General features: G+C 63.0%; 3 protein-coding genes across 7 annotated transcripts; 1 reads left to right on the forward strand and 2 right to left on the reverse strand.

The window, feature by feature from the left end:
* Positions 1 to 504: 504 nt before the first annotated feature.
* Positions 505 to 13,493, forward strand: PLCXD1 (phosphatidylinositol specific phospholipase C X domain containing 1). 2 transcript variants are annotated; one of them, XM_079766063.1, is made up of 7 exons: positions 505 to 590; positions 2,220 to 2,377; positions 5,332 to 5,468; positions 9,133 to 9,261; positions 10,249 to 10,404; positions 12,198 to 12,381; positions 12,634 to 13,493. In XM_079766063.1, the coding sequence occupies exons 2-7, from the start codon at positions 2,239 to 2,241 to the stop codon at positions 12,870 to 12,872; spliced, it is 984 nt and encodes a 327-aa protein (XP_079622189.1). In that variant the 5' UTR covers positions 505 to 590; positions 2,220 to 2,238; the 3' UTR covers positions 12,873 to 13,493. The 2 variants fall into 2 exon arrangements, with proteins under 2 accessions (XP_079622189.1, XP_079622188.1); XM_079766062.1 differs by lacking the exon at positions 505 to 590 and adding an exon at positions 741 to 972.
* A 123-nt stretch (positions 13,494 to 13,616) lies between these two features.
* On the reverse strand, positions 13,617 to 22,556 carry GTPBP6 (GTP binding protein 6 (putative)). 3 transcript variants are annotated; one of them, XM_079766064.1, is made up of 10 exons: positions 22,145 to 22,523; positions 21,406 to 21,543; positions 20,900 to 20,970; positions 20,401 to 20,531; positions 20,041 to 20,111; positions 18,870 to 19,011; positions 18,148 to 18,356; positions 17,208 to 17,356; positions 16,637 to 16,789; positions 13,617 to 16,130 (listed from the first exon to the last, which is right to left on the reverse strand). In XM_079766064.1, the coding sequence occupies exons 1-10, from the start codon at positions 22,515 to 22,517 to the stop codon at positions 15,867 to 15,869; spliced, it is 1,701 nt and encodes a 566-aa protein (XP_079622190.1). In that variant the 5' UTR covers positions 22,518 to 22,523; the 3' UTR covers positions 13,617 to 15,866. The 3 variants fall into 3 exon arrangements, with proteins under 3 accessions (XP_079622190.1, XP_079622191.1, XP_079622192.1); XM_079766066.1 differs by having other exon boundaries at positions 15,858 to 16,130; positions 18,870 to 19,028; positions 22,145 to 22,556; XM_079766065.1 differs by lacking the exon at positions 20,401 to 20,531 and having other exon boundaries at positions 18,870 to 19,028.
* Positions 22,557 to 26,487: 3,931 nt separating this feature from the next.
* On the reverse strand, positions 26,488 to 55,137 carry PPP2R3B (protein phosphatase 2 regulatory subunit B''beta). Of its 2 annotated transcripts, XM_079766082.1 has the most exons (13): positions 54,160 to 55,133; positions 41,222 to 41,407; positions 34,065 to 34,168; positions 33,779 to 33,881; positions 32,861 to 32,935; positions 31,859 to 31,945; positions 31,195 to 31,351; positions 30,945 to 30,993; positions 30,211 to 30,300; positions 29,798 to 29,973; positions 28,837 to 28,955; positions 28,575 to 28,681; positions 26,488 to 27,722 (listed from the first exon to the last, which is right to left on the reverse strand). In XM_079766082.1, exons 1-13 carry the CDS (start codon positions 54,451 to 54,453, stop codon positions 27,575 to 27,577), a joined length of 1,695 nt encoding a protein of 564 aa, XP_079622208.1. In that variant the 5' UTR covers positions 54,454 to 55,133; the 3' UTR covers positions 26,488 to 27,574. The 2 variants fall into 2 exon arrangements, with proteins under 2 accessions (XP_079622208.1, XP_079622209.1); XM_079766083.1 differs by lacking the exon at positions 41,222 to 41,407 and having other exon boundaries at positions 54,160 to 55,137.
* Positions 55,138 to 67,969: the final 12,832 nt, after the last annotated feature.

A 67,969-nucleotide genomic window follows, 5' to 3' on the forward strand; every position in this document is an offset into this window, starting at 1 on the left:
GGAGGGTCCGGGACAAGAGCCACTCAGGCCTGAGAGCCGGACACTCCAGAGGGGACGCGGCCACTTGGCGATTCCTGCCGGAACCGGGCCGGTCCGGGGTGATGCAACCAGGGAGCTGGGCCAGGCGTCCCGCCGGCTCCAGGGCGAGGGGGGGAGGGGGGACCCAAAGCGCACAGGGTCCGCGTGGCCGGGCACCCAGCCCGCCTGACCTGTGGCCAGGACCCTGGGCCGCACTCGGACCCTGGGCCGCACTCGGACCCCGCCTGCGCCGCCCCCGGAGCGCCGTCCTCGCGGCCACGGCCAGGCCCCCCGACGGACGGCCCTTGTCTGGGCCCGGAGCTGGGCTGCGAGGGCCGGGGACCCTCCGGGGGCGGGCGGTCCCCAGGGGGCCTGTCCTGGGCGCCGGGTGGACCCGGGGCGGCTCGGGGCGGTGCCTCCTCCCGCTCCTCCTCCTCCTCCTCCCGCTCCTCCTCCCGCTCCTCCCCGCGGGCGTCCGGTCCAATCGCGGCCGGGGGAGGTTCGGAAGCGCCGGTCGGACTCGGCGGGAGCGCAGAGGCCCCGCGGGACCCGGGAGGGAGGAGCCGGAGGAGGTGAGTCCCGGGAGCGGGGCGGGCGGCAGCTCGAGGCCCCGGCGCCTGCGGGTCCCTCAGCCTCGGACCCCCGCGCGGACCGAGGGGCGGGGCAGAGGGACCCCCCGGTCCAGAGCGCGGAGCCCGCGGACCCGGGGCTGTGACCCCGCGACCTCGCCAGCGGGGGGGACGGGAGGCGGGGAGGGGTCCCCTGGGCTTCGCGGCGCGGGGCCTCCCGCCTGGGGGTCCGGCCCGGTCCGGTCCGGTCCGGGCGGTGCGGGTGCGGGTGCGGGGCCCGAGGACCAGGAGGAATGCGCGCGCCCGGCCCTGGCGCGTGGCTCGCCCGCCGCGCACTCACCTGCGAGCTATTTCCTGCGCGTCCCCGTCCCCGCCCGCTCGCCAGGTGGGGTCACCGCGCCGCCCGCTGTCTCACCGGCCAGGAGCGCCCCTGGCATCCGGGGCAGGTCCCCCGACATCCGGGGCAGGTCCCCGAGTTCACGGATCGGTGACCTCGGGGCGAGAGGGGCTGAGGGTCAGGTCGCCGGAGACCCCGTGGGGTCCTCACCTGGGAGCTGGGGGGACCGCCCCCCTCGCTCATCCGGACCCGAAAGGCGCGGCCCGGCCCGGAGGCAGCGCTCTGGGGACTGCGGGGCCCCGAACCTGGTCCAGGTCCGCCCTCCGGGCCACCTCTGGGCCGCGGGGTCCGCTGGGGGCCCGGCACGGGCAGAGCTGGGGGGGGGGGACCAGGGGCCCCGCAGCTCCGCCACCCCGGACCCCACAACTCAGACCCCATAACTCAGCCGCTGAGCTGCTTCCCATGTCATGGGGGGGGGGGGGGGCTGGTGGGACCCAAGGGTGAGGGGTCCCTGGACGGGGGGCACGTGCCCACCCGCCCAGGGGAAGTGGCCTCGGGGATCCTGGGTCGCTGTCTGTCCGTCCCTCTGGGTCCGTCTGTCCCGCTGTGCCCCCCCCCCCTCTCTCTCTCTCTCTGGTTTTCTGTCTCTTTCTTACATCTGTCCATCTGTCCGTCTGTCCCTCTCTGTCCGTCTGTTCCGCTGTGCCTCTCTCTCTCTCTCTCTCTCTCTCTCTCTCTCTCTCTCTCTCTCTCTCTCTCTCTCGTCTCTGTCTCTCTCTCCCTGTCTGCATGTCCCTCTGTGCCTCCCTCTCTGTCTCTCTGCCTCTGTTTCTGTCTCCCTGGTTTTCTATCTCTTTCTTACATCTGTCTGTCTGTCTCTCTCTGTCCGTCTGTCCCTCTGTCCTCTGTCCCTCTCTGTCCGTCTGTTCCTCTGTCTCTGTCTCTCCCTGCCTCCCTGTCTCTCTCTCTCTCTCTCTCTCTCTCTCTCTCTCTCTCTCTCTCTCTCTCTCTCCTCTCCTCTCCCTGTCTCTCTGGTTTTCTGTCTCTTTCTTACATCTGTCCATCTGTCCGTCTGTCCCTCTCTGTCCTCTGTCCCTCTCTATCCATCTGTCCCTCTCTGTCTCTTTGTCTGTCTCTCTCTCCCCACTACTCTCTCAACCTCTCAAACCGCCCCTGGAGGGAAGTCTGTTTTTTGTTTTTCCCCCAAAGCCACTGCCCGGGCACCAGAAGGCGTGGCCGTGCCCCTGGGTCTAACTGCCCACGACCTCTGTCCTTCGACCTCTGTCCTTGCTCAGGTCGCTCCGCTCTCCTGTGATGAGCGGGCAGGTGAGCGCCCCGAGCAGCTTCTGGAGCCTCCGGAGCCCGCCCTGCAGAGCGAGCCCCCACGCGGACTGGATGTCGGCGCTGAGCCCGCGGCTGTGGGACGTGCCCCTGCACCACCTGTCCATCCCTGGTGAGCCGTGCGCGGTCGGCCAGGTCATTGGCTTCTTGTCAGTCCTCACGGGGTGAGGTGTTTAGAGAGAGTGGAAGGGGGGGGATCGAGCCTGCAGCCGGGTTATTGGCTTCTTGTCAGTCCTCACGGGATGAGGCGTCTCCCACTGGTGTTTAGAGAGAGTGGAAGGGAAGGGGGGGATCGAGCCTGCAGCCAGGTGGGTGCCCTTGACCCAGAATAGAGCTCGAGACCTTTGGGTGCCCAGGCCTATGCTCTAACCACTGAGCCACTGGCCAGAGGGATCACATTATTGTTTCTATGTATTCATTTGTTTATTTTCAATATGTTTTATTGAGTTCAGAGAGGAAGGGAGAGGGAGAGAGAGAGAAACGTCAATGATGAGAGAGACTCATGGACCGGCTGCCTCCTGCACGCCCCCACTGGGGATGGAGCCTGTGACCCAGGCATGTGCCCTTGACCAGAATAGAACCCGGGACCCTTCAGTCCACAGGTCGACGTTTTATCCACGGAGCCACACCGGCCAGGGCCCATTATTGTTTTTAAGATATCCTATATAATAAATGTAATATGCTAAGTGTCGGACTGATTGGTTGACCACTCGACCAGTTGCTACGACGTGCTCCAACCAGTAGGGTAGCTTGCTGCTGGGGTCCGGCAGATCGGGACTGGGCGAGACGGCCCCCATTGACCCTGATCACCAGCCAGAGTGAGGGACCCCACCTGTGCACGAATTTGTGCGCTGAGCCTCTAGTATAAATATAAATGGGTTATCCCCATATGCAGGGTGGGGCAAAAGTAGGTTTGTGTTCCTGCTATGGAAAATAATGCAATAAATAATTCTATCTAAGAAAAAAGTAATATGCAAATTGACCATATCTCCGCTACACCCAGAAGCCACACCCACAAGCCAATCAGGAACGAATATGCAAATAAAATCAACCAAGATGGCTGCAGCCACGAAGAGCAGGAGGGAGACTTGGGTTTCCCCGACAATGGAGGAAGCCAAGCTTTCTGCCTGCCCTTGCTGGCCTTGGCCAGGGGTGGAGCTGGGTGATCGGAGCCAGCTGGGGGTCCCTGGAGGCGATCGGAGCCAGCTGGGGGTCCCCTGCCCAGGGCCAGAGGCTTTAGGCCTTGGCAGGGGCAGAGCCGGAGATCACAGGAGATAGGTGTGAACTACAGAGGAAACACCTTTTCTGACCGCTCATTGGCTAACCTCCCTGTATGCCGCTGGTAATATTCTTAGTGACTTGGGTATAAGAATCCAAAAAGGTGATCTAGGGCTTTTCCACCACACTTCTGGGGGGAAAAACGAAGGTCCGCTGCTGGAGGGCTAAGAAATGTCATATCCTGCCCTACGCGGTTTGGCTCAGTGGATAATGCCTAGGTTTGCCAACCGCAGAGTCCAGGTTAGATTCTGATCAAGGGCATGTACCTAAGTTGCAGGCTCCTGCCTGGCTGGGGTCCAGGTCAGGGCTCTGCAGGAGGCAACCAATCAAAGTGTTCCTATCACTTTGATGTTTCTCTCTGTCTTTCCCTTTCTCTTCCACATTCTCTAAAAGTCAATGGAAACATATACTCAGGTGAGGATAAGAAATAAAGGAAGAAATGTCATATCCTATGAAAATAGACACATCTTGAAAATGCCTAAAGAAAGTTGTCATTTTTTTCTTGGTAAAGGGACTGGAGTCCGTGTTGATGAAAACACGTTGGCGGCTGCGGTGACTGGCAGTGGCTGAGGCAGCGGGGTGATGGGGCTGGTGCCTTTCCCTGATCAGCCCGGTCGCCTCCCACAAAGGGAGGCCAGACTGTGGTTTAGGCCCGCTCCTAAGCCGTCAGTAGGACATCCCCTGAGGGATCCCAGTATGTGAGAGGGGGCAGGCTGGGCTGAGGAGAACTCCCCTCCCCCCCCCCCCGGTGCACGAATTTCGTGCACCGGGCCCCTAGTAAATAATAATACAGGAATAAGCTTTTGTGGATTCACAGCTGTAGACCTACTTTTGCCCCACCCTATATATATGGACCCACATATATATCAAACATAAAATATATACCATATAATGTAAAATAAATGCAAATGCAGAGAGAATTTCAATTTTTCTTACTTACCCATATATTTGCATGTGTCGGCAATTAGGATGCATTAATTTTAGGAGTGTCCTGTGGCTGCTGTAACTAAATTCTGCAAATCAGATTTTTTTAAATTTTTTTTTTGTTAATCCTCACCCGAGGATATTTTCCTCCCATTGATTTTTAGAGAGAGTGGAAGGGCGGGGAGAGACACAGACAGACACATGGATGTGAGAGAGACACCCATCGGTTGCCTCCCCCACATGTGAGCAGGGCCCAGAGTCCAGCCTGTAACCCAGGTATGTGCCCCTGACCGGACTCGAACCCTCTGGCTGACGCTCTACACACTGAGCCACACCAGCCAGGGCACAATCAGCTTTCTTAAACCACAGACATCCGTCCTCTCTCCGTCCTGGAGACCAGGCGTCTGAGAGCCAGGGTCCGAGGGCCATGCTCCCTCCGGAGGCTCCGGGGAGGGTCCCCCTGCCTCTCCCAGCGCCTGGGGCTCCAGGGGTCCCCGGCTGGTGGCCCCCTCCCTCCCTCCCTCCCGTCTCTGCCTCCATCCGTCTCCACGTGGCTGCTCCTCTGTGTCCGCGTCTCCTCTTCCGTGTCTGACAAGGACCCTGTCCTTGGAGGGAGGGCCCCCCTGACCCCGGACGACCTCGTCTCCGACCCCTCACCCCATCCCGTCTGCAAAGACCCCGTTTCCATAGGGGGTCCCGTTCCCAGGTTCTGGGAGGACGTGAGCTTGGGGCCGCCATCCGCCCGGCTGTGCGTGTCCCGTGGGCACGTCCTCTGTGGGTTTCTGTGGGTCACCTGTCAGCTCCGTGGGCAGCTCCAAGCTCGCGGGCAGGGGCTCACGGGGCCTCGTCCGGGTCCGGTTCCAGGCAGCCACGACACCATGACCTACAGCCTGAGCAAGAAGTTGCCCGTGTCCCGCTCGGCGTCGCAGCTGCTGCAGGTGCTCGCCAAGGTCCTGCCGTGCCTCCTGCAGCCCGTGGTGCTCAAGTGGTCGGTCACCCAGGTACGCCCTCGGGCTCCGCGTCCGTCCGTTCATCCGTCCAGGGGGCTGGTTCCCACGTCTCCCCACCTGGCCGACGCCCTAGTCTCCAGGGAAAAGTAGTTGAGCTCTGGCCGGTTTGGCTCAGTGGAGAGAGCCTTGGCCTGTGGACTGAGGGTCCCGGGTTCGATTCTCGTCGAGGGCATGTCCCTTGGTGCATGCAGGACGCAGCCAATGAATGTGTCTCTCTCACATCCATGTTTCCTTCTCAGTCTCTCCCCCTCCCTCCTTCCATTCTCTCTATGAAAACATCAGTGGGAAAATATCGGGGGGTGAGGGGTGAGGATCAACAAAAAAATAACAAAGAAAAATAACAGAAAACAACAGGGAAGGGGGCCGAGAATGTGGGTTATTGTAGAATCTGCTCCCCCTGAAGGAGGCAGCCACTCAGGTTAAAGCTGCAGGTATCTGACCCCCATGCACCTGAGTGGGGACTGGGGGCGCCCGGGGCCCCCAGGGAGTCTCTCAAGCTCCCCACCCGCTCCCCAGAGGTGCACATGCGTGTAAGCCTGGAGTCAGGCCTCCCTCCCGGCGTCTCCTCCCGGTAGGACACACGGGAACATGGGAGGGAGGCTTGGGTTTCTCCGGCAATGGAGGAAGCCAAGCTTTCCGCCTGCCCTTGCTGGCCTTGGTCGGGGGTGGAGCCGGGCAATTGGAGCCAGCTGGGGGTCCCCTGCCCAGGGCCCAAGCCTCCTCCAGAGGCATGTGGCCTTGGCTGGGGGCAGAGCCCGACAATCGGAGCGAGCTGGGGGTCCCTGCCCAGGGCCCGAGCCTTGGCCAGAGGCTTTAGGCCTTGGCAGGGGCAGAGCCGGAGATCACAGGAGATAGGTGTGAACTACAGAGGAAACACCTTTTCTGACCGCTCATTGGCTAACCTCCCTGTATGCCACTGGTAATATTCTTAGTGACTTGGGTATAAGAATCCAAGAAGGTGATCTAGGGCTTTTCCGCCACACTCCTGGGGAAAAAACGAAGGTCTGCTGCTGGAGGGCTAAGAAATGTCATATCCTGCCCTACACGGTTTGGCTCAGTGGATAATGCCTAGGTTTGCCAACCGCAGAGTCCAGGTTAGATTCTGATCAAGGGCATGTACCTAACTTGCAGGCTCCTGCCTGGCTGGGGCCCAGGTCAGGGCTCTGCAGGAGGCAACCAATCAAAGTGTTCCTATCACTTTGATCTTTCTCTCTGTCTTTCCCTTTCTCTTCCACATTCTCTAAAAATCAATGGAAACATGTACTCAGGTAAGGAGAGAGAGAGAGAGAGAGAGAAAAGAAAGAAAGAAAGAGAAAGAAAGAAAGAAAGAAAGAAAGAAAGAAAGAAAGAAAGAAAGAAAGAAAGAAAGAAAGAAAGAGAAAGAAAGAAAGAAAGAAAGAAAGAAAGAAAGAGAAAGAAAGAGAAAGAAAGAAAGAAAGAAAGAAAGAAAGAAAGAAAGAAAGAAAGAAAGAAAGAAAGAAAGAAAGAAAGAAATGTCATATCCTATGAAAATAGACACACCTTGAAAATGCCTAAAGAAAGTTGTCATTTTTTCTTGGTGAAGGGACTGGAGTCCGTGTTGATGAAAACACGTTGGCGGCTGCGGTGGCCGGCAGTGGCTGCAGCAGTGGGGTGATGGGGCTGGTGCCTTTCCCTGACCAGCCCGGTCGCCTCCCACAAAGGGTTTCGTGCGCCGGGTCCCTAGTCTATATATCAAAGCCTAAGCGACCTTCAGCCAGTAGCGATGATGCACACTGACCACCAGGGGGCAGAGCTCAACGCAGGAGCTGCCAAGTCACAGCCACTTTGCAGAGTGCCCTCTGGCACCCGGGACCCCTTGGGGGATGTCCACTGCCAATCCCCCCATCCCGCAGGCAGAGGGACCCCGCCCCCCATCCCGCAGGCAGAGGGACCCCGCCCCCCATCCCGCAGGCCAGGCGGAGGGGCCCCTCCCGTGCACACCCCGGGCCTCTAGTCAATAATACGCAAGAACGACCTCTCTCCTGCAGACTCACAGCTGTAAACCTACCTGTGCCCACCCTGGACATACGGATCCACATTGATAGACACCAAATAACGTAAACCACATGCAAGCTTACAGAGAATTTCACGTTTATTTACTTACCCGTGTTTTCCTTTGTTGGCCATTCAGAGGCCTCAGTCGCTCAGCCCCCCCCCCCCCCCCAGCTCTCGTTCTGCTCCGCAGGTGACAGGTGACCCAGGTGACAGGTGACCGGCCTCATTTGGTTTGGGGCTCCCTCCCCAGACTTTCCATGGGTTGCTAGGCAACCAGCACCCCGCCCCCTCCTGCAGGTGCTCAGCTCAACTCACCCTACAGGCGCCTGGGTGCGGGGGTGGTGGGTGGGGACCCACATTCCTGAGGCCGGTTAGAGGCCCAGACGGAGCCGGGAACGCCCCCGGGGTGCAGTGTGTGTGGGGGGGCTGCTGACGAGGCTGCAGGGAACCCGGGTTCCCCCACCTGGGGCGCCGGCGGGGGAGGGGGGGGGCGCAGTGGATCCCGATGGCGAACTGGAGGTGACGGAGGTGCCGTCTGTGACTGCGTTTCCGGTAAAACAAACACCCGCCGTCACCGCCCATGTCCACCCGGAATGTCCCCGGAGGGAGGGCGCAGCCGGATTTGTAACCAGCACCCGGGGGCGGGGAGGGCGGTCCCGCGGGTCCAAGCAACCACGTTCTTTTCCTTTTTTAATGTTTTTATTGATTTCAGAGAGGAAGGGAGAGAGAGAGAGAGAGAAACATCCATGATGAGAGAGAAGCATGGATCGGCTGCCTCCCGCACGCCCCCCACTGGGGATCGAGCCCACAACCCGGGCCTGTGCCCTTGACCGGGAATCGAACCCGGGACCCTTCAGTCCGCAGGCCGACGCTCTACCCACTGAGCACACCGGTCAGGGCTTCTTTTTCCTTTTTAAAATGTTTTTATTGATGTCAGACAGGAAGGGAGAGGGAGAGATAGAAACATCCAGGAGGAGAGAGAATCATGGACCGGCCGCCTCCTGCACGCCCCCGACTGGCGATCCAGCGCAAAACTGTGGCTGCTCTGTGTGTGTGTGTGTGTTGGGGGGACATAGCACCCCCCTCTCTTCCTGCGTCTCGGTTCGGCTCCCCCCGTCACCCCGTGGGAGGATGAGCCCCTCCTCTCCTCTCCTCTGGGGGTCCCTGCTGCCTTTCCGCAGCTCCTTGTGGGGGGCAGGGCCCCTGCCGTGGACCTTCCTGGGCACGTTCTCACCCCTGAGGGCCCAGGACACCCCTTCTGGAGGTGGGGGGCCTGCTAGTGGAGGTGGGGTGCCTGGGCCCCACCTGGGACCGCTGCTGCCCACGACAGGGGGGGGGTCCTTCCAGTGACGGCCTGGGAGAGGGGGAGGCGGGACCCCGAAGGGGTGTTGGGACCAGGGACACAGCCAAGGGCACGTTGCGGCCAGGACTTGGGGGGGTGGGCCCTGACCCCAGGGAGGACGGGGCTCCAGGGCCAGCATGCGGGTCCCCAGTGTAAGGCGGGCGGGGCTGCCGGAGCCTGGGCCCCAGAGCTGTGACCCATCAGATGGCACAGCCTCATGGGCACCGGGGAGGGAGCCCGTGGGGAGGCCCATGGGAGCTGCCTGCCACCCGGGCCCCGACGCACCTCCCCCCGCAGGAGCTGGACGTCACGGAGCAGCTGGACGCCGGCGTGCGGTACCTGGACCTGCGGATCGCACACATGCCCGAGGGCTCCCCGAAGAACCTGCACTTTGTCCACATGCTGTACACGACCCTGCTGGTGGAGGTGGGGGGGGGGGCCCTGCTGGTCGGGGTGGGGGGGGCCCTGCTGGTGGAGGTGGGGGGGTACCTGCTGGGGGAGGTGGGTGTGGGTGGCCGGCGGCAGCCAGTGAGGCAGCGGGACCCACGGCCTTTCCTGGGGGTGTGCTGCCCTCTAGTGGTGGGTGAGTGGCATTCCCGGCCACCTGTGCTGCTGAGGCTGCACCCGCCTCCTTACCCTGGCTCCTGGGGGCGGGGCGGGGCGGGCGGGGGGCTGCCTGGGGTTTTGCAAACGGGGGTCCCTGGTGTGTCCCTGCCCCCAGTGCGGCCGTGTTCAGTCCCTTCTCCTCTGAGCTGCTAGACGGCTCCTTAGGTCAGACCAGGACGGGCCACGTCGGCTCCACAGCTGCCCTCGGCCCCTTGAGCCCCTGCGGCAGCCTCGGGGGTGGAGGCACCTTCCCTGGACCTCCCTCTGCAGGTCACCTGCTGCCCTCGCATGCTCCCCGGGCTTCCAGGGTCAACGTTTGCACCCACGGTGTCTGTCTGGAGGGCACGCATGCACATACATGTGCACACACACATGCACACACATATACTTGGGCACACTGCATGCACATAGATGCATACATAGGTGCACGCATACATAGGTGCACTACACGCATACATGCACATGTACACACGTGGGCACACTGCACACATACTAGTACATCCACGCATACATGGGTGCACAGCATGCACACATACAAGATTGCACCCACACGTGCATATACACACACACGGGCGCACTGCACACACAAGCACTGCGTGCCCACACACACACTTCTCCCCAGAGCAATGGCTCGTTGGCCCAGCTCTCACCGGGGCCGCTGGGTTCCATGGGGGCCTCGGGACACGTTCCGCAGGGGCTTGCTCAGGACTTGGCCCCTTTGCCCAGTGGGTGGGGCTGGGGCGCCCCTTCGACGACGACGACAGGAGCCCCATCTCCTGGGCCGGGTCCAACTGAGCCTCCCCCCAGGACACGCTCACGGAGATCTCCGAGTGGCTGGAGCGGCACCCCCGCGAGGTGGTCGTGCTGGCCTGCAGGAACTTCGAGGGCCTGAGCGAGGACCTGCACGAGTACCTGGTCTCCTGCATCAAGAACATCTTCGGGGACATGCTGTGTCCCCGCGGGGTGAGTGGGCAGGCCCCCCACGGCTCCTGGGCGGGGGGGGGGGGGGGGCGCAGTCCAGGCTCCTCTGCCCACGGGCTCCCCCTCCCTCTGCCCACGGGCTCCCCCTCCCTCTGCCCACGGGCTCCCCCTCCCTCTGCCCACGGGCTCCCCGGATGTGAGGCTGAGAGGATCCTGGTGCCGGCAACCCACCAACACGGGCTCCTGGGTGCCTCTCTTTTTCTAAGTTCTTTTCTTCATTGATGTCGGAGAGGAAGGGAGAGGGAGAGAGTCATGGATCGCTGCCTCCTGCACACCCCCTACTGGGGATCGAGCTCACAACCCGGCATGTGCCCCTGACCGGGAATCGAACCTGGAACCCTTCAGTCCGCAGTCCGACACTCTATCCACTGAGCCACACCAGCCAGGGTTAAAAGTTCTTTTCTTTATTGATGTCAGAGAGGAAGGGAGAGGGAGAGAGAAACATCCATGAGGAGAGAGAATCATGGATCGGCCGCCTCCTGCATGCCCCCTACTGGGGACCGTGCCCACATGTGCCCTTGACCGAGAATTGAACCCTGACCTCCCAGTTCGTAGGTCGACACTGAGCCTCGCCGCCGGGCTGGGTCCTCTTGAGTTTGGATCAAACCTGGCACCTGTTTACAAGTGGCCACGGCGTGCGATTCCGTGAAAACGTGGTTTCTCTGTGTCTTGGGGCCGCACACGCACTGGGAGCCTTCGGACCCCGACACGTGTTCCCTCTCCGTCCGGGAGCTGGACGTCCGAGACCCGGGGTGGGCGGGGCTGGTTCCCCGAGGCCTCTCCTTGGTGTGGACGCCGTCTCCTCCCCGTGTCCTCCCCGCTCGTCCCTCTGTGGGTCTGTGTCCTCGTCTCCTCTTCCGTCAGCACCCCGTCCTGTGGGATCAGGGCCCCCGGGGACCCCGTTTGACCGTCATCGCCTCTGCAGACCCTCCCCACATACAGCCCCGCCCGGGGCTGGGGTCAGGGCTCTGACACGTGACTTTTAGGGGCACAGTCCAGCCCTCACCCCACCTGCAGTTCCATTAAGTAGGTGAGCTTGCCCTGGCCGGTGTGGCTCAGTGGATAGAGCGTCGGCCTGCGGACGGAAGGGTCCCGGGTTCGATTCCGGTCAGGGGCACGGACCTCGTTCCAGGCTCCTCCCGGGCCCGGGCCCTGGTCGGGACGCGTGCAGGAGGCAGCCCGTCGATGTGTGTCTCTCTCACATCGATGTTTCTGTCTCTCCCTCTCCCTCCCACTCTCCCTAAAATCAATGGGAAAATACCCTCGGGTGAGGATTTACAAGAAAAGATTCTCCATCGGCTGGTCCTGGCCGGCCTGAGCGAGACCTCCGTCCGCAGGGAGCCCCCGAGGGGTTAAATCCACGACGTTTGGGGCGACTTGGCGTCGATTCACATCAGCCCTTGTGTGGGGCTTTGGTCTGGTCTCGTCCTGTGGGGGCCCCGAGAGCAGGTCCCGGCAGGTTTGCCTGGAGCAGCGATGAGGGTGCTGCCGCCACTCGGTCCCCGAGAGGCACCTGGGGGAGAGGCCCCCCTGTGCGGGGGGTGGGGGTTGGAGGAGGGGACGGTCCCACGGAAAAGGGACCACCGTCCGGCCCTTCACACACAACACGACGCCTGCTGACCCTCTGGTCCGACGGCCGACCGAGGGGGTCAGTCCTTGATGACAAAGCACGTGTCCCGTCCGTGTGACAATCGGGAGACGGAGGCCCCGCTCCATCGCTGCCCCCCACAGACCCATGTCTCCCCCAACTCCATCCCCCGCACCCCTTCCCGCAGGAGGTGCCGACGCTGCGGCAGCTGTGGGCGCGGGGCCAGCAGGTCCTGCTCTCCTACGAGGAGGAGGGCGCCGTGGGCCGGCACCCCGAGCTCTGGCCGGGGATCCCCTACTGGTGGGGCAACCAGGTGAAGGCCAAGAAGCTGATCCGCTACCTGGAGCGCATGAAGAGCTGCGGCCGCCCAGGTGGGTGCCGTCCCGGGGAGGCGGGTCACAAGCGTGCTTTGGGCGTGACGGGAACGGGATTTGAGAGCAGCGTGTGGTGTGTGTGCATCGGTGAGCAAACGTGCATGCACACACATGTATGTCTCTGTGTGCGTGTGGATACAGATAAGCACCCACACATCATACATATATGTACACACGTGTGTACCGGTACACGCGTGCCCAGGCAGCCCGGTGCACGCTGAGTGCCCGCCCTGTGCCCCCGGCCCGCAGGCGGGCTCTTCGTGGCGGGCATCAACCTCACGGAGAACCTCGAGTACATCCTGGCGCACCCGGCCGCGTCGCTGAGGAACCTGACGCTGCCCAGCCTGCCCCGGCTCAGCGCCTGGGTCCGCGAGCAGCGCCCGGGGCCCGGCCCGCGCTGCACCAACATCATCGCCGGCGACTTCGTGGGCACCGGCACCTTCGTCAGCGATGTCATCCGCCTCAACGACAAGCTGCTGGCGTGCTGACCGGCCCCCGTCGGCCCAGGACCCTCCTCCATCCTCTCGGCCGCGTCGTCCTGGCCACATGCGGGCGAGAAGAATGGGGGGCAGCCGGCCAGGGCCCACGCCTCCGGGGAACCCCCTGGGGCACCTGCCTTCATGGGTCTCAGTGCTTCTGGGGTGAATCCAGTGACTGCGCTGAGGGTCGCGGGGGGCTGTGGGGTTCAAGGACAGGTCCCCCGGAATCGTGGGGTTCAGACCCGCTGTCGCCCGTGAGAGACGCTCAGAGGGGACCCCTCACCGGGGCTGCTGGCCGCCTCGTAGCATCGTGTGGGCTGGACGGGACGGAGCGCGATGGCATCTACGGAGCAAACCCTTTGTCACAAACCAGGAAGCCCTGGCTGGTGCGCTCAGTGGTTAGCGCGTCGGCCGGGGCATCAAAGGGTCTCGGGTTCGATTCCGGTCAAGGACCTGGGTTGCCGGCTTGATCCCCGGACCTGGCTGGGCCCGGGCGGGAGGCAGCCCGTCGACGTGTCTGTGTCGCATCCATGTTTCTCTCTCTCCCCCCCTCCCCCCACTCTCTCTGAAATAAGTCAACGGGAAAACACCCTCAGGTGAGGATTAACCCCCCAAAAATATATAAAAATAAACAGATAAATAAATAAAAACAGGGTGTTTCTAATTCCAGTGAAATCAGGACCTCTCTCCTTCTCCTCACACCCCCTCCCCCTCCCTTCTCCCCACACCCCGTCCCCCCTGTCCTGGGGCGGCTGCTGTGACTTCTTTCTGGCTGTGAAAGTGGAAGGAACTCCAGGAACTTGGGGAGCCGCTCACTGGGGTGAACAGAGTGCTTCTGAGCACACGCCCGCCCCCCGTTTCCCCGAGGCCTCCCGTGCGTCCTCTTCACGCAGGTGCGCACAGGAGTGGGCGGGGCCCCCCAGGTGGGGCTGCCGGGCTGGGGGGCCGCATCGCCACCCTGAGAGCCGCCCCTCGTCCGCCCACGGCCACCCCCTCACGGGACCCTCCGGGGTGCCAGGTCCGCTGCCCCGGGACACGAGGCCACGCGGGACCTTGGAGCCGGGTGTGGGCCACGGGGTCCCCCACTCGGGGTGCAGGTCCGGCCAGCGCGTGCACAGCGGCGCCCTGCATGCGGGGGGCCCGCCGCCCCTGGGGGTCCCCAAGGCCCTGGAGCTCAGGGACCCGGCGGAGCGAGTCCCGTCGGCGCCGAAGGGGCAGGTGCCGGCGCCGGACCGGCTCCTCCGCCCGAGGAGGGAGGTCCTGCCCCCGGAGCCACGCGGGCGGCCCCCGCGCCCCCTCCACCGCGTGGACCCGACGGCACGGCCACGACCCCGACCCCGCTCCCCACACGGTCCGGGCCCCGCTCTCGGGCGGCGGGGGAGGCCGTGTCCCGCGTGGGCGGCTCTGGGGGGGGAGGCCTTGTCCTCAGATGCGCTCCCAGCTCTGGAGTCGGAGTGGGGGTGGGGGTGGGTCCCGGGGCTGCGGGTTCGGGTTCCCTCCCGCGGGGCGGCCTCAGCTCCTCTGAGCAGCTTCTGTCTGTCCTCACGTCCGTCCGCCCTCACTCCCCTCCCGGCATTCCCCACCCGCATCCGGGCCCTGATGCCTTCGGGCCACCGGGGGATGACGCACCCTCTGGGGCCCGGACCGGTGCCCCACCTGCGAGGTCCCTTTGCCTTAAGGTGACGTCACCGATGAGGAGGGTTGGGGCGCGGGCGTCTTGGGGGACACTGTTCTACCACGTGGAGGTTGGGGTGCGGGCGTCTTGGGGACACTGTTCTACCACACCTTCCCAGTTGAGGTTCCCAGGACGGCAGAGGGCAGAGGGCTGGGGGCTGAGCTCGGCCCCCAGGATGGGCAGGAAGAGGTTTGGGGTGTCGGCTGCGTGTGCGTCCTGGAAAAAGCACGGTGCTCGCCCTGTTTCGGGGTCACCCAGGCCTCCTGCGAGGTCAGGGGGGTCACGGTGATCCTGATGGTTTCTGTGGGAAGCGCTCACATGTCCGAGCTCTGACAACGGACTCGGACAGAACATGGCGAAAACGGGCTTTTACTTCGCTCTCAGAGCGGGTGTCCGGGGAACCGAACCCGGAGCACCGCTCACTGGCGGCTCATCCCGGAGGGGCGGGGCGAGTCCCTCCCGGCCCCTCATTGGCTGGGCGCCAGGGTCACGTGTTTCCTGGAGCAGGTGCCCTGCCCCCATTGGCCACTGGAGACAATGGGCGAGCCCCTCCCGGCCCCTCATTGGTAGAGCGCCAGGGTCACGTGTTCCCTGGAGCCGGTCTCCCTGCCCCCCATTGGCCACTGGAGACAATGGGCGGGGCCTTCCCTCGGTGCCTCCCCTCCCCCTCCCGGCTGGCTGAAGGGGGTGCCTCCGGGGTCACCACCGCGAGGGGCCCATGCTCGGTCCTCGCTCTCACTCCCTCCTCCCGCCCCGCACCCTGTTCGCCCGGGACCGGCAGTGACTGCTTCCGGGACCAGCTGGCGACCATGGAGAGGGGTCCGAGGCCCCTTTCCTCCCCCCAGCGCGGGGCGCTCTGGGATGGCTTAAGGCAGTGGTCGGCAAACTGCGGCTCGCGAGCAGCGGCTTGCCGCTCTGTTGACTAATGAGTTTGCCGACTACTGACCTAGACTCGCGATTCCAATAATTAAGGCTGTTGTTGTTCCTTGTGATGAAGCCCCTATCCCAGTGGTCGGCGAACTCATGTGGCTCACGAGCCGCAGTTTGCCGACCATGGCTTAAGGAACAGGGGGGGGGGGGGGGCCGCTCGCTGGCCGCTCGGAGGAGCACGGGAGCGTCCAGGACCTGAAGGACCTGGGCTGGTTCTGCAGCCGGTCTGGGGTGCAGGCCTCGGTCTGGGGGCCCCCGGCACCTGGCGCAGCCGACGCTGCAGTTTTGCGGCGAGAACTGACTTCCCGGCGTGGACACGAGGCCCGAAGTCTGGTTTCCTCCGGACAAAGGCTGGTTGACGGACCCGAGGGCCCAGGGGAGCGGCCTGCGGCGAACCGTCAGGAGGGAGGCCGGTCCCCTCGACGCGCCCACGATACACCGCCTGGCGGGTCGGAGCCCATGTCTGCCCGCCGACCTCTACCGGGACCACCAGGCGGGACCCGCCTCCTCTCCGGCCAGAGCACCGACCCAGCCGCGGTCACCCAGGAAAGAGCTTCCGGAACCGGCCGTAGGCGGCGTTGCTGATGATGACGGTGACGTCGGCCACACCCGCCTCGGGGACCACCTGCACGTCCTGCACCGTGGCCTCCGCGTGCAGCCAGCTGGGGGGAGGGGGCGGATCAGGAACGCGGTTGGGGGAACAGGGAGCTCAGGGTGACGTTTGCCCGGGCGCCCAGCCACACTCGGACCTGCGTTTTCCCGGTGCGTCAGCCCCGCGGGGCCCGGCGGACGCACGTGGGGAATGAACTCAGCTGTGCGCACCGGCAGGTCCCTGGGACCAAGCAGCCACTGGCCCGCTCCTCCCCGTCCTATGGCCCCGCCCCTTTGCTAAGCCCCTCCTCTCCCGATGGCCCCGCCCTCAGCCGAGCCCCTCCCTGTCCGATGGCCCCGCCTCTCTACTAAGCCCCTCCTCTCCCAATGGCCTCGCCCCTAGCCAAGCCCCGCCCCGTCCGATGGCCCCGCCCCTCCGCTAAGCCCCTCCTCTCCCCTGGCCCCGCCCTCGGCCAAGCCGCCCCATCAGAGGGCCCCGTCCCTCTGCTAAGCCCCTCCTCTCCCCGGCCCCGCCCCTCCTCTCCCCGGCCCCGCCCCTCCGGATAGCCGTGCGCACCTGAGCTGCGGGCCCGCCAGCCGCACGCGGAGGGTCAGCACCCGCCTCCCCGTGGCGCTCAGCACGGCCGCCTCCAGCTCGGCCTTCAGCTCCTCCAGGCCCAGCCCACGGAGGGCGGACACGGCCAGGGCGCGCGGCCCCGCCGGGCGGTACCTGTGCGGAGGGCACAGACCCGGTCAGCGAGGACGAGGCACGAGGGCCGCCCCCCCCCCACCTGTGACCCCTCAGTCCTCCCGGGAGGAAGGGACAGGGGTAAACCCAGAGGCTGGGGTGAAAGAGGGGCGTGCGGTGCCGAGCGCGTCACCCCAATGCCGGCCGCTCTGGGGCTGTGGGAGGGGCGCTCGGATCCCGCCCCCTCGGCAGGCCACGGGCCCGCCCATTGGCGCCGAGGGCGGGGTGTCGGGGTGTGGGGTCCCAGCTCCCCTGGACAGAGGCCCAGGCCTGGGGTCCCACTCACCCGGGCACCAGGTCCCCTTCCCACGGGGAGCCCCAAGCCAAAGGGGGTCCCACTCACCCGGTCACCAGGTCCCCTTCCCACGGGGAGCCCCAAGCCAAAGGGGGTCCCACTCACCCGGGCACCAGGTCCACCTTGTTGTGCGCCTCCAGCACCGAGTCCAGCAGCGCAGCGGGCAGCCCCAGGCCGCGCAGGGCGGCGAGCACGCTGCGCTTCTGCAGCTCCGCCTCGGGGTGGCTCACGTCCCGCACGTGCAGGATCACGTCCTGCGGGCAGAGGGGCTCGTAGCCGGGTGTGCGGGACATGGTCTCCCCTCCATCTCCCCCCTCCCACTCAGGACCCGCCCAGGACCAGGACGGAGGCGGGGGGGGGGGGGGGGGCTGCCCCAGGCCCGGGTGGGACCCCAGGGTGGGGCTCCCGAGACCACAGCTGAGCTGGTCCGCGTGGACGAGGCCCCTGTTCAGGTCCTGCCCCAGCTGCTCCTGGGGCGCTGGGACTCGGGGCCCCTCCTGTACAGGGACCTGGGGGCTATTCCTGGGACTCGGGACTCCCCGCCGCTAGGCCTGTCTCCACCCCACCCACAGGTGCTGGCCGCCCACCCACCAAGGGGCTCAGTCAAGCTTTGGGCTGTTCGTCTATGGAGTCTTCAGTCCGTTCACGATTTAAAGATGGCTCCTGCCCGACCGTAAACATGTGCGGGTCGGTTTGCTGTGAACGTTTGGAAGATGCAGAAAAATAGAAAAGCTGCGTGAGACCCCACAGGGAAGGCGCCCTGGAATTCGGGGTGCTCCCTGCTGGGCTCGTTTTCAGGGGGGAGACTTCGATTATTAAAATGTTTTGTTTCAGAAGTCTTAGATTTTCAGAAAAGGTCCTGGGTGTGTCCTGTGTTTGTGTGTGTGTGTGTGTGTGTGTGTGTGTGAGGGTCCTCGTGTGTCCTGTGTGTGGGGGGGACCCAGCCCAGCTGTGTCCCATGTGGGGGACCAGCCTCCACTGTGTGGTTTCAGGGGACTCAGCCCCATGACCCTGGCCTCGACGGCCGCCCCGACGACCCGCTCACCGACTGGGCCACGTCCTGCAGGGTGGCGGAGAAGGACTCGATGAGGCTGTGGGGCAGCTCGGACAGGAAGCCGATGGTGTCCATGTAGAGCACGGTCATGCGGGACGGCAGGGAGCCCGCGTGGGCCGTGACGTCCAGCGTGGCGAACAGCTGGTCGCGGGGCTCCATGGCGCTGTCGCCCGTCAGAGCCTTGATCAGCGTGGTCTTCCCTGCACACCGGGGACACGGACACACGTCGGGGACAAGGACACACGTGCGAGTCCCCCACGTCCCCCCAGCTCCTGCGGAAGGAGGGCTCCGCGGTCTGAGTGACAGCCAGGCTCAGTACTTGCACTTCCTAGAAGGTGGAAACTCGGACGTATATACCTATTACTTTTTTACAAATCATTTTTATCGAGTTACCTATTTCTTCCTGCAGTTCAGTTACTTGGTTTATACACATATACCTATGTCAATCCTCACCCGAGAATATTTTCCCCATTGATTTCTAGAGAGTGGAGGGACAGAGGAAGGGAGGGAGGAGTGGGGGGAGAGAGAGAAACATTGATGTGAGAGACACATTGATTGGTTGCACTGAGCTCACCGGCTGGGCACTAATGACTTTTAAGCCTGGACGTACCCTTGGTGACCCCGGTGGCCCTGTCGTCTTGGTGGGCGGGCCCCTAAAACACAGCAGCCCCCCCCACCAGGGGCAGGACCCCACTCCTCCCGGTCCCGCTCACCGCAGTTGGTGTATCCGACCACGGAGACCACCGGGAACTCCCGCCGCCGGCGCTGCCGGCCCAGCAGCTGCCTCTTCTGCCGCAGCCGCTCCAGGGCCCGTCGGATCTTCGTCTCCTTCTCCTTCATCAGCCGCTGCTGCACCTGCAGGAAAGACTCCCCTGGAAAGAGCCAACGCGGGGCGTCAGGGAGCAGACGAGAACGGCCAGACCGCCGTGTGCCGGGCCCTGGGGGACGGGCAGGGTGCTCAGGGCCCAGGCAGTGCCCACCAGCACCTTCTGCTCCGAGGCCCAGCTCTGCCCGGCGCGGGGCATCTCCCCACCCGGCTGGTGTGGCTCAGTGGTTGGGCATCGACCTAGGAACCAGGAGGTCACGGTTCCATTCCCGGTCAAGGGCACAAGCCCGGGTTGTGGGCTCGATCCCCAGTGTGGGGCGTGCAGGAGGCAGCCGATCCACGATTCTCTCTCATCATGGACATGTCTCTCTCCCTCTCCCTTCCTCTCTGAAATCAATAAAAAGTATTTAAAAAGAAAAAAGAAAAAGAAAGATGGCTTCGCCTCCAACTTCCGCCGTCTGAGGCCCCCCGGGTTCCTGTCACTCAGCTGGGGAGCCCCGATATCCACAGTGGACTGAGTGGTTCCCCCAACATCCTGACCCCCAGAACCTGGGAACGGGACCTCCAAGGAAACGGGGTCTTTGCAGACGGGATGGGGTGAAGGGTCAGAGACGAGGTCGTCCTGGGTCAGGGGGGCCCTCCCTCCAAGGACGGGGTCCTTGTCAGACACAGAGGAGCAGCCACGTGGAGACGGATGGAGGCAGAGGCGGGAGGGAGGGAGGGAGGGAGGGAGGGAGGGAGGGAGGGAGGGGGCCACCAGCCGGGGGACCCCTGGAGCCCCGGGCGCTGGGAGAGGCAGGAGGGACCCTGGGACCCCTGGATCTCAGACGCCTGGTCTCCAAAATGGGGGAGGGGGGTGAATGTCTGTCGTTTCAACCCCGGTTTGGGGTCCTGTTACACCCGCCAAGGCCACCTGGGTCCCTGCTTGTTCGATGCGTCCGCGGACGAGGCCCACGTGCAGCACGGCCCCGCCAGGACGGTCCGGGACCTTGTCCCCTCCCAGAGGCGGCGGCTGTGACGTCCCCTCCAGCCCCTGGAGACGAGCCCCCGGCACTCACCTGACCCCATGATGTAGCGAGAGTTGACTCCATGTCCGTCCAGGCGGGCAAGGTCGTGCCTCATGTTGGACCTGCCGTGGACACGGGGTGGCTCAGTAGACGGGGAGGGGAGTCCACCATGAATGCCCCGCCCCTCAGCTTAGCTCCGGGCTTGAGCGTGGACCTAGGAACCAGGAGGTCAGGCTCCCATTCCTGGTCGGGCACAGGCCGGGGCTCAGGCTCCATCCCCAGTAGGGGGCGTGCGGGAGGCAGCCGATCCGTAATTATCTCATCCCTGACCTTTCTCTCTCTCCCGCTCCCTCCCTCTCTGAAATCAATAAATACATTTTTTTAAAGAGACACCCGGTCCGTGCCCAGCACCTGAGGAGGGGGAGCTCGGCCAGGGCCACCTGCAGCCGCGCCTCCTGGGTCCGGGCGTGGCAGCGGAAGATGTGCAGGACCACGGTGAACCGGTCGAACACCTGCACGCGCCAGGCGGCCTCCAGTTCTTTCTGGAAAAGGAGAGAACCCAGCCGGTGTGGCTCAGTGGTTGGGCATCAACCTAAGAACCAGGAGGTTAGGATTCCATTGATTCCTGGTCAGGGCACAGGCCCGGGTCGTGGGCTCGATCCCCAGTGGGGGGCGTGCAGGAGGCAGCCGATCCGTGATTCTCTCGCCCTTCCTCTCTCTGAAATCAATAAAAACATTAAAAAAGGAGCGTGTGAGGGGTCCTGCCCGGGGAGCCCACCCCATCCCTACACCTCAGGTGAGGGGGGCTGACACTGTCCCCAAATCGTGTATCCTCTGTCCCTCCTGGGGGGTGGGGGGCTGACCCCAGGCCCAGCCCAGGGAGTGGACGGCACCCAGCGCACCCCAATACCTTAGTGGGCACAGACAGCCTCTCCACGTTCAGAAAGACGGCCGTGACGTCCGACAGGCTTCGGATTTTCTCTGAGGGAGAGAGGGCCTGGTCAGGGGGCTCCACCCCACGGACACCGTCTCCCTCTGCTTGGCTGCGTCACCAGGACGGCTGGGGTCAAGGGGAAGCTGGGGGGGGGGGGGGGGGGACATGACCCCGCGGGGTCTGAATGCACCTAAGACTCGGGGGGACACAGACTGGCGGGGTCCTGCCAGCTCCATGCTCTGACCCGTGAGCACACAGCTGGGTGGGGTGCGGACCGTCAGGGGTCCCAGGAGAGCGGGGTTCACAGGCAGGACCCACACCCGGTGTGGAGCGTGGGCGGCTGGGAGGGAGGGCAGGGCTGGGATCGCCCCATCAGCTGCCCCGGAGGCTCCAGCGATGTCAGACCCCAGTCCTGGCGAGGCGGCCCCCTGTGCCCGCTGCTCCTCCGGGGAGAGGGGAGGGGCAGGGGCCGCGGGACCCACCCGTCAGCTGCTCCAAGGTGCCTTTGCCGAAGATGAGCTTCCGCTCGGGCGTCTTGGTCGGCACCACCATCGTCTCCACCACCGACCAGTGGTCCAGCGTGTGCACCAGCGCCTGCGCCTCCGCCACCTGCCACTCGGCTGCGGGGAGACGCGGCCTCGGTGAGCTTGCTTCCAGCCGCTTCGGGGGCAGGTGGGAAGGGGGCCACTGCGCCCCCATAGGGACCCCCCCGCCTCTCCGGGGCCCCGCCCCGCAAGTTCCAGCCTCAGAGTCCGGCCCCAAAGCATCCCATTCCAGGAGCTGGAGCCTCAAACTTCCACCCTGGAGTTTCGGGTTTAGGCGTCCGGCCCCTGAAGCCACGCCCCCTCGGCTCTCGGCCCTGAGTTCCAGCCCATGAGGCCCCGCCCCCTCGGCTCCCCGCCCTATGAGGTCCATCAGGAAAGCCCCGCCCCTTAGCCCCCTGTCCTATGAGTCCAGCCCTTGGCATCCCCGCCCCCGAGGCCACGCCCTATACTTCCGCCATGAAAACCCCGCCCCTCAGCTCCCAGTGAACTTCCACTTCCCGAAGCCCCGCCCCTAGGCTTCCCGCCATCGGAGCCCCGCCCCATGAGGTCAAATCCTTGAAACCCCGCCCACTCGGCTCGTCCTCGCCCCCGAAGCCCCGCCCCATGAGGTCCAGCCTTCAAACCCCGCCGAGTTCCAGCCACAGAAGCCCCGCCCCCGCCCCCCGCGCCGGGTCACCTCGAGTCAGCGTTGGCCTCCTCGGTCCCCCCTTGATCTCGGGGTGAACCAGGCACACGCGCTGGGTCCCCGAGGGCAGCAAGGGCTCCCTCCGCAGCAGTTCCTCCTCTTCCTCCTCCTCCGCATCTTCTGGCCCCTCCTCCTCCTCCTCCTCCCCGGCTCCGCTAGTGCCGCCATGCGCCCGCGGACCCCGGCCTCCGCCTCCGCGCCCCTGCAGGCCCCCCGCATTCCCGGTTCCGAAGGCGGCGAGCGCGCGCTCGGGCCAGTGCGGCGGCGGCGGCGGCGGCGGCGGCGCGGACCTTGGAGCCGGGCGGCGGGGAAACAAGCGGGAGAGCCAGGCCCCCCGGCGGACGGCGGCCCGCAGGGTCCACATCCCGCGTCCGGCCGAACGCCATGGGGCGGAGCCTCAGGGGCGTGCCTCTGTGCGCGCTCCCCATTGGCCGGGTGGTGTCACGTGCTCGCCGCCGAGTGATTGACGTGCGGGTGCCGGCGCTCAGATGCAAGTTTCTCCCGCGCGAGCGGCTCGCGGCGGGTCCCGCACAGGAAGCCCGCGAGGGGACCAGGCTCTGGCCCCAGACCCTCGGCGCCCCGTTTGACATGGTTTCCATGGTTACCAGCAGGACCTGTCGGAACCACTGGGGACCGGGCTCTGCAGATTGTGCCTTTCAATGAGGAGCCTTAAAGGAAGTGGGTCACGTGTTAGGATCTCGGCCCGGCTTTTTCGGGAAGCCGGGGTCGGGCATTGAAAATTTGGAAGCAGCCCTGGCTTGTGTGGCTCAGTGGATAGAGCGTCGGCCTGCGGACGGAAGGGTCCCGGGTTCGATTCCGGTCAAGGGCATGTACCTTGGTTGCGGGCACATCCCCAGTGGGGGGCGTGCAGGAGGCAGCTGATCGTTGTTTCTAACTCTGTCCCTCTCCCTTCCTCTCTGTAAAAAATCAATAATATATATATACTAGAGGCCCGGTGCACGAAATTCGTGCACGGAGGGGGGTTGTCCCTCAGCCCAGCCTGTACCCTCTCCAATCTGGGATCCCTCAAGGGATGTCTGACTGCCCGTTTAGGCCCGATGGATCGGGCCTAAACGGGCAGTCGGACATCCCTCTCACAATCCAGGACTGCTGGCTCCCAACTGCTTGCCTGCCTGCCTTCCTGATTGCCCCTAACCGCTTCTGCCTGCCAGCCTGATCACCCCCTAACCACTCTGCTGCCAGCCTGTTTGCCCCCAACTTCCCTCCTCTGCCGGCCTGGTTACCCCTAACTGCCCTCTCCTGCAGGGTTGATCACCTCCAACTGCCCTCCCTTGAAGGCCTGGTCCTTCTCAACTGCCCTCCCTTGCAGGCTGGGTGCCTCCCAACTGCCCTCTCCTGCTGGCCATCTTGTGGTGGCCATCTTGTATCCACATGGGGGCAGGATCTTTGACCACATGGGGGCAGCTATATTGTGTGTTGCAGTGATGATCAATCTGCATAGTACTCTTTTATTAGATAGGATAGAGGCCTGGTACAGGGGTGGGGGCCAGCTGGTTTGCCCTGAAGGGTGTCCCGGATCAGGTGGGGGTTCCCTTGGGGTGTGGGGCGGCCTGAGCAAGGGGCCTGTGGTGGTTTGCAGGCCAGCCAACCCCCTGGCAACGCAAGTGGAGGCCCTGGTATCTGGAATTTATTTTCCTTCTACAATTGAAACTTTGTAGCCTGGAGCAGAGCCAAGCCTGGGCTCCCTCCGAGGCAGGCAGCCATTTGTGTTGGGGTTATAATTGAAACTTTGTTGCCTTAAGCGGGTGGGCCCGGCCAGGGTGTGTGGAAAGCTTTGCTTCCCCTGTTGCCGGCGGCAACCCTGGCCTGCTCTCTCAAGCTCCATTCTGCCTCCATTTGTTTGAATTTGTTTACCTTCTATAATTGAAACTTTGTAGCTTGAGTGGAGGCTTAGGCCTGCAACGGCTGGCAGAAAGCTTGGCTTCCTCTGTTACCTAGGAAACCTTGCTCTCTGTGGCTGTAGCCATCTTGGTTTGGGTTAATTTGCATACTCGCTCTGATTGGATGGTGGGTGTGGCTTGTGGGCGTGGCTTATGGGTGTGTCGGAGGTATGGTCAATTTGCATATTTGTCTATTATTAGATAGGATTTAAAAACATGTGTTTCCTAAAAAAAAAACAAAAACATGTGTTTCCTTTCTGAGTCATGGACCCATCCAGGCATCTTATTTTTGTTTTATTTTATTTTTTAAAATATATTTCTTTATTGCTTTCAGAGAGGAAGGAAGAGGGAGAGAGAGAGAGAGAAACACCAATGATGGGAGAGGATCATGGATCGGCTGCCTCCTGCACACTCCATGCTGAGGATTGAGCCCGCAACCCGGGCATGTGCCCTTGACCGGAATCGAACCCGGGACCCTTCAGTCCGCAGGCCAACGCTCTATCCAATGAGCCATACTGGCTAGGGCATTATCTTTTTTTGTTTTAATATACTTTATTGATTTCAGAGGTGAAGGGAGAGAGAAACATCAATGATGGGAGAGAATCGTGGATCGGCTGCCCCCTGCACACTCCATGCTGAGGATTGAGCCCGCAACCTGGGCATGTGCCCTTGACCGGAATCGAACCCGGGACCCTTCAGACAGCAGGACAGAGCTCTATCCACTGAGCCACACCAGCCAGGTCTAGGGGCTAATCTGTGATGTCACACACAGCTCAGCCCGTTCCGGAGAAAAGCTCCCCGAGGGGGTCAGGGTCCGGGCACCGCCCCCCACCGCGGCATCTTACCCTTTTCCAGCTCCTTGCACCCCGGGTCCCGGGTCCCGGTTCTGCAGGAAAAGCGCTTGTCTGTGTAGTAGGCCCCATGAAGAGCGTCAGCCAATGGCGGCTCTGTCCTTACCACGTGCCCCTCCCGGTCCGGGCAGCAGGTGACTCGCCTGGCGGGGCGAACGGCTGCGGGGCTCGCCTTCCTCCTGTGGGGTCTCCCGTGGGGTCTCAGGAGCCTGCGGGCGGGGCCGCTGAGGCTGGAAGGAGGGGACCCCGCTAACTGGAGGAGAGGGGACCCCGCTAACTGGAGGAGAGGGGACCCCTGTGGAGATATTGGGGTGAGGGCTTGGAGTTCTGGGGTGTCCCTCTGAGGAGCAACTGAGTGGTTACCAGGCCTCCGAGGGGCGCAGGGGCATGAGTGGGCGCAGGGCGCACCAGGTGTGGGGTGTATGAGAGCAGGTACCAGGGTGTCGGGGGGCAGCAGGGGGTGTGGGGGAGGTGGGGGGGCCCAGGGGCGGGCGGGGGGAGGCTGCGCCTGGGGGGGCGGGGCACCTGGGAAACCAGTGGGCGTGGCGCTCCGGCGGAGGCTACGTCACAGAGGTTTCATGGGGCGTGACGCCAAGGGCCGCAGAGTGGGGGGCAGGGTGTGTGGGGGGGTTGTTTGGTGGGGGTACGCGGCGGGGGGTGGCGGGGAGCCAGGGCCACAGGGGCATGGAGATGGGGTGCAGCGGAAGACGGGGGACCTGCCCCGTGGACACCCACTGGGCGCCCCACATCTGCCGGTTTCCCGCCTCGGTCCTGGGCCACCTCCTGCGGGGCTCGCCTTCCCGCCGGCCTCCTGGGGTCCCTTCTGGGGTGTCGTGGAGACGGAAAGCGGGGGGTGGGGGGGCTAAGGGGTCATTTGGACCGATTCCCGCAGCGCGAGCAGCGAGCAGGGTGTCTGGGCCGGTAGGTGTTCCTGATGGGCGACGGCTGGGCGCGGAGCGGGGCGGGGAGACCTGTGGGTGCAGGGGGGGCCTGTGGGTGCAGGAGGGGCCTGCAATCGGGGTCCCCGTGACCCCGGGGTCAGGGTCTGTGGGGCATGTTGGTTTCCCCCCATGTTTCTGGTCGCAGGTCCAGGGAGACCCCAGGTCTGGATGTGGTTCCTTTCTGACTGCCCCCCAACCCGAATGAGGGGGTGCTGTTCTGAGCCACCAGTGGGGGGGTCCCTTTTCTTTTTTCAATCCTCCCCAGATGTGTCCCCACTGAGTTTTAGAGCGAGGGGAGGGGGGGGAGAGAGACACAGCGACTGGAATGGAGCACGGGACCCTTCTGTGCGCGGGGGAAGCCGTAACCACTGAGCCACACCGGCCAGGGCCTTCCCCTGATGGTCTGGGGGCAGGACCCCTGGGGACAAACTCCTGTGGGTCCAGGGAGCTGCTGGGCCGATGCCTCATGTCATTTCTGTTCCTCAGGGGTCCAGGCCCGGTGTGCAGGTGTGCGTGCATGTGGGGGGCGGGTTAGGGTTAGAGGGCTGAGGGCACCCATGTCATTTCTGTTCCTCAGGGTGGGGTCTAGGCCCAGTGTGCGTGCATGTGGGGGGGCGGGGTCTAGGCCCAGTGTGCGTGCATGTGGGGGGTGGTGTCCAGGCCCGGTGTGTCTGCGGGGGGCAGGGACAGGTCCCATGTGTGTGCATGTAGGGGGCGGGGACAGGTCCCATGTGCATGCATGTGGGGTGCGGGCACAGGCCAGGAGGCAGGCAGGGCGGACCCGGCGCGAGGCTGGAAGGGACGTTTGCAGGAGGGGAACCTGCTCACCGCAGAGAGGATGCTCAGAGCTGTGTTTCAGGTTTTCCCAGGAGAGGGGGTGCCCGCGTGTGGGACATGGGGCTCAAGGTGGCGGCCCCGGGCCAGCCCTGTCTCTCTGCCCGTCCCAGGACCCGGGGATCACGTAAGACACACCCCGTGCCCCAGGGGGACCCCATGTCCCAGGACCAGGAGCCGCTGGGACGGGACCTGCACCCCGGCCCCGAACCTCTCTGTGTCGGGGGGAGGGGGGGCCGTGGGCTGCTGGCTGGGTGCGCGGAGCCTCAGGCTGAAAACCCTTAAGTTATTTATTTGAAAATACAAATGTGATCTCGTAAAACGTTTTAAAATTGCTCTACACGGCAAATAACAGTTAACTTTACACGTTCTGTACATCCAGGAGGGAGCGGTCCCCTCAGCGCCCGCGTGGGGCGGCCCCGGCCCGGACTCGCGTGGAGAGGGCCGCGCGGCTCCCGCTTGGACGCACCTCCCGGCCAAGAGGTCAGGCAGGTCCCCTGGGGCAGGTCCTCTGGACAGGTCCTCCGGGGGCAGGTCCCCCCGCGACAGGTCCCCCCGGGCAGGTCCTCGGGGGCAGGTCCCCCCGGGCCGACCCTGGAGCCTGTGGTTGACCGTCCGGGCCGTCCCTCCGAACACCTCCATGGGGAGCCACCAGGGGCTGCGGGGCTGCCTGCAGGGGTCCCGCCGTGTCCCCGCGGTCCCGGGGCGTCGGCTCTGCCCGCCAGGGGGGCGGGGACACGGCTGTCAGGGACCCCCCGGAGCCGGCCTCCGTGTGAATAAATAGGTCGCCATGGCACACGCAGTCATGTCTGTAAAGCTCAGCCATCCACACCGCACACGCTCCCGCCCACACAGGGCTCCACGCAGCCGCCCGCCGCTCGGACCGCCGCTCGCTCAGGACGGCTGCAGCTCCTCGTCGCCCTCGAAGTCGAACAGGTGCACGGCGCCCAGCGCGGACGGCGCCTCGAAGAAGGGCCTCTGGGTCAGGGGCGAGTGCAGGCCGCCCAGCTTCTGGTCCACGGGGCTCAGCTCCGCCTCGTACCTGCGGGGAGGGCCGGTGAGGGCGAGGGGACGGGGGGGGGGGGGGGAGGACACGGGGGGGTAGTGGGGACATGGGGTGGGGGCCTGGACCACGTGAGGGGATGTGATGGGGACATGGGGGCCTGGACCACGTGGGAGGCCGGGGGGCGGGGGGAGGGGGCGGGGTGCGGTCCAGAGTCAGGGATTCCGGGGCAGACGCCGGCCTGGGTGGTGCCTGTGCACAACGTGGCCTCGGAGCCGCCGGCACCCACAGGCCTGGGAGCTGCCCCGTCGCTGGGCCCCCGGACACCCCGACGCCAGGCGGACCCCCCTGGGACACCCCGACGCCAGGCGGACCCCCAAGGAGACACAGCCTCTGGCTGGGGCTCGGCCGCCAGGTCTCGGCCCATAAGCAGGACCACCCAACGGGCTAGGTCCCGGCTGCCGGTCCGTCGGGGACGCAGGTGAGGACCCCGAGGGGGCAGGGGTCACACCGCGGGGAGAGGGCTGTGTCCGTGCAGGACGAGGACGAGGCCGAGGACGAGGCCCCATGACGAGCACCCGGGCGGGAGGAGGGGAGGCGGGAGCCCCCGGACCCGGGGCCCAGGGCCGGCCGAGAGGAAGACACACCCACACGTGGGGCCGGCCTGTGGCTTCGCATCATGGAACCCCCAGAACTGAAGCCGGGACCCCCCCGGGCCGCCGCCCAGTGAGTAAGGACCCGCGGTCCCCGCGCCCGGGACAGGGCGGCCGGGCCGGGACCTCGCCCGCCATCGCTGTGTGCTGGTCCCCCTTGTCCCCCCCCTCCCCCTCCTCCATCTCCCCCTCCTCCCCCCGTCTCCCCCCCCCCGCCCCCGTCCCCCCGTCCGCTCACCCGTCGTCCCAGGGCTCCCCGGCGGCCTCCTCGGCCACCAGCAGGTCGTACTCCTCGGCCGCGTACCTCTCCCAGTCCGACAGCTCGGGGCCCTCCGTCTCCGTCTCCTGGGGCACGCGTGGGACACGGGATGGACATGTCACACGGGTGGACGCGGCCATAGCGCCCGGCCCTGCGGCTCCGGCCCCCGCACTTGCCCTCAGCGGGGACCCCCACATTCACCCTCAGGAGGGACCCCCACACTCACCCCCCCCCCACTCACCCTGAGCAGGGACACCTGCTCCTTCTGCTCGTGGTCCAGGTACTTCTCGATGTTGAAGAAGGTGTCGAAGAAGACGTTGGCCAGCTTGCAGCGCTTCAGGTCGCGCAGCGTGATCTTCCCTGGGGGGGGGGGGGGGGGGCGGGGGGCGGGGTCACGGCCAGCTCTCTCTCAGGGGGTCTCACACCCGGTCGCCCCCAAAGTCCCGGCACAACTACGTTTCCTGACACCACGTGCCCCTCCCCAGGGTCAGCTGCTGCGAGATGTGACAGGAACACGGACGCAGGAGGTTGTCCAGGCGAGGGCGGAGTCGGAACCCGGAACCGGGTGGGGAGCGAGGACGGGGTGGGGAGGGGAGGATGGAGCCTGGATGGGGGTGGGGGGGGGGACAGAGGGGAGATGGAGCCTGGATGGGGGTGGGAGGGGGTGGGGGGAGGTGGGGTGAGGGGGGGGACAGAGGGGACAGCCCGCCGCCGGGTGGACATCCGCAGACAGAACAGGAAACGAGACACTGGCCACCAGGGGGCGCCCACAGCCTGAGCTGCTGGGACCAGGGACCCACAGGAGGCACGCAGGTCCCAGGAGGTCCCGGCCCAAGGCCAGATCCACCCAAGACGACGCTGAGGGCAGACGCCTCCCCGCCGTCTGTCTGTCTGTCTGTCTGACCTCAGGGGTCCTGGGTCCCTCCAGGTGGCCTGTCCCACACCGTGTCCCCCCTCAAACGATGCCCCCCCTCATACAGTGTCCCCCATTCACACGGGGCCCCCACACACACGGTATCCCCCCCACATAGGGGCCCCCACACACAGGGGCACCCTCCTCAGGGCATCCCGATACGGTGTCCCCCCCTCACATGGGCCCCCTCACAGAGGGCATCCCCCCCACATAGGGTGTCCCCCTTACATGGCCCCCCCCAGAGGAGGGCCCCCCCCCCACAGGGCGTCCCCCCGGGCGCCCGGCGGACCTGGGCTCTGCGGCTTGACCAGGTCGAGCATCTGGCACAGGCAGTCCTGGAAGGGCAGGGCCTCGATGCCCATGCAGTCCAGCCGGCGGCTCTGCTCCTCGTAGAAGTGCTCCAGCTCGAACATGGACAGCGCCCCGTCCCCGTCCAGGTCCATGAGGCGGAACCAGTACTCGATGCTGCGGGCCGCGGGCGGGCGGGCGAGGGTTACCCACCCTCCTGGACCGAGTCCCTCCCAGACCAAGTCCCTCCCGGGACCAAGTCTGCCTGGCGACGGCCCCAGGACTGATCCCACCTGGGACTGTCCACCTGGGACCGGCCCCCCCATGGCTCCCAGGGGGCTCCCTCGAGCAGACATGGCCGCGCTGCCCACGCCCAGCAGGACGGAGGGCGCAGGACGCAGGGCGCACGCCCACCTGGTGGGGGTCTTCTTGTCCTCCTCGGAGATCAGGAACCACACGAAGTCGGCGTAGCTGATCTTCCCCTCCTTCTGCACCTTCCTGCCTCTGGGAGCCGGGGCGAGACGGGAGTGAGAGTGAGACGGGACCGTGGGGGGGGGGGAGACGGGACCGTGGGGGGAGTCAGATGGGACCGAGTCAGACCGTGGGGAGCGGCTCCAGGAGGGAGCCCCGTCCGCCTTCTGGGAGCTCGGTCCCCACGGGGAGGGTGGGGCACCCAGTGGGGCAGTGACAGCCGGGGCCTCGCTCCAGCGCCTCAGCCTCAGCCTCCGGGGCCGACACGCCACCACCACGGGTTCCCTTACGAGCGACTCACGTGACCACGATGTGTGTCTCCTGTATGACCAGCGACCCTGTGTGACAGGTGACCCCTCACCTCTGACCCTGTGTGTCCCCTCACCTCTGACCCTGTGTGCCTCCTCACCTCTGGCCCTGTGTGCACCCTCACCTATGACCCTGTGTGACAGGTGTGTCCTCACCTATGACCCTGTGTGAGAAAGGTGTGTCCCGTGACCTCAGGGACACGTGTCCTCATTTGTGACCTGGTGTGACATGTGAGCGACATGTTGCCCGGTCGGGCCCTCAGGAGACGGGCACCCCCCGTCCGAGCAGGACACGCGCAGGAGGGGGGAAGGCAGAGCTGGACGCGCAGGGAAGGGCCGCGACCGCGAGGGAACGCGCCGGAGACGTACCGCGTCACGGCTCCCGAGAAGACCCTCTCTATCATCTTGGTGGAGATGGCTGGGGGGAGGGGGAGGGGAGACGGGGTGAGTGCCCGGCACTGCGGGGGGCGGGGTCTGAAATGCCGAGGCCGGGGTGCACCCAGGCACCCAGATGTCCCCCACCCCCGCCCCGTCCCCTGTGCACACACACCCGCCCCGTCCCCTGTGCACACACCTGCCCCGCCCCGTCCCCCGCCTGCCCGCCCCCCACGCTGCTCACCGTGGTCGTTGTGCCGGGCCAGGTCCTGCCGGCCGACGAGCAGGTCGTGGTCGGTGTCCAGCGCCCAGAACTTGCTGTAGATGACGTAGAAGTGCTCGTAGGAGAAGAACTCCGTCAGCTGGTTGATGTCGGCCTCCTCCTCCAGCAGCGCCACGTTCTGCACACACCACGCACGGCTGCGGTCCGGCACGGCCTCCCACGGGGTGGGGGTGGGGGGCGCGGGGGACCCCAGGAGCTCAGGGAGCTGAGGCTCAGAACTGGGACCCGTTCACGGGTCGGGAGCAGCGCCGGGTCAGGGCCGCCCCAACGAGGACGTGCTGGGGACCCACACACGGGAGCCTGGCCCCCGTTCCCACACGTCCACACGCCCACACGCCCACACATCCACACACACGTCCACACGTCCACACACACGTCCACACACGGGAGCTGGTCCCCGTTCCCACACATTCACACGCCCATACGTCCACACGCCCACACACACGTCCACACGCCCACACACACGTCCACACGCCCACACAGCCTCCTGTGGGCCCACTCCCAGGTCCTCAGCCGTGCCTCCTGGACCGGCGGAAGGAAGGATGGACAGACGGATGGATGAAGGAAGGTGGGTGAGGTGGGTGCTGGCCCGTGCCCCCGCCCCCCGCCCCGCCCGCAGCCCCACCTGCAGGAAGGAGCTCCTCCGCAGCTCAGCACAGGTGATCCTGCCGGACCAGGACCGGTTGACGGTGTAGAAGATGCGCTGGATGACCTGCGGGAGGGGAGGCTCAGCGGCGCGGGGGCTGCGGGAACCCACGTCGCCAGCAGGGGGCGCCCGCTCCCCACGTGAGGCCCTCGGCCAGGGGTGAGGCCCGCTGCAGCAGGGAGGGGGCAGGGAGCAGGGAGGCGGCAGGGGCCACACGGGGGGGGGCGGGGGGGGGGGCCTGGGCGCGGGGCGCACACAGGAGCCACGAGGGGCCCGGGAAAGGCTGCCAGTGCTCGCAGCTGCTTTTGTTAAAAAAAAAAAAGGAAAAAGGCTGTGAACACACTTCCCTGGCAGCAGGGGGCGGGCAGGGAGGCAGGGCTGGGCCGGGACTCCTCCCTCCGAGGGCTCAGGCTCCGCTCTGCTCCCAGCTCCCAGCCTGGGTCCCTCCCGGCCTCACCCAGCGTCCCTCCCCCAGGATGACCCTCACCTGCCCTTACCTAACCCTAACCCTCACCCTCACCCACACGGTCGGGGCCGTGAGGTCAAAGGTGCACACGGAGCGCCCACGTGTGACCATAAGCCTCGCGTGTTGGGGACAGGGACGACCCCAGGGACCGCGAGGGCAGCATGCTGAGTCTAGGGTGACGGCACACGGCTCCTCACGTGTGTGTTCGTGTGTTACTACGGGACCTGGGTGCCCAGCAGAGCCGGAAGCAGACGCTACAGCTCTCGCTCAGGCCGGGCTGGGGAGGGGACAGACCCAGGAGAGGGCGAGACGTCCTCCCCAGACCTGCTGTGCCCGGGAGAGCCCGCTGTGCCCGGGAGAGCCCACTGTGCCTGGTTCTTGGGGCCCAGAGTCCGCCCCTCATCACCGCTGGCAGGAGCCCCAGCGAGGGGACGGCTCAGCTGCAGTGAGGGATGGACGAGGGATGGACGAGCGCCGCGTCCTCCCTCCGGTGGGGCCGGCCTCCCGGGACTCACGGTGGTGATGTAGCGCGAGTGGAACTCAGGCGCCGCCTTCAGGAACGCCAGGCCCGGGTGCGTGTTCACCACGTCCTGCAGGGAGACGGCCGCCAGCACGTGAGGCACCCAGAGCGCCCCCTTCCCCTCCACCCCGGGGACTCCCCCTCCACCCCGGGGGCTCCCCCACTTTCCCCTCCACCCCGGGGGCTCCCCCACTTCCCCCTCCACCCCGGGGGCTCCCCTACTCCATCCCGGGGGCTCCCCCACTCCCCCACCCCAGGGGCTCCCACACTCCCCACCCCAGGGGTTCCCCCACTCCCCCACCCCAGGGGCTCCCACACTCCCCACCCCAGGGGCTCCCACACTCCCCACCCCAGGGGTTCCCCCACTCCCCCTCCACCCCGGGGGCTCCCCCACTCCCCCTCCACCCGAGCCCTGAACCATTCCCTCCCGGGAGTGTGCCCGCTGCTCAGTCAGGGACGTGAGGGGTGTAAGACCACGGGGTCCAAGGCCAAGAGCCCCAAGAGCCGGGGTGGCTTAGGGAAGCACCTCTCACTCCTAGTCAAGCTCACGCACACACAGGGGACCACAGGGAACCCCCGCCCCCTGCAGGAGAGCCCGCCCCCTCTCCCATAGGAGAGCTCCCCCACCCCATCCCCCCACCCCACTCCCCCCACCCCACACTCCCCCCACCCCAGTCCCACCGGAGAACCAGCCCCAGGACCTCGCCAGCCCTCTGCCGGGGCAGCTGGGACGTGCCAGGGCCTCTCAGTGACTAGGGAGTCCCAGGGACACCCCGTGCACCCCGAACCCCGTGTGGAGGGGATGCGGGGAGGTGCACGGGGTGTGGACGGGGAGGGCCTGTGGAGTGGACGCGGAGTGGACACGGGGTGTGGACGCGGGGCGTGGACGGGTGTGGAGGGGGGGGCGGCCCACCTGCAGGAAGGGGACGAAGTCCTCCTGCACCAGGTAGTTGCAGCCGGGGCTCATCAGCAGGTGCACGAACCGCGTGGCCTCGTCGTGGCAGTTCTGCAGGATCCTGGGCGCAGAGGGCGGTCCGTCCTCACTCCTGGCGTCCACCCGCCTGCCCAGTCCTCACCGCCCGCCCCCAGCAGGAGGGGCCCTGACGGAGGGCTGGCCTAGGCCCCGCCCCTCCCCTCCCTCCTCCTCCCCTCCCCCTCCCACCTCCGCCCGCCCCGCCCCGCCCGGAAGAGGCACTCACTTTCTCCACATGGCGACGAACTTGTGGACGGACACGGAGCCTGTGCGCTCTCCGCCGGCGGCACAGAAGAGCGGCCCCTTCCAGTACAGCGGGCAGCCGCAGGCCTGCGGGCGGGGCGGGGGGGTGAGCGCCCTCCGCTCCCACCACCACGGGGAGACCAGGGCGCATCGGGGCGCAGGGGGTGAGCGCTCCCTCCGGGGACACCAGGGCGCATCGGGGCGCAGGGGGTGAGCGCTCCCTCCGGGGACACCAGGGCGCATCGGGGCGCAGGGGGTGAGCGCTCCTTCCACAAGCACCGCCACAGGGAGACCAGGGCGCATCCAGGGCGCAGGGGGTGAGCGCTCCCTCCGCTCCCACCACCACGGGGAGACCAGGGCGCATCCGGGGCGCAGGGGGTGAGCGCTCCTTCCACACCCACCGCGGAGACCAGGGCGCATCCAGGGTGCAGGGGGTGAGCGCCCTGCGCTCCCACCACCACGGGGAGACCAGGGCGCATCCGGGGCGCAGGGGGTGAGCGCTCCTTCCACTCCGCAGGGAGAACACAACAGGCGCATCCTGGGCGCAGGGCGGGAAGCATTCCCTCCACACCCACCGCGGAGACCAGGGCGCATCCCGGGCGCAGGGGGTGAGCGCTCCCTCCGCTCCCACCACCACGGGGAGACCAGGGTGCATCCCGTGCGCAGGGCGGGGCATAGGGCGGGGCATAGGGCGGGGCGCGCTCCCTCCACACCCACGGGGAGACCAGGACGCATCCCAGGCGCAGGGGGTGAGCGCTCCCTCCACCCCCACCAGGCGGTGCAGATGGCCACGTGATGCTGGGGACGCCCCACTGGGGGCAGACGCCCCCCGGCCCCCCGCGGGCTCAGCCTGGAAGGAGGCAGCTGTGAGGACTCGCATGAGGGTGGGTGGGGAGGGTGGGGGGGCGGGGTGAGATGACCCCGTGAACTGGAGACACTGTGCCCGCGACAGGGACCGCATCACACATCACACCTCGCGGACTCAGCCGCGGCCAGGACTGACGCTGAGACACGGGGTGCAGGACTAGGAAGCGGGGGACGCCCAGCCATCCAGCTTCTACTCACAAGAAAAGGCGGGAGAGAGTAAGGCAGACAGGAAAGAGACAGCAAGACGGGCGCACCCCCAGTTCCGGGGACAGAGGCGCATGGGGCCTGCCCACTTCCCTGCATCTCGTCCGTGTCCCCGGTGCCCTCTGGCAGCCGCCCTCGCAGTTACAGGAGCAGGAGGGGTGCGGGGAACCCCTCATTCTTAGCTGGTCGGCCTGAAGCACAGGTGACACCCGGGGACTCGGGGGTGCATCTGAGGTGGGGTCTGGGGTGGGGGCCGCCTCGGGGCTGAGGGTGCCCTGTGGGGACCGTGCTGAGTGGGACGGCCAGCTGGAGGGGGGCACGGAGCCGCCTGTGAGCGGACGGCCCAGCTGGTGGGGGGCATGGAGCCGCCTGTGAGCGGACGGCCAGCTGGAGGGGGGCACGGAGCCGCCTGTGAGCGGATGGCCCGGCTGCGGACAAAGGAGGGAGCTTCCCCTCTGAGCCGGGCTTCTTCCCTGGGGGTCCAACCACCGGACAAACAGCGTTCGGCCAGCGGCCCCCGAGGCGAGAGGGCCCCTTGCACCCCAGTAAGAGGGCCCCTTGCCAGGAAGGAGGCTGGCGGAAGGAGGATGGCGGGCAGCCGGGCGTGTGGAGGCCGTGAAGGCCGTGCTGGGAGGAAGCTGGCAGCGCACGTGTGACGGCGCCAACGGGACAGGCTGACCCCCAGCCGCCGCGGGCAGGGCCTGGGAGGAGGGGACGGACGGACAGGGCCTGGGATGGGGACGGACGGACAGGGTCTGGGATGGGGACGGACGGGCAGGGTCTGGGAGGAGGGGACGGACGGACAGGGCCTGGGATGGGGACGGACGGACAGGGTCTGGGAGGAGGGGACGGACGGACAGGGCTGGGAGGAGGGGACGGACGGGCAGGGCCTGGGATGGGGACGGACGGACAGGGTCTGGGATGGGGACGGACGGACAGGGCTGGGAGGAGGGGATGGGAGCCACGGCAGCGGGACAGAGCGTGTGGTGAAGGGACGGGAAACCGATGCCGCAGAGAATCATGGGAGGAAAAGCCGGAACGGAAAGCTCGTTCGTGGGGAAGATCAGGAAAAGCAGACGACGTCCGGAAGGTCAAAGGTCAACCCCTGGTGCAGCTGGGACCCAGAGCGAGACCCTGAGGGCGTGGGGTCCTTAGGCCCCTCGGTGCCAATGAGCCCCCCCAAGGGGCACAGGAGCCCGGTGTGCAGGTCCCACACGGGACACACGTATGAATCACCCAAGAAGAGGGTGGACGGACACACAACTCCATCAACATGAAACACGTCTGCAATCCCCAGCAGGGAAGGGGAGGGAAGGCGGGCCGCGGGCCGGGAGAAGCGTGTTGGACACACACATCTCCGGGACCTGCCCCGGACACGTCAGACAAATAACGAGGAAACCACCGCGCTCTCACGGAGCGACGGGGGGAGGCCGACCCCCCACGCGTGCAGGACGGCCCATGAGCAGCGGGGACGCGGGCTCAGAACCAGCCACGGGCGTGTCGCGGGGGGAGGGGGGCTGCTCTCAGCGACGGGCCTGCAGCTTCGGGAACAGACACACACACAGACACACACACACAGGCACCTCGTGTAACTGTACACGCTAAAGCGGACTGGCAGTGTCCCGGGGCACACGCGTGCCCTGTGTAACTGTACACGCTAAAGCGGGCTGGCAGTGTCCCGGGGCACACGCGTGCCCTGTGTAACTGTACACGCTAAGCTGGTGTCTAGCCACTGACTGTGCCCAGGACACCGGTCAGACAGACAGACCACGGAGGGAAGGAACACACAGCGGCTCCCGTGATCGTCAGGGGCGGCTCCATCACACGAGGCCGAGCCCATAACAGTGACCTCAGCGGGTCCGAGGGTCACACAGGACAGCCGGCTCCTCGCCGCCGCGGGCGGGACGGGAGGAGGTGCTCGGCACACGCCGCCTCGGCGTCTTGTAAAGTCAGACACCCAGTCACCACGACCCAGCAGTTCCACCCTGAGGCGTGTGTCACCCAGGAAACGCACACGTGTGTGCCCGAGCCTTGTGACCAGCGGACATGAGACAAAGCTGGAAACCGCCCTGGCCGGGCAGCTCAGTGGTTAGAGTGTTGGCTCAGGCACCGAGGGTCACGGGTTCGATTCCCGGTCGCGGGCACGTACCTGGGTGGCACATTCGACCCCCGGGCCCAGTCGGGGCGCGTGTGGGAGGCAACTGACCGATGTCTCTCTCTCACATCCATGTTCCTCTCTGCACCCCCCACTTCCACTCTCTGAAAAATCAACGGGAAAAATATTCTTGGGTGAGAATTAGCCAAAGAAAAGGAAGAAAAGAGGCTGACAAACACGGGGCAGAAACTCACGGGGTGAGAGTTAGCGGCCCGGGAGCCGGGCGACGCCTGGAAGGGGCGTAACCCCAGCCGTCGGGCCATGAGGGGCCGGAGGGGGCGTCCCTCTCAGCCGGTTCCAGGGGGTCGGGGGCGAGAGGGCGGTGACCTCGTTAGCCGTGACCACGACCACGGCCCACGGGCACCCGGGCAGGCAGCAGGAGGCGCGGCGTTCGCCTCGCAGATGCGGGAGTTTCACAGCAACGCGGCCGACCCCTGACGGGCCCCCAGCGCCCGAGACCGTCCCCATGGTGAGCGCAGCCCCGACCAGGGACACGCCTGCCGGAGCCACACAGGGCTCGCCCACACGTGACAGTGACGGGGTGCAGCCCTGTGTGTGGGGGGACCACCCCTCTGTGTGGGGGACCACAGGATCACACGGCGGTCACCCTGGGACGCGGTACCCTGCTCACAGCACACGCTCTAGGACGCGGTACCCTGCTTACAGAACACGCTCCAGGGACACGGTACCCTGCTTACAGAACACGCTCTGGGACGCGGTACCGCTTACAGAACACGCTCTAGGACGCGGTACCCTGCTTACAGAACACGCTCCAGGGACACGGTACCGCTTACAGAACACGCTCTAGGATGCGGTACCCTGCTCACAGAACACGCTCTGGGGACACGGTACCCTGCTTACAGAACACGCTCTGGGGACACGGTACCGCTTACAGAACACGCTCCAGGGACACGGTACCCTGCTTACAGAACACGCTCCAGGACACGGTATCGCTTACAGAACACGCTCCAGGGACGCGGTACCCTGCTTACAGAACACGCTCCAGGACACGGTACCCTGCTTACAGAACACGCTCCAGGGACACGGTACCCTGCTCACAGGACACGGTACCCTGCTTACAGAACACGCTCCAGGACACGGTACCCTGCTTACAGAACATGCTCCAGGACACGGTACCCTGCTTACAGAACACGCTCCAGGACACGGTACCCTGCTTACAGAACACGCTCCAGGGACACGGTACCCTGCTCACAGCACACGCTCCAGGACACAGTACCCTGCTTACAGAACACGCTCCAGGGCGCGGTACCCTGCTCACAGCACACGCTCCAGGACACGGTACCCTGCTTACAGAACACGCTCCAGGGACACGGTACCCTGCTTACAGAACACGCTTCAGGGACGCTCGGACACGGTGTGACATGTCACACATGCAAGCTCCACAGCAGCGTCACCGCCACAGCCAACAGCTGTGAAAAGGAGGGGACCCTCCCCACGCGGGCTCCTCGCCGCACATGTCCCTGTCCACGGTTGGCGAAGTCACACGGGGTGACGGGATCACATTGTAGAAAACACGTTTACACGCTGAAAACTACGGAGCGGATCCAGGAGGTCAGGAGCCGCGGGCAGCAGACCGCCCCCCCGCCCGACTGCAGCCGCACCCCCAGGAGCCGTGGATGGAAGACCAGACGACGCCCTCCCCGGCCGCGTGGAGACGGTGATGCCGTGGAACCAACAACCAACGGCGGGGGACACGCACACCTGCAGGCGATGAGCGTGTTCGAAGGAGTCAGACCTGTGACTGGACTGGAGGGCATCGCACGCGTGAGCACGGAGGACTCCGTGCTGTTAAACCGCACACGCTCCACACACCACACGCAGCGCCAGCTCGGGCACGCCGGGCGGGTCCTGACACCGAGACTGAAGCCAAAACCCACGTGAACTGCAGGGACCCCAGGACCCACCGTCTGAGGACCAGTCTGAGCACCCACACTTCCCTAGTTCAGGCTCTTCCCACACACAGCAAGGCACCGGGATAACACGGGTCCGGGGCGACTCAGGACCCACCGGACCTCACGGGTCAGGGGTGACTCAGGACCCACCGTGACCTCACAGGTCAGGGGTGACTCAGGACCCACCATGACCTTACAGGTCAGGGGTGACTCGGGACCCACCGTGACCTCACAGGTCAGGGGTGACTCGGGACCCACCGTGACCTCACAGGTCAGGGGTGACTCAGGACCCACCGTGACCTCACAGGTCAGGGGTGACTCGGGACCCACCGTGACCTCACAGGTCAGGGGTGACTCGGGACCCACCGTGACCTCACAGGTCAGGGGTGACTCGGGACCCACCGTGACCTCACAGGTCAGGGGTGACTCGGGACCCACCGTGACCTCACAGGTCAGGGGTGACTCGGGACCCACCGTGACCTCACAGGTCAGGGGTGATTCGGGACCCACCAGACCTCCCACGGATGGTCGAGACAGAACAGCAGGCGACAGGCGCGGGAAGGAGGTGGGGACCCGCACGCGCTGGGGCTCGGCGACACGAGGGCCTGCTGCCCGCGGAGGGAGGAGGCGGGGGCCGGGGTGCCCCTCCAGCCGAGCCCAGAGAAGCGCCGAGGGCCGCACACGGCTCCCTCGCGGCACAGGCACGGGGAAGGAGGTCCGTCGGTGTCCTCCAGGGACAGCACGCGGAGGATCAAGAGCTGCCGCGTCCACACGTCCACACGATGACCTGGAGCCACACCCACGGCTGGAAGGAGGGCTCCACCCCGAGCCGACGCACAGTGTGACAGCATCTGGGCGCGGCTACAACCACACGCGTGGAGGGAGTCCCTGGTCACGTGCCCGGAGCTCCAGACGGGCAGGGGGACCCGGGTCAGGATGGAGGACAGGCCTGGACGAGCTCAGGGACCTTCCCTGACAGACGTGAACGCCCCGTGTCTAGGACAGAACTAACACATCTGTCCTCACGTGTCTAGGACAGAACTAACACGTCTGCTCCCCCGTGTCTGGGACAGAACTAACACGTCTGTCCTCCCGTGTCTGGGACAGAACCAACATGTCTGTTCTCGCGTGTCTGGGACAGAACCAGCACGTCTGTCCTCCCGTGTCTGGGACAGAACTAACACGTCTCCTCTCCCGTGTCTGGGACAGAACTAACACGTCCTCCCGTGTCTGGGACAGAACTAACACGTCTGTCCTCCCGTGTCTGGGACAGAACTAACACGTCTGTTCTCCCGTGTCTGGGACAGAACCAACACGCCTGTCCTCCCGTGTCTGGGACAGAACTAACACGTCTCCTCTCCCGTGTCTGGGACAGAACTAACACGTCTGTCCTCCCGTGTCTGGGACAGAACTAACACGTCTGTCCTCCCGTGTCTGGGACAGAACTAACACGTCTGTCCTCCCGTGTCTGGGACAGAACTAACACGTCTGTTCTCCCGTGTCTGGGACAGAACTAACACATCTGTCCTCCCGTGTCTGGGACAGAACTAACACGTCTGTCCTCCCGTGTCTAGGACAGAACTAACACGTCTCCTCTCCCGTGTCTGGGACAGAACTAACACGTCTGCTCCCCCGTGTCTAGGACAGAACTAACACGTCTGTCCTCCCATGTCTGGGACAGAACTAACACGTCTGTCCTCCCGTGTCTAGGACAGAACTAACACGTCTGCTCTCCCGTGTCTGGGACAAAACTAACACGTCTGTCCTCCCATGTCTAGGACAGAACTAACACGTCTGTCCTCCCGTGTCTGGGACAGAACACGTCTGCTCTCCCGTATCTGGGACAGAACTAACACGTCTGCTCTTGCATGTCTAGGCTAAAACTCACGCGGTGAAGATCCCGTGTTGGTTTGAAGGCCTGACACGGGCAGGGCTCAGACCCGAGCTCCGACCGTGAGGATGCACAGCCATGAACACGCGTGCTTGCTGTGGGGACCCCACCTTGGCCACTTTGCCCATGTCCTCCATGGTGGCCCGCTCGTGCGGGAACTGGGCGAAGGTCCGCTCGATCCTGGCGATGACGGCGTCGGTGTCCGCCGTGCCCTGCGGGCGGCCCCGGGGGAAGTAGAAGGCGGGAATGCTCTGGCTGACGGCCGGCGGCCGGGGCTCCTCCTTCTTCGTCTGAACCTGCAGGAAGGACAGGTGACAGCTCAGTCAGCACCTGGGACGGGAGACGCCTTCTCCACGCGGATGCGCGATGGGGGCGTGGAACCTCCTACAAGCGCACGTGCCGAACCCGCCTGACCAGGATGGCGACGAGAACGGAGCCATGCACACCTGAGCTAACACAGGTGAGGGTACACACCTGAGCTCACACACCCGGGCTCACACACAGAGAGTGAGTGCCACCTGCCAAGGTGGCTCAGTGCTTGAGCGTCGACCTAGGAACCAGGCGGTCAGGGTTCGATTCCCGGTCAGGGCACAGGCCCGGGTTGTGGGCTCCATCCTCAGTGGGAGGCGTGCAGGAGGCAGCTGATCGATGGGTCCCTCTCATCATGGATGTTTCTATTTCTCTCTCCCTCTCCCTTCCTCTCTGAAATCAATAAAAATATGTTTAAAAAAGGAAAAAGAGCCACAACAAAATGAAACAAAAAGGGGACCCCATCCAAGGAGCAAACGACTTTCCGACAGAAGCACAGGTCCCAGAAGCCGGAGGGAAGGCGGCCGACCTCGCGGTGAAGATCCCGTGGGAGGAACGGAAGTGTTTGTGCACCAGGAAAAACACACAAGGAAAACGAAAAGCAAACACAAAAGAGAGAGTCTGCCGTCAGCAGACACCGCCTCACGGACATGCTAAGGACGTACCTCAGGCTGCAGCAAACACTCCCAAACGGGAGGCCTGAACTGCAGAGGGACGGAGAGGCAGGAAGCGGGTGGAGGTGGGGTGGGTCAGTCGTGAGGAAGTAATTCATACATACACGTATGTGTGCATGTATGTACACTAGAGGCCCAGTGCACACATTCGTGCACGGAAGGGTCCCTAGTGGCTGACGGCCGGGCCTTCCTTTGTTCCCCGCTGCCCCTGGTGGTCAGCACACGACATAGCGAGCGATCAAAGTGCTGGTCGGTCGAACTCCCGAGGGGACACTTTGCATATTAGGCTTTTATACATGTCGACATGTGGTTTAATGCTTTCAGAGAGGAGAGGGAGAGACACAGAAACATCCATGATGAGAGAGAATCACGGATTGGCTGCCTCCTACACGCCCCCCACTGGGGATGGAGCCTGCAACCCGGGCATGTGCCCTGACCTGGAATCGAACCGTGACCTTCTGGTTCATAGGTTGATGCTCAACCACTGAGCGTTGGGCACGGTATTTTCAACACAGGATGGGTTTATCCATGTGTAACCTCATCATAACCCAAGGAGCATCTGTGTACGAACACCCACAGGGCAGGCGGAGACGTGGACATGGCTGGCACGGTCCCCACCCCACGCTGAGAGGGAGGAGGGTGGGGCCTGTAAGGACCCTGAGCCGCCCGGCACCCAGCACCCAGGGTGAGCGCTGGCGGGAAATGCAGGAACCCAGCAGAGAGGGGCCGAGCCCAGCTCCCCCGGCCCCAGCACCGAGCTGACGGGAGGAGATACAAAACAGGCCGGTGCGGACACGGGGGATTTACAGGCTTAATCTCCGGGACATAAATAGCCCGTGTCCCGGCAGCTGGGAACACATTCCTCTCCGCCACCGAGCGCCCGCCCGCCCGCTGCCCCACGGGGCTCAGCAGATTGGGAGGGACCGTGCCCAGCACGCCCCGGCCGCCGCGATGAGGCTGCAAAAAATCAGCAAAAACATATGTGTGCATGTGTGTGCACGTGTGTAAGAGCAGCTCTGCAGCGGGCCTCGGGCCTCGGAGACAGGAAGCCATGGGGGGCTGAGGGTCTGGCCTGGGCGCTGCCCCGGAGCCGGCCCGGGAGAGGGGAGGACAGCGCTCTGACCCGTCGCCATCCCGGGAATGGCAGTCACGCGGGCGGCCGCCCTCCCCGGCATGGGCTGCAGGCGCGTGCACCCGGCCACAAACGAGCCTCCATAAAACCGGCCGCGAGGTTGGGGAACCGGTGCCAGGAGTGCAGGGGAGGCCCCGAGACTCGTCTGGGGGTGCCCACGGGAACCCCAGCCTCAGAGGGCAGGCACCCGAGGGTCACAGGGCACGTGCTGGACACAGGAAGTGACCTGGTCCCATCTCCGACCACAGGGCTGTGCGGGAGGAGCGCACGGGACCACGCAGGCCAGGTGGGGTGCGCAGGGCAGGTGGGGTGCACAGGGCAGGTGGGGGTGCGCGGGGCAGGTGGGGGTGCGCGGGGCAGGTGGGGGTGCGCGGGGCAGGTGGGGTGCGCGGGGTAGGTGGGGGTGCGCGGGGCAGGTGGGGTGCGCGGGGCAGGTGGGGGTGCGCGGGGCAGGTGGGGGTGCCCGGGGCAGGTGGGGGTGCGCGGGGCAGGTGGGGTGCGCGGGGCAGGTGGGGGTGCGCGGGGCAGGTGGGGTGCGCGGGGCAGGTGGGGTGCGCGGGGCAGGTGGGGGCGCGTGGGGCAGGTGGGGGCGCGGGGGGCAGGTGGGGGCGCGCGGGGCAGGTGGGGGTGCGCGGGGCAGGTGGGGTGCACAGGGCAGGTGGGGTGCGCAGGGCCGGCCGCGGAGCACCGTGGTGTCCTGGGGCGACGCCCACCGGAGCCGGGTGAGCCGTGATACCCGAGCCGTGATGCCTGGGACCCACGAGCTCAGCGCCCACCCTGACCGGAGGCCCTGCACAAGGACGGACGGAAGGACAGATGGACAGCGAAGAGTGAAGGTTGCACAGAGAAGAGGAGCCGGAAGTGAGGGTGGGGAGGGTCTGGGCGGAGAAGGGGAGCCGGAAGTGTGGGTGAGAGAGCCGGGCGTGCACACGTTTGTTTACATCCTCGTCCAGCAGGGGGGCCTCTGGGAGGAGGTGACAGGATCAGGCCATGCCCAGGGCCCACAGCCCACAGGCTGGAGGAAGCGCCCGGGGGACAGGGCCCCAGCGGAGACATGGCTGGGCCGCCCGATGGCCCCCCCACAGGGACCTCCGCTCTGCTCGAGGCCCAGGGCCTGAGCACAGGGCCAATGGGCGCACACTCTCGGCCACAGGACGAACGGGCACCCACAGCGAGAGGACGGACGGACGGACGGGCACCCACAGCGAGAGGACGGACGGACGGACACAGACGGAGCCCCCTGCTCGGCACCGTGACCCGCTGACCTGTGACCCTGGGCCACGGGACTCCCCGAGCTCGGCGGGCGGCAAACGCGGACCCCCATGGTCACGCCCAGGCGCCCTCCGGCCCCGGACGCGGCGGACACACCTGCGGGCACGGCTGACCTGTCAGGCCCGGATGCTCCCGGTCACCCACACTCCACCGTCTCCCGCCCCCCGTCTCGCACCCCAACCACACGCGTGCCGACCCCCGTCCGCATCCTCCTGGACCTCCTGGGGTGCAGCAGCCAGGAAGGCCCCCCCCCGCCCCCACGAGGGAGACCCTCTGGTTAGACCGCACCCGGGGGCACGCGCTGCAGATCAGTCTTCCCAGAAGTCACCCCGAAACCCAGCTCTGGGCCTCACACCGCTGCCTGCTGAGGGAGTTCGTTTCCCCAAGAGCGGACCTTGTGGGGTGGCAGGGGCACCCCGACTTTCACCGGCGGGTCAGGTGCAGCCGAGGGGAGGGGAGGAAGGATGTGCCAGGGCACCCGCCCCCTCCACCCACTCACGGGGGCCCCCTGCCACACCCCCCTCTCATCCTCACAGGGGGGCCCTGCCTCACACCCCTCCCGTCCTCACAGGACCTCAGGGTGCCACTCCACGCCCACATTGAGGTGCGTTAAATACACTTTCCCTGCAAACAGGGACGGAGCGACCGCCCCGGCCCAGGTGCAGACAGGAGCCCGGGACAGACAGACGGACGGACAGACAGGACCTGGTCACTGTGGAAACGCTGCGACGTGGTCCCAGGAAAACCCCATAAAACGTATGGGGGGGAGGCCTGTTTACCCCAGCGGGGGGCTGGATGGGGTGGGGGCTCTTTCTGGCAGAGAAACGAAAGGGGTTCCCTCTCGGGAGGAGCTGAGCCGGGCCCCCGCCCCCCCAGCCCCCCGGGGAGGGAGGACGAGGCCGGGCGCAGGGACACCCCGTTTCGGGGGGATTCCACGGCGGCCGCGGGAAGGCTCCCCCTCGACAGCGCGTGTCCCTTAAACGCGTGCGTGTGCCCCGTGGACACACGCTCCGGAGCCCTTCTGAGGGTCACGGTGACGTGCACAGCCCCACGAGTCACGGAAGGACAGACACGGCACCGCACGCACCCGTGTGCCGTGCGTGACCGTCGCCCGCGTCCCCGTGAAACACCCGTCCCCGCAGCCCAGGCCACGCACGGCCGTCGGCTGCGGGGAGCAGGTCATGTCCCTGCGGCGAAGGCGTGGGACCTTAAGAAACCACGTCCGTCCGTCCCAAACGCTGTGTATCACCCAGATGCTGGGCACGCAGCCCCGTGGGGGAGGCCAGGCCTGGGGGATCGCGGCCTGACGGACCCTCCAGCTACAGGCCCACCCTGGGACCCTCCAGCTACAGGGCCACCCTGGGGCCCTCCCAGCTACAGGCCCACCCTGGGACCCTCCAGCTACAGGGCCACCCTGGGACCCTCCCAGGTACAGGCCCACCCTGGGACCCTCCAGCTACAGGCCCACCCTGGGACCCTCCAGCTACAGGGCCACCCTGGGACCCTCCAGCTACAGGGCCCACCCTGGGCGAGTCCCCCAGCCCCTCGGAGTGTCAGCGGCCACACGACGGGGGACGGGACGGGGGCGCTTTGTAAAGAGCTCGGTCCCTGCAAACTTCACGGGGACGTCCTCCAGGCTCGTCCTCCCGGGAGCGGTGAGGGGCAGGTGAGCCACACGCACACGCACATGCAGACACACGTGTGCACACACATGCTCACACACGCACACACGTGCAGACACGGCCCGGACCCCGCACCTGCTGGAAGGCCTTGAGCCGCTTCTTGAAGCGCGAGGGCAGCACGAAGTCGCAGCCGCGGGCCAGCGAGGCGAGCTCCTGCCGCAGGTCGGGGTCCTGGCGCAGCGACCGCTCCCGCAGCCGCATGTCGGCGCGCATGGGCCGCCCGGGGCGGGCGCCGGGCTCGCGGGCCGGGGTCGGGGCGGCGGGGCCGGCCGGGGGGTCGGGGCGGCAGCTGCTCCGGGCGGGACCGGGCTCAGCGCGCTCCATGCGCGGCCGGGGCCAGGCGGGCGCTGCGGGGGCCGGGCCGGGGGCGCGCGCATTCCACGGGCCGCGGAGGGCACATGCCGGGCGGGGGGCGCAGGGCGGGGGGCGCAGGGCGGGGGGCGCCGGGCGGGGAGCAGCTGAGCGGGACGGGCGGGCGGGGGGACGAGCCGGGCGGGCGGGAGGGAGCACCGGCCGGAGCCTCAGACCGCTCCCCGCGCTGCTGCTGCTCCTGCCGCCGCCGGGGCTCCGGGCTCGGCACCGAGTGTCCCCAGGTCCTCCCGGGCTCAGCGGGGAGCGGGCCGGAGGGACAGCTGGTCTGAGAGCGGGTCCTGGAGGGAGGGGGCACCGGAACCGCCCGCCCCTGGGAAGTGAAGTCCCTCCGTCTGTCCGCACAGACTGAGCCCCGCAGAGCCGGGCCGCTGCGGGGTGCTGGCCCCGCCCCCCAACAGAGCCGTCCCGTGCGCCAGCCCCTGCCCGTCCCTCCCCGGGCGGAGAGGGGGCGGTGGACCGCGGGGCCGGCCCGGGAGGCGGGGTGCTGGGCTGGGCATGGGGGGGGGGAGGGAGCTGGCACCGGAGCGTCCGCACCCACAGTGCCCCGCAGGCAGAGGACACGGGAAAGTGACCGCCATGGCCATGGGGCGGGGGGGGGGGGGGAGTCAGAGGGACCTGCCCAGCTCAGAGCCCGGGCATCCGCTCCCTCCCACCTCCCACCTCCCACCGTCCCACCGGGAGGGAGACAGGCGGGCACCCCAGGCAGAACGCCCAGAGGTCCCGCCTGTGAGCCGAGGGGAAGCTCCCAGCAGTGCCGGCGGGGAGGGCGCCCGTGGGCCGGGGCAGGACGGGCAGCTGGGAGGGAGCCAGACCCTGAAGGACTGACGGACGGACGGGGACAGGAGCTTCGGGAGGAGAGGGTAGGGACAGAGGGTTTGCACCGGGACGGAGGGCCATGCACTCGGCCCTGAGGCCGCCGTGGCGAGTCGTGGGCACCAGCCGGCCCCGGGGCACGAGGACCAGAGCCATGGCGTCCGGGGGCCCGGCCGGCCCGGAGGACGCTCGCCCAGGACCCCGGCCTCCCCGGGAGCCGGCTAGGTGTGGCCGTCCGTGAGGAAGCGTGGCCGGGCGCCCTGGGCACAGCTCACTGGGGCTCCTCACCACGGAGCCCACGACTCCAGGGGACCCACCCCCCGAGACCCCACGAGGGTCTGCCCACCCCACGCCCAGCCTGGCCGGGCGCCTGCTGCCTCCGGTCCCGTCGGAACCGGGCCTCATGGCTGGGCTGCCCGAGGTGACGGAGCCGGGCCCTCGGACCGGGTCTCTGGTTTGAGGGTAACGTGCATCCGGGCGACCACGGCGAGGCCGACCCGGCGAGGCCGAAGCCACACGGACACGCCCGGCCCCGCGGACATCCGGCTGCAAACCCAACGCTCACCCCACAGACATCACCACTCCATTCATTTGCCCCGTTCTTCGTTCACGTGGCCGATCCTCAGCCGAGGACATTCCCGTGGGTTTTTAGGGCGAGAGGAAGAGGGGGGAGAGACAGAGAGAAACATCGACGTGAGAGACACGGACCGGCTGCCCCCACACGCAGGTCCCGACCAGGCTGAGGGTCGAACTGCAACCGGGGTGCGTGCCCTCGACCGGAATCGAACCCGACACCCTTCAGTCCGCAGGCCGAGGCTCTGTCCATTGATCCACACCGGCTGGGGCCTGCGTACTCTCTCGTTAAGGGATTTTCCCACGATCGATCGGCGGCAAACACTGAGCCCACGGCAGGAGGCACGTCACGGCTGCCCCTTGCAAACGGGGAAACTGAGGCACCAGGTGAAGGGGGACGAGGCGACAGGCAGGCCTGGGACTGGCGAGCAGGGCCCTGGGCTGGGACGGACCCCGAGGCCCCCCCTCCCCAGGGGGACCCCTTTCCGACAGGGCAGAGCCGGGCGGAAGCTAGAAAGGAATCACTGTTCCCCAAACCACCCAGAGGCCGGCTGAGGAGGGAGGGAGGGGGGGGGGAGGCCCTCTAAAGCTGTGTGTATAGCGGCCGGCGGGCGGGCTCAGAGGTGGAGCGTCGACCTAGGAACCAGGAGGTCAGGGTTCGATTCCGGTCAAGGGCACAGGCCCGGGTTGCGGGCTCGATCCCCAGTCGGGGGCGTGCAGGAGGCAGCCGGTCCATGATTCTCTCTCCTCATGGATGTTTCTCTCCCTCTTTCCCTTCCTCTCTCTGTGAAATCAATAAAAATAGATTTAAATCGGTTCATCTAGTCGTCTGCCCTGGGGAGGGGCGAGGGGGGGGGGGGGACACAGAACAGACCCCGCCCCCGCCCCCGCCCCCGCCCCCCTCTACAGGAGCTGGGGGACATGCCAGCCAGGAGGAGACGGTTATTCCTTTTGCTGTATTTTTTCTTTCTTTTTATCTTTGTTTTGTTCACATGTTCACCCTTGTGTGGTTCTAAGCAACTTACAGCGACGGCGATTTCTTCCTTCTCCACGAGGTTTTAGAATCTGACCCCCCCACCCCCCAAAAAAACTGCCTTCCCCTGACACAGACGCACAGCGGACCCCGCCCCCGGGCGCAGCGCACACCCGCAGGGCACAGCCTGGCGACAGCGAGCTTTTCTCCGTTTCCACTCAGAGACCACGGAGCCCGGCAGCTCCACGCCTGGTCTGGGCCCACGGGACACGGACACGTCGGCCACACACAGACCCACGGCGAGTGCGGCGGCTCCGGGCGCAGGAGGCAGACAGAGGCCTCAGACGGACAGACAGACAGACGGACACACACTGGCTGGTCCAGAGAGAGTGCCCACTCAGAAATACAACCCAGAGGCCACCTACAGACAGACGGACAGACAGACGGACAGACAGACAGACAGGGCAAGTCCAGAGTGAGTCCTCACTCAGAGATACAACCCAGAGGCCACCTACAGACAGACGGACAGACAGACAGACTGGGCAAGTCCACAGCAAGTCCTCACTCAGAGATACAACCCAGAGGCTCCTGATAGACAGATGGACAGACAGATGGACAGACAGACAGACTGGGCAAGTCCAGAGTAGGTCCTCACTCAGAGATACAACCCAGAGGCCACCGACTGTCACCTGATAGACAGACAGACAGACAGAGTGCGGCAGGTCCAGAGCGAGTCCTCAGAGATACAACCCAGAGGCCACTGACAGACAGACAGACGGACAGACTGGGGCAGGCCCAGAGGGGGTCCCCCTCCACAGGGCAGTGGGCTGAGGCCACACCACACGCTGTGGGCGACGCCCCGTGCTCTGCCCGGCACGAGGCTGCGGGACAGGAGACGGGGACAGGGACGGGGACGGGACCAGGGCTCCCAGGCACGCGGGACACGGGGGGGGGGGTGGTTAGGGGGGAGCGAGCACGACGAGACACCGATCACCCCTTGTTCCACAGACCCAGGTCCACACAGACGCAGACAGTGGGTGGTGAGGACCAGGGGCGGGGGGCGGGCTGGAGGGAGCCAAGGGGGGGGCAGGGAAGGGGACCTATATGATCCTTTCAACAATAAAGATTAAAAAAAAACAAGCACAAAAGATCGAGGGTGCAGCAGTAGAATGGCTCCCGGACGTCCCGGATCAGAAGGAATCCCCGAGGAGACCGGAACGGCTCCCGAACGTCCCGGATCAGGAGGAATCCCCGAGGAGACCGGGAACGGCTCCCGGAACGTCCCGGATCAGGAGGAATCCCCGAGGAGACCGGGAACGGCTCCCGAACGTCCCGGATCAGGAGGAATCCCCAAGGAGACCGCCCACAGCAGAGCGGACCAGGCACCCATCCTCGGGGTCACCCTCCCAACAGCAACGTCACAACCCGCCTGGCTGCAGCGATCGGGGCCAGACCCCCGGACGTGCGGGACCCGGCTGCCTTCTCACCCGCGCCCAGGCTGCCGTCCCCGCACAGGCGTGCCGTCCTCGGGGACTCGTCACGGGTCCCCACACACAGGACGGGCCTGAGGGGTGTGGGCTCTGCCACCAACACCCCTTTAGCGACTGAGCGGGAAGCTAAGGGAGACCTGGCCACCCGGAGGGACCCCACCTGGCCCTGCTCACACAGCCACTGCCGGGCAGGCGGGGCTCAGGTACCGCTCTGGCCACGCTGAGGCTGTGCAGGGCCGTGGGCAAGGGCACGGGGCCAGGGGTCAGGGCCGTGGGAAAGGGCACGGGGCCAGGGCCGTGGGCAAGGGCACGGGGCCAGGGGTCAGCGATGGGCCCATTGGCTGGGCGTACCCTGAGATCCAGGCCAACCTCCTCCTGGGCGTACAGGTTTTCCACTTCAAATTCACCCTTTTGCACAGCAATTTCACCCTTTTGCAAATCCTGTTGCTTCAATTTTTTTTTTTTTTTTTTTGCTAATTTCTTTGCAGGTGGCTGTGGAAATTATCCGGATAAAGACATTATGGAGGATGTGTGGCTGGTCTGGGACAATGTAAGCCCCCACCAAACCCAGGAAGTACGCGATCTTGTGGGTCAGACGAGGCACACCTTAGTATCTCTGCCACCACGTTCTCCAACGAAGAATCCCACGGGAGATTTTTCAAAAGGAAAGTTCTGCGTGAGGAGTATTCTGGCAGGTCCCTCGACCATGAACGTTTAACAGATGTTATCCAGCCCTGACTAGTCTGGCTCAGTGGATGGAGTGTCGGCCTGCGGACTGAAGGGTCCCGGGTTCGATTCTGGTCAAGGGCATGGACCTCGGTTGCGGGCACATCCCCAGTAGGGGGTGGGCAGGAGGCAGCTGATCGATGTTTCTCTCTCATCGATGTTTCTAACTCTCTATCCCTCTCCCTTCCTCTCTGTAAAAAATCAATAAAATATGTTTTTAAAAACACACACAAAAAAAAGATGTTATCCATCATCGTGTAGCGGCTATTACTCCTGAAGGTTGTCACCATTACTTTGTGAACATGTATATGAAATTGTCACAGGCGGCGGCGGGAGACCCATGATAAGGGAAGTTAATAAGCAAATAAGTATTTCTGACGTTGAAAAAGCGCTGTATGTTTGTGACTACGTGCATGCAATAAAATATTTCATTTTAACAACTCTGCATAAAATTTATTTTTTGTTACAAAACTTGGAAGTTATTCTAGTGGGAAAATTTGCTTTGCCAAAGGGTGGATTTGAAGGGGAAAACCTGTATCTGAGGGTCTAGGCAGGGTGTCTCCAGGGCGGCTGCCGGCTTCCCCTTGGACACGTCCATCCCAGAGAATGCCCGGGACCCACGAGCGCGGATCAGAAAACCCCAATGACCTCCAGACAAAGTACTTCGCCTCGGACGGACGTCCACCCATCCCTCTCCCCCTGGCAACGGCTTCATTCTGGTTGGGAACCTCGTAGACTAAGGGATACCAGTTCATGGTAAGCTTAGTGCTGCTGATGGCTTACCAGCTCCCACGGAAAATTTAAAATGTTGCCCTAGCTCCGTGGTCGGCAAACTGCGGCTCGCGAGCCACAGGCGGCTCTCAGGCCCCTTGAGTGTGGCTCTTCCACAAAACACCACGGCCTGGGCGAGTCTGTGTTGAAGAAGTGGCGTTAGAAGAAGTTTAAGTTTAAAAAATTTGGCTCTCAAAAGAAATGTCAATCGTTGTGCTGTTGATATTCGGCTCTGTGGACTCATGAGTTTGCCGACCACTGCCCTAGCTGGTTTGGCTCGGTGGATAGAGCATCGGCCTGGGGACTGAAGGGTCCCGGGTTCGATTCCGGTCAAGGGCAGCACGTACCTTGGATGCAGGCTCGATACCCAGTAGGGGGTGTGCAAGAGACAGCTGATCAATGATGTTCCTCTCTCATTGATGTTTCTATCTCTCCCTCTCCCTTCCTCTCTCTCTAAAAATCAATAAAAACACTAAAAAAATATGCTAACAGCAAGTTGCAATAGGCTATTCCAGGTATACAACATCAGGAGGCAACATCTTATTAACCAGACCCTGTACTAAGTGGCAGAAAGTCCTGGAACGTATGCTCAGTGGCTGAGCGTCGACCTATGTAACAGGAGGTCAGGGTTCGATTGCAGGTCAGGGCACATGCCTGGGTTGTGGGCTCCATCCCCAGTAGGGCGCGTGCAAGAGGCAGCTGATCCATGATTCTCTCTCATCATGGATGTTTCTACCTCTCTCTCTCTCTCCCTTCCGCTCTGAAATCAATAAAGATATATATTTTTAAAAAAGTTTTTAATTGTCAGGAAGCACCATTTTCCTGTTTACCCTGCTGTCCAGCTCTAATTATTGGAGACCAATCAGGACTAAAACCTCTAAGTTCAGCAGTCAATCCACATAGAAGAAACTGCTGAGAAGTCACCAACGAAAACCGATGCAGACCCCCCAAAACGAACCCCCAAATTACAGCCAACTTGGGGCTCTGTCCAGGATAAAAAGATTTTGTTGTTGTTCATCCTCACCTGAGGATACACACGGAGTGGCCAGATGATGGTCCCCTCGACCGGGAGTTCGACCAGCAGGCAGGCCGGCCAACCGCCCATGGCCGGACCCCACCCATGCACGGATTCATGCACTGGGCCTCTAATATATATATATATATATGTATATATATATATATATATATATATATACACACACTGAGTGGCCAGATTATTATGCGTCCAGAGATCATCATAATCTGGCCATTCAGTGTATTTTTCCCATTGATTTTTAGAGAGAGGGAGAGAGAGGGAGGATGAGGGGGGGAAGGGAGAGAGAGACACTGATTGGATGCCTCCCACACAGGAAGCAAACCTGCAACCCAGGTGGGTGACCTTGACCGGGATTTGAACCCGGGACCCTTCCAGTGCACAGGCCGGCGCTAACCACTGAACTCGCCGGCCAGGGCAGGCACCATATTTTTCCAGCATGTTGGGCTTTCCCGATGGGGAGAAGAGACTAACATGGACAGGGGTTTGCACTCCCGGTTATTTCCACCGGCCTCGTTGCTAGGCGACCGGAGTCACCTCTGCAGGTGCTGAGGGGCCGGAAGAGGAACTTAGCTACTTCTTCCCTGGTTAGTCCTCCCCTGAGGATATAGGTTTCCCGTTGCTTTTTATTTATTTATTTTTTAAAGTATATTTTATTGATTTTTTTGCAGAGAGGAAGGGAGTGGGATAGAGAGTCAGAAACATCGATGAGAGAGAAGCATCCATCAGCTGCCTCCTGCACGCCCCCTACTGGCGATGTGCCTGCAACCAAGGTACATGCCCTCGACCAGAATCGAACCCGGGACCGGAACCCGGGACCCTTCAGTCCACAGGCCTACGCTCTATCCATGAGCCACACCGGCCAGGGTTCCATTGCTTTTTAGAGAGAGGGAGACACATCGGATTGGTTTCCTCTGGAACCTGCCCAGGACCCGACCGGGGAGGTGCGTGACCTTGACCTAGAATTGAACCCGCGACACTGCGAGGCCGGGGCAGACGCTCTCACCACCCAGACACACCTGCCATTTCCGGGACCACATTTTTCCCAGGAAGTAGGGCTTTTGGGGGGAAAAAGAAGAGAATAAATGAGTGGGTGTTTGCACCTCGGACATTTGCACCAGCCTTTTCAGCACCTGCCGCGCGTTGCTAGGCGACCGGAGTTCCCTGGGCGTTGCTAAGCGACCGGAGTGACCCGGGCGGGTGTCAAGCGGAAGGAAGAGGAACTTACGGCTCGGGTCCCCGCGGATCTACGAGTCCCTCGGAGGTGCGGCCCGACCCTGGGGCTCGAGGCGGCGCCCAGGGGCAGCGCGGAGGACGCGGGGGCCGGGCCGGGCGCCGGGGGGGCCGTCAGGGGCGCGGGCTGCGCGGCGTCTCCGCTGCCCAGGTCGGCGCGGCCGGGCGCCCGGATCCGCTGCAGACAGTCCCGGAGCATGGCCTGCGTGCCGGCCTCGCTGAGCCAGCACAGGAACAGCTCGTCCACCTTCATCTTCAGCACCGGCTGCAGCACTTTGCCGGGCGGCATCTCGGACGCGCGGCCCCGGAGGCCCGTGTCCTCACGGTCCGGCCTGCAGGGGGCCTCGGGGTGCAGATCCCGGCCGCCCGAGGGGCCCCGAGCCCCAGCGGGGCGTGCACCCGAGCTCCGCGGTGCAGGGGCGCCGGCCGGGCTGGGGTCGCAGGCCCGGGTCCGGGTCCGAGGGGCAGGGGCGCTTGGCGGGGATGGCGAGTCTACAGCTCCGGGTCTGAAAGGCGGCGGCGGCGTCCGGCCTGACGGGGCGCGGGGTCCGGGAGGTGGGGTCACCCACGCCTCGGGGTGGAGGGGGGGTTGCACAGACTCGGGGGGCTGGGCGGAGGAGGACGTGACAGACGGCGGCTCCGGGCAGCTTCAAAACGGCCGCGCCGGGCGCGCTCCCAAACAACGTCGCCGACGTCGCGCGTCACCGCGGCGCGTGGCGTCATCACGTCGCTTGCACGCCGCCACGCACGCCTCCGTGTTTACCGAGGTAGCCCGCCGCCCGGGGATTGCCGGGGCACTTGGGTGACGTTTAGGAGTTGGGGTGAAGGCGGGGGTGGGGGGTAGCGGCCGCCCCACGCCAGGTTTTGGAGCTTTTAGGCCCTTTTTAGGGGAGCGGCCCGCGCCGGCGAGGCAACCCTGGAGCCTAGGAGGTGCGAGCATGCGCAGTGCGTGCCCACCGAGAGCGAGCCGGAGGCCCGGGCATGCGCACTCCGTGCTCCCCGTCTTTGAGGTGGGAGGGGGGGAGGAGGACCGTGGAACGAGCATGCGCACTGCGTTGCCCACGAAGTGCAGACCTGGAGGTGGGCAGGGAAAGGGAGGGTGAGCACGGGCATGCGCGGTGCGTGCTCGCCTGGGTCGCGGTGGGAGGGGGAGGAGGCCGGTGGCTCGAGCATGCGCATTGCTTGCCCAAGGGGAGCGAGCTGGAGACCTGGCAGTGCCAGGGGCCGGGAGGGGGAGAATGGGCATGCGCAGTGCGCGCCCACGGGGGGGCGAGCGGGGATGCGCAGTGAGTGCCCGCCGAGAGCGGGAGCGCGCGTGCGCGTTGCGGGGTTCGGGGGCGAGCGCGAGCCTAGGGCTGCGGTTTTGAGCTCAAATGGGCAACTTTTGGCCACCTGAGCCTCGTTTACGTTCATTGTGTTTCTCAACCCATAGCGATGGGCGTGCAACTGTTTTAAACGCCCGCCTCTTAGGACGAGAATGAGCTGCTTGTGTGATTGCAGAAATAATAAATCTGTTCCGATGGAGGCGAAGTTCGAAGTTCGCGAAATGACCTTTTTTTTTGCCCTATGCATGGCTTCCTACAGATTATCCTTGTAACAGGAGGTCAGGGTTCGATTCCTGATGAGGGCACGTGCCCAGGTTTCGGGCTCCATCCCCAGTGTGGGGCATGCAGGAGGCAGCCGATCCATGATTCTCTCTCTCTCACTTTCTTTTTTAATTAATTTATTTTTTAAGTCTTTTTAAAAGATATATTTTTTATTGTTGATAGTATTACAGATCTTCTATTTTCCTCCCCTTCCCCACCTCCCCGCAACCCCGTCCCCACCCTCAGTTCTGTACCCTATCGCCTGTGTCCATGGGCCGTGCATGTCTCTATATATAAAAAGCCAGCGACAATAACGCCATAATGACCGGAAACTATGATGCCCACTGTGGCCAGTGAACCCGCCAATGAGGGGGGTGTGGACAGCCAACCAACATCCCGAGGCCCCTCCCCCCAGCTGGCCCCACCCCTGATCACCTTCCCCCATCTCCGCTGCCCTTGATGCCCCCCCCACCCTCATCAGGGGCAGGGCAGGCTGGCCAACTGCCTGTGGCCCCTCCCACCAGTCGGCCCCGCCCCCAATGGGCCCCCATTCCAATCTGGGACAGGGCTCCTACCCCAGGTCTCTGGTCCCCCATTCTGGGGCGGGGCGAGCCGACCCACCACCCACAGCCCCTCCCCACAGCCGGCCCTACCCCTCATCAGCCCCCACCACCCCATTGGCCCGAGGCTCCTCCCTCCAGCAAGCTCTGCCCCCCATCGCCACCCCCCCACACACCACTCGGGGGTGGGCCTGGCTGGCCAACCTCCCACGGCCCCTCCCCTGGCTGCTGACCCCAGATCAGCTTCTCCCACCCCATACAGCCCCTCCCTATGGCTGGCCCTGCCCCCAATGGGCCCCTCCACCCCAAGCGGGGGCGGGGTCCGCTGACCAATCGCCCACTGCCCCTCCCCCCAGACAGCCTGGCCCTGATAGGGTCCAGATTGGGGCTGGGCTGGCCAGACCCCATCCATTCTCGAATTTCTTCACTGGGCCTCTAGTCTATCTATATAAAAGCCTAATATGCACATTGCCCCCACGGGAGTTCGTCGGGGAAACCAATCGCTCAGCTCACTATGACGGGTGCTGAACACCAGGGGGCGGTGCAGAACGGAGGGAGGCCCAGGCCGGCAGCCGGAAGGCCCCATCAGCCCTGATCCCCGGCCAGGCCTAGGGACCCTACCCATGCACCAATGTCGTGCACTGGGCCTCTAGTAACTAAGTTCTTCGGTTCATCTCTTCTCGTCCCCGCAACCTCGTAGGTCAGTCAGTCTGTTCCAGGCCTCCCTGCTTTGGGTCTTATTTTGTTGGTCGACTCATTTTACTCATTAGATTCCACCAATGGGTGAGGTCACGGGACACGTGTCTTCCTCTGACCGGCTTATTTCCCTCAGCATCACGCTCTCCAGGTCCCTCCGTGCTGTCCTCCGTTCCTCTCCGAAATCCATAAAAATATTTATATTTAAAAATAAAATAATACGGTTTTATTTTGCAAATAGACCGACTTCAAACCCGGCGTGTATTTCACACCCGGGGGACGGACATCCGCGTGTCTTGGGCCCACGGCGCTGTCGTGGGCCCGGATTCGGTGACGTTCTGTCCGCGCGTCAGGACGCACACGCCCGTGTGTGCGAAGCTGTCGGCCTCGGCGGAGAAGTCAACAGCCACCAGGCCGGTGTCTGTCTGACTTTATCACAAACAGACCTCCTGTCCGAGAACAAACGCCTCTTTCAGGCCGCGTCTTCCCTGAGCTGCCTGAGCGAGTGCCATTCATCAGCGGTTTGGAGGGACGAGCGTTCTGGGGGCTCCTGCACAAGACAGCTTTATCCGCCCGGGGGCAGAGGGGAGAGCCCGTGGGGCTGCCCGGGAGACAGAAATAAACGGCAGGACGGAGCACAGAAGGCACCTTCAGTCTGTGCTGGCGCGGGGCGATGGGGTCCGGGACAAAGAGGGGCTGTGGGCCGGGGAGGGCCCCGCCCGTCCCAGCGGGAGCAGGCGTCTGCCCACAGCACGCATGGGGGCTTAGCTGGGTCCTTGTGGTAACGTAAGAAACGTGCCAACCTGTGAAGAATTTGTGTGAGTTATTGGAGCCAGACTGTGGACAATGGCGGGGAAGCAGGATCTCAACGGATTGAGAGAATGCTCCGGAGAAGGGCCGTTTTCCACCTTGTTTTATTTATTTTTAAAATACATTTGTATTGATTTCAGAGAGGAAGGGAGAGGGAGAGAGAGAAACACCCATGAGGAGAGAGAATCATGGATCGGCTGCCTCCTGCACGCCCCCTACTGGGGATGGAGCCAGCAACCCTGGCGTGTGCCCTTGACCAGGAATCGAACCCGGGACCCTTCAGTCCGAAGGCTGATGCTCTATCCACTGAGCCACACCGGCTAGGGCAGTATTTCTTTTTATATATATTGATTGGCTGATTTCATAGAGGAAGGGAGAAGGAGAGAGAGAAACATCCATGAGGAGAGAGAATCATGGACCGGCTGCCTCCTGCATGCCCCCTACTGGGGATCGAACCCACAACCCGGGCATGTGCCCTTGACCGGAAATCGAACCCGGGACCCTTCAGTCCGCAGGCTGATGCTCTATCCACTGAGCCACACCAGCTAGGGCAGTATATCTTTATATACACTGAGTGGCCAGATTACTATGTGTTCAGAGATCATCATAATCTGGCCACTCCGTGTATGTATTCATTAGTTGATTTCAGCGAGGAAGGGAGAGGGAGAGAGAGAGAAGCATCCATGAGGAGAGAGAATCATGGATCCGCTCCCTCCTGCACGCCCCCTACTGGGGATCCAGCCTGCAACCCGGGCGTGTGCCCTGACCAGAAATCGAACCCTGACCTCCTGGTTTGAAGGTTGACACTCAACCGCGGAGCCAGGACCTTGTTTTATACATTACAATCAAAAGGGGAGATGTAGCCCTAACCGGTTGGCTCAGTGGATAGCGCGTCGGCCTGCGGACTGAAGGGTCCCGGGTTCGATTCCCAGTCAAGGGCATGTACCTTGGTTGCGGGCACATCCCCAGTGGGGGGCGAGCAGGAGGCAGCTGATGGATGTTTCTCTCTCATCGATGTTTCTAACTCTCTCTCCCTCTCCCTTCCTCTCTGTAAAAAATCAATAAAATATATTTTAAAAAATAAAAGAGGAGATGTAGGTGGGTTACATGAATTCCATTGGTGATGGATTAGGAAGGCGGGAGAAAGCAGAGTGGGGGGGTGGGGACTTCTGGGATTGGATGAAACGTAAAATGATAGACACTTCTTTTGCTTAGGAGGGTGCAGGACAGTTAACAGTCAACAATTAATGCGATAGCCCTCGTCGCCTGCGGATTGAAGGGTCCCGGGTTTGATTCCGGCCAAGGGCACATGCCTGGGTTGCGGGCACATCCCCAGTCGGGGGCGTGCAGGAGGCAGCTGATTCATGATTCTCTCTCATCATTGATGTTTCTATCTATCTCTCTCCCTTCCTCTCTGAAATCAATAAAAAATAAATAAAATAAACTGTGAAAAAAGAGAAAGTGTCTTAATATTTAAAAAAAAAAAATACCACGTAATATCAATGAGATTTGTGGCCTCCGCCCTGGCACATGGGTTGTGCCCTGAAGGGTCCGGAAAAAGGACAGTGACCAGTGACCCCGAGATTTCACGGGTGTCCTGTCTTAGATGCAAATCGACAGTCCGCTCGGTGAAAATTGACGTTGATCTTTGTCAGGGAAGGTGCTGGCCTGGGACATGGCTCCCCACACTGCAAACCGGTTTTTAATGAAAAGGTTTGCATTCCAGCCCTAACCGGTGTGGCTCAGTGGATAGCGCGTCGGCCTGCGGACTGCAGGGTCCCGGGTTCGATTCCGGTCAAGGGCATGGACCTTGGTTGCGGGCACATCCCCAGGAGGCAGCTGATGGATGTTTCTGTCTCATCGATGTTTCTGACTCTCTATCCCTCTCCCTTCCTCTCTGTAAAAAAGTCAATAAAATATATTTTAAAAAAGGTTTTCATTCCAGAGGGTCCTGTGTGCTTGCTTTAGGTCCTGAGTTTGCGAGGCCGCCAGTCAGGGTAGCCCGTGGCCCCCCTTTCCCTCCACAACCCTAAGCTCCCAACACACGTGGCTGGTGCCGCCGGCCGTCAAGACGGATGGGGTTTATAGCCGCCACGTGCGAGGCTGAATCTCCGTCTGCGGCCTGGAATCGCCACCAAGGGGCGTGTGTTTGCCTTTAAGCCGTTTCCTCTCCCGGGCGTTCAATCAAGTCCGCGTCCCGGCCCTTTTCCGATGGGTGGGTCTGGGTGCCACTTCGGAATTCCGTCTCCGTGTTTCCCCGTTCCCATTGCTGCGTCCTTTATTGCTGACGGACTGTTCCCTGTTCAACACGTGGGTTTCGTTTGTGCAATTTTATTTTTAAAAATACACTGAGTGGCCAAATTAGGATGATCTCTGAACGCATAATCATCTGGCCACTCAGTATATATATACATATTAGAGGCCCGGTGCATGAATCCGTGCATGGGTGGGGTCCGGCCAGCCTGGCCAGGGGGAGGGGACATGGGCGGTTGGCCGGCCTGCCTGCTGGTCGAACTCCCGGTCGAGGGGACCATTTGCATATTAACCTTTTATTCTATAGGAGAGACACGGAGTGGCCGGATGATTATGCGTTCAGAGATCATCATCTGGCCACTCAGTGTATATTTTTATTGATTTCAGAGAGGAAGGGAGGAGGGAGAGAGAGATAGAAACATCAATGACGAGAGAATCATAGATCGGCTGCCTTCTGCACGCCCCCTACTGGGGGTGGAGCCTGCAATCCTGACATGTGCCCTTGACCAGAATCGAACCCGGGACCCTTCAGTCCACAGGCCAGTGCTCTATCCACTGAGCCAAACCAGCCAGGAACTTGCATGCAATTTTAAATTGGAGGAATCCAGCTGGTGTGGCTCAGAGGCTGAGCGTTGACCTAGGAACCAGGAGGTCACAGTTCGATTCCCGTTCAAGGGCACCTGCCCGGGTTGTGGGCTCGATCCCCAGTAGGGGGCGTGCAGGAGGCAGCCGGTCCATGATTCTCTCTCATCATGGATGTTTCTCTCTCCCCCCTCCCCATTCCTCTCTGAAATCAGTAATAATATATTTTACAATAAAGTGGAGGAATTTGCTCTTGTCCTGGGCACGTGCAGGCGACTGGCAGACGCATCGCATTACTGGAATATTGTCTTCCTGCAAACCCAGCACCCCGCCCCCTTCCTGCCGGCCCCAGACCGCCAGGGCCCAGCGCCTGCTTTCCTCCTTCTCAGCAGAGCGGTTCTCTGTGACGCGTTAGACAGACGACAGAGCCATGAATCACAGGGTCTTTGAAGATTTTTTTTTTTCAGCTAAGACCGTTTTATGGCCACGGCTTATGGGCTATCGCTCAGCTGCAGCCGGAACCCAAAAGCCGGGTTTGGGGGGGTGGGGTGTGTAATCCATTAAAATGTCCTACCTAAGCGGTAGCATGTCGGCTAAAATGCCAGGTGGGCCTGGCCATTTAAAAAACTAGTTTTAGCCCGGCCGGTGTGGCTCAGTGGTTACGCCTCGACCCAGGAACCAGGAGGTCACAGTTTGATTCCCAGTCAGGACACACGCCCGGGTTGTGGGCTCGATCCCCAGTGGGGGGCGTGCAGGAGGCAGCCGGTCCATGGTTCTCTCTCATCATCGATGTTTCTATCTCTCCCTCCCTCCCTCTCTCTAAAAAAAAAAAAAATCAATAAAAGCATATTTAAAAACAAAACAAAAAAACGAGCTTTATTTTGTTAGAGTCCATTCTGATATGCTTTATTATTTATTTATTTTGACTCTTTTCCATGGGTTTTTAGGGAGAGTGGAAGAGAGGGAAAAACAGCCAGAAACACATCGGTCGGTTGCCTCCTGCACGCGCCCCAACCAGAGCCCGGGATGAAACCTGCCACCGAGGTACGTGCCCTCGAGCGGAATCAAACCCTCTGGTCCGCAGGCTGACGCTCTGTCCAAACCAGCGAGGGCCTGGCGTGGTTTAGGCCAGTGGTCGGCAAACTCATGAGTCCACAGAGCCAAACATCCACAGGACAACGATGGACATGTCTTTGGAGAGCCACATTTTTTAAACTTAAACTTCTTCTAACGCCACGTCTTCAACATAGACTCGCCCAGGCCGTGGTCTTTTGTGGAAGAGCCACCCTCAAGGGGCCAAAGAGCCGCCTGTGGCTCGCGAGCCGCGGTTTGCCGACCACGGGGCTAGAAGAAGGAGAGGATTGAACAAATGAGGAAAAGAAAACAAATTTATAGCAGTTCTAGCCAAGCTAAAGAAGAATGGGGAAAAACACCAAATGAAAAAAAAATTGTTTTTTTTTGTTTTTGTTTTTGTTTTTTTAGAGAGTGGATGAGAGAGGGAGAGAGGGAGAGAAATATGAATGGGAGAGAGACACATTGATGGGTTGCCTCCTGCACGTGCCCAGTCAGGGCCCGGGCTGGGGAGGAGCCTGCAACCGAGGTCTGTGCCCTTGATCGGAATCGAACCCGAGACCCTCTGGTCTACAGGCCGATGCTCTATCCACTGAGCCACTCCGGCTAGGGCAGGGATTATTTTTTCTTCTTCTTTTCTTCTTACTATTTGTGATGAACCATTTCAGACATCCACTTACTTCCTGTCTTCAGCACCCCCCTTTTAAACAGTGATGGTGGGGCCAGGGGTGTTTGGAGGTCACGCCTGGGCAGTGTGGGACCCTCTCTTTATTTCCATCCAGCTCCCCTCTGAAAGCGTTTAAAATATCTCTCTATATAAAAGCCCAATATGCAAAGTGTCACCTTGGGAGTTCGACCTACCATGAGTTTGATCACTTGCTATGACGTGCGCTGACCACCAGGGGGCAGCGTGAAACAAAGGAAGGCCTGGGCAGGCAGCCGGCAGCCGCTAGGGACCCTACCCATGCACGAATTTTGTGCATTGGGCCTCTAGTATATATGTGTATATATACACTGAGTGGCCAGATTATAATGATCTGAAGGCATAATGATTATCTCTGAACGCATAATGATCTGGCCACTCAGTGTGTATATATATATATATATATATATATATATATATTAGAGGCCCGGTGCATGAATCCGTGCATGGGTGGGGTCCGGCCAGCCCGGCCAGGGGGAGGGGACGTGGGTGGTTGGCCGGCCTGCCTGGTGGTCGAACTCCTGGTCGAGGGGACAATTTGCATGTTAGCCTTTTATTCTATAGGATAGACACGGAGCGGCCATGTTATTATACGTTCAGAGATCATCATCATCTGGCCACTCCGTGTATATACTGATTTCAGAGAGGAAAAGAGAGAAACATCCATGATGAGAGAGAATCATGGATCGGCTGCCTCCTGCACGCCCCCTACTGGGGATCGAGCCCACAACCCAGGCATGTGCCCTTGACCGGAACTGAACCCGGGACCCTTCAGTCCGCAGGCCGACGCTCTATCCACTGAGCCACACCGGCCAGGGCTCTCCAAGCTTCTTATCAGCTATGAATCCTTCCCACGGGCTCTCGGCCTCTACCCGCCTTTTCTCTTCCAATGGACTCGGGGCGTGTTTACGATGCTGGCACGCAGCCTAATCACACTGCTCAGAACGGGGGCTCCTCACGCCCCAGGACAGAGATGAATAAAACAGTTGGTGATTTCACAGATTTCATGGCGTCACGGGGAGGGAGAGGGGAGTTGCACAATTAAGACCGTTCAATGGGCAATTACCCAGCACCACGTGGGATTAAGATAGAAAACAAACAGGAGGGAATGAATGACTGACGGGGTGGGGAGCCTGGTAGAGGCCGTGGTATTTAAGTGGAATTGTTTGTTTGATTTTGCTTGTGTTTTTTTAAAAATATATATTTTATTGATTTTTTACAGAGAGGAAGGGAGAGAGATAGAGAGCTAGAAACACTGATGAGAGAGAAACACCGATCAGCTGCCTCCTGCACACCTCCCACTGGGGACGCGCCCACAACCAAGGCACGTGCCCTTAACCGGAATCGAACCTGGGACCCTTCAGTCCGCAGGCTGATGCTCTATCCACTGAGCCACACCGGTTAGGCCTAAAATATATTTTTAATGATTTCAGAGAGGAAGGGAGAGGGAGAGAGATAGAAGCATCCATGAGGAGAGAGAATCACGGACCGGCTGCCTCCCGCACGCCCCCTACTGGGGATCGAGCCCACAACCCGGGCATGTGCCCTTGACCTCCTGGTTCACAGGTCGACGCTCAACCACGGAGGCACGCCGGCCAGAGCCCTGCCTTCGCCTCTAGCTCATCCCGGCTGCCCCCTGCTCCCTCGGGAGCGAGTCAAACACCTTGACAAACGCCTCTTTGTCCCCCCGCTGCCGCTTGTTTGTGGAGATGAAAGGTGCGTTGAAAAATGCCCCCGTTCCGCGTTCATCTCTAATTGAATCCTCTCCTGACCCCGGGTCCCCCTCGGCGGCGTCTGGGGCTTTGAGGAGGAGGAGGAGGAGAAATCCCGTCGTTGGGTAATAAAATCCCCTTCCTTGCCTTCAACTCAATTTCCTGTCCCCGGAGACGGTGTCTACGAGAGCACAGAATCCAATCCCTTATTCATCGGGAGAAAGCCCCGGTTTAATCTGAATATTCAGCGGCTCGGGCCCCGGGCCGGGGTGATGGATGGCGTATGGAAATGCGTCTGGTTTCCGTAATCAAATGGTTCGTGCTCTGGTATCGGGAGGCATAATGAAGTCTGTTCAATATTCCCATAAAGCGCGGAAATGCACATTACGGCCGGAGACCCGGCTTCTTATTACCTTGCCCGTAACAGCTCCATCGCCCCCCCTCACACCCCCAAAGAGAGAGAGAGAGAGAGAAGGTCACAAATTTGGAATTAATGTCGGTGCCAGCATGTGAAATGCAACAGCCACTCAGAGCAAGGCCCACCACGGTTGGAGGGGGGGGGGGGTCGCCTGGGTAACATCGCAGGGAAGGGGGGCTGCTGGCTGCAAATGGGAGGGCGGGGGTGCAGGACCCCTTGTTGGGCCTCAAACGCTGTCTGTCGGGCCCACAGTGGATGGCTGACATGAATTTGGACCTTGGATCCCACGGCCCCGGACTCTGGTGTCTAACTTAAAAAAAATAATAATAAGAGAGGAAGGAAGAGGGAGAGAGAGACATAGAAACATCAACGATGAGCCCTGGCCGGGTTGGCTCAGTGGTTAGAGCATCAGCCCTCAGACTAAAGGGTCCCGGGTTCGATGCCGGTCAAGGGCACATGACCGGGTTGTGGGCTCGATCCCCAGTAGGGGGCGTGCCGGAGGCAGCCGATCCATGATTCTCTCTCCTCATGGATGTTCCTCTCTCCCTCCCCCTTCCTCTCTCTGAAATCTATAAAAACATATTAAAACAACAAAGAATGTTGCCCCCATGAAGTGTATATAATGCTATGAATCCGTTACTATCATCAATGTGGTTTTATTTTATTTTTTTAATATATTTTATTGATTTTTTACATAGAGGAAGGGAGAGGGATAGAGAGTTAGAAACATGGATGAGAGAGAAACATCCATCAGCTGCCTCCTGCACGCCCCCTACTGGGGATGTGCCCGCGACCAAGGTCTGTGCCCTTGACCGGGAATCGAACCCGGGACCCTTCAGTCCGCAGGCCGGCGCTCTATCCACTGAGCCACACCGGTTTAGGGCCAATTTGGTTTTAGAACAAGATTGTGGCACCGACAGTGTCTGTTCTGCTTTTTTCCTAAAAGGGAATCTTGGCTCTGGATCCTCGGGGCGGGCAGGGCGGGGTCAAGGTCACTTTCGGTCAAGGTCACTTTCGGTCAAGGTCACTTTGCGCGCGCGCCCGCTGCCCCCCATCCGTGCGCTCGGGGCGCATCTGCGCAGGCACCGCGGGCGCCCAGCCTCTGCCCAGCCCGCGGCTCCCGGGCGCCCCAGACCCAGTCGGGAGCGTTTATTTGTGGCCACAGGACACACAGAGCAGATGTCAACGCCCTAAAACCGCAGCGCAAGAGGGGACGGCATTTGCCGGACACACCTCTGCGCCGTCACCCGATATCAGCGCGCGCGCAGCGGCTCTATTTTTGGGGCGGCAGCTGGCGGGAGGAGGCCCCCGGGGCGGTTGGCTATTCTGGGTGGAGACGCGGGCAGACTTTGCCTGCTGTTACCATTTTTATTTTTATTTTTTAAAATTTCCTCCTTTTGGATAGGAAACCTCTGATTTCACGGTTGGAGAGCTGGGGGCGGGACGGCGGGGGTTGTCTCCCAGCCAGACTGGCTATCTGCAAAGGTGACCCTTAAAAATAAGATTGATTTCAGAGAGGAAGGGAGAGGGGGAGAGAGAGAGAGAGAAACATCCATGAGGAGAGAGAATCATCCATCAGCTGCCTCCTGCACGCCCCCTACTGGGGATGGAGCCCACAACCCGGGCATGTGCCCTTGACCGGGAATCGAACCCATGACCTCCTGGTTCATAGGTCGACACTCAACCACTGAGCCACCCTGGCGGGGGCAAAAGTATATATATATATTTAAATATATTTTATTGATTTTTTTTTTTTTTACAGAGAGGAAGGGAGAGGGACAGAGAGTCAGAAACATCGATGAGAGAGAAACATCGATGAGCTGCCTCCTGCACGCCCCCCACTGGGGATGTGCCCTCAACCAAGGTCCATGCCCTTGACCGGAATCGAACCCGGGACCCTTCTGTCCGCAGGCTGACGCTCTATCCACTGAGCCACCCCAGCGGCGGGGGCTAAAGTATATTTTTTATAGGAACCCCTGGGGCTACTGGCCCTTCACTCCTATTCCTTATTTATAGGCTGACTCGGTTTCCCTCCTGAGCTGTGGGCGAGGCTGGCTGGTTCCGGGAAAACGTGAGTCCCTGTGGTCAAGGAATGAATGAACCCCTCCCCGTCTCTGAGCAGCACCCACCAAGCTGTTTGTGCTGAAGCCAGGACCACCTCCCCCTCCACATCTCCGCACCCATGGCTATTAGGGATGCTCCTATCACATGGAGACGTCATCCGAATTCTGGAACATTCTGATGAGAGCTGGGGCTGCCAGAGTGAGCCCTGCCCCTCCTGGGGACGGAGAGGGAGTTGGAGAGCAGTCAGGCGCCCCAAGTTCTGACGGCCGGTGTTTGCCGGGTTGGGAAAATGTCACCCAACAATCTCACTGGTCTCTTCTGTGACCTGTGCCCCCTGACTTAGGAATAAAATACTATCCATAGCCCGGCCAGCGTGGCTCAGGGGCTGAGCATCACCCTAGGAACCAGGAGGTCACGGATCCATTCCTGATCAGGGGCACATGCCGGGGTTGTGGGCTCGATCCCCAGTGTGGGGCGTGCAGGAGGCAGCCGATCCCTGATTCTCTCTCATCCTTGATCTCTTTGTCTCTCTCTCTCTCCCTCCCCCTTCCTCTCTGAAATCCATAAAAATACATTTAAAAAAAAAATGCAAGTTGAGCCTTCTCCGAATTAGGGCCCAGTTTGGACAGCTCAGCCCGGAGGCCCCCCCACCCGAGAGAGCAAATGCCTGCTATTAAGGCTCTTTATCATCTCCCTCCGGCTCGGACCTAGGAATTGTCATAAGTCACGGCCACACGGCTGCATCCCGCAATCGACACGCTCTGGGTGACGCGGGGTTTGGGCGTGTGGCACCTGCATGTCCCGGTTTCTTTGGGGGAAATGACCACGGACGTGGCTCGTCCCAGACGTCCCCGTCGGGGTCCGAGGAGGGAACGGGGGAGACCCGGGTCCCGCCGAATGCCGGCTGCTCTCCGGAGAAATACGACCTGAGATCCACCACAGCTGTTTCATTACTTCTCCCAACGACGGGGCCTGATTTAATAAATGGAAGAATTTTTTAATCAAATCATAAAACAGGATGTATACACTTTATTATCGATTGCACGTTCGTAAAAAAAAAAAAAAAAAAAAAAAAGAAACGTTCGCAATAAAGCCGGCCGGCCTCCCGTCTCGGGTTTCCATTAGGTAATTTAATCTGTCTAACTCTTACTTTATATTGTTTTTTCTTTCTTTCTTTTTTTTTTTTTTATGACTTCATATTACAGTACATCGTCGGAGCCCAAAATTGAATAGCATAATGTTTTCCTTTTTTTTTTCTTTTCTTCCTGAGACAAAAAAGAAACACACCAAACAAACAAATGTGGTTTTCATTTCTAGGAGGTCATAATTCCAGACAAAACTTAATGATTT

The sequence above is a fragment of the Cnephaeus nilssonii genome, assembly GCF_951640355.1.
Source record: "Cnephaeus nilssonii genome assembly, chromosome: Y".
NCBI lineage: Eukaryota > Metazoa > Chordata > Mammalia > Chiroptera > Vespertilionidae > Cnephaeus > Cnephaeus nilssonii.

What these genes read in the sequence shown, in the direction of transcription:
- PPP2R3B (XM_079766082.1), bottom strand. Translation starts at nt 54,453, where the DNA reads ATGCCGCCCGGCAAAGTGCTGCAGCCGGTGCTGAAGATGAAGGTGGAC. An exon ending in GGAGGAGCTCCTTCCTGCAG is followed by an intron (nt 31,352 to 31,858) that starts GTGGGGCTGCGG and finishes TGGTGTGTGCAG; the next exon opens with AACGTGGCGCTGCTGGAGGA. An exon ending in GGCCCGGCACAACGACCACG is followed by an intron (nt 30,994 to 31,194) that starts GTGAGCAGCGTG and finishes CCCTCCCCCCAG; the next exon opens with CCATCTCCACCAAGATGATA.
- PLCXD1 (XM_079766062.1), top strand. Translation starts at nt 881, where the DNA reads ATGCGCGCGCCCGGCCCTGGCGCGTGGCTCGCCCGCCGCGCACTCACC. An exon ending in TCAAGTGGTCGGTCACCCAG is followed by an intron (nt 5,469 to 9,132) that starts GTACGCCCTCGG and finishes CTCCCCCCGCAG; the next exon opens with GAGCTGGACGTCACGGAGCA. An exon ending in GAAGAGCTGCGGCCGCCCAG is followed by an intron (nt 12,382 to 12,633) that starts GTGGGTGCCGTC and finishes CCCGGCCCGCAG; the next exon opens with GCGGGCTCTTCGTGGCGGGC.
- GTPBP6 (XM_079766064.1), bottom strand. Translation starts at nt 22,517, where the DNA reads ATGTGGACCCTGCGGGCCGCCGTCCGCCGGGGGGCCTGGCTCTCCCGC. An exon ending in TCGCTACATCATGGGGTCAG is followed by an intron (nt 19,012 to 20,040) that starts GTGAGTGCCGGG and finishes TCTTTCCTGCAG; the next exon opens with GTGCAGCAGCGGCTGATGAA. An exon ending in AAGGTGGACCTGGTGCCCGG is followed by an intron (nt 16,790 to 17,207) that starts GTGAGTGGGACC and finishes CCCTCCGCACAG; the next exon opens with GTACCGCCCGGCGGGGCCGC.